We start from the raw sequence: 72,089 nt of genomic DNA, 5'->3' as shown, positions 1-72,089 counted from the left end.
GAGGGCATCAGCCGTACAATTTTAATCTCGAGGTGCGTGTTGCAAAGTCCATTCTTTGAATCGATGCAATGTTACCTGTAATTTATCCAGGTACTTTTGCATTCGTTCTTCTCTGACCTCGAACATCCCATTAACTTGGTTTACCACAAGGAGGGAGTCGCACTTAACTTCAATTACCTCTGCCCCCAAGATTTTGGCTAGTTCGAGACCTGCAATCATGGCCTCATATTTGGCTTCATTGTTAGTCAATTTCACAGTCCTAATAGATTGTCTAACTACATTGCCTGTTGGTGGCTTCAATACGATGCCAAGTCTGGACCCTTTTGCGTTCGAGGCGCCATCCGTAAAGAGGGGCCAGATCCTCGAGGAGGTCCCTGAATTGATTTATAACTCTCTTTCGACCTCGGGTATTAGGGCCGGCGTAAAGTCTATTACAAAGTCTGCCAAAATTGGAGACTTAATGGCGGTTCAGGGTCGATATTCAACATTGTACCCACTGATTTCCACGACACATTTGGCCAACCGGCTCGAGAGCTCAGGCTTATGCATAACATTCCTCAATGGGTAGGTAGTAATGACATATATGGGGTGACACTGGAAGTATGGTTTTAGCTTTCTAGAGGCGCTTAGCAAAGCGAGTGCCAACTTTTCTAGGTGAGGATACCTAATTTTGGCCTCACCTAGGGTCCTGCTAACATAGTAAATTAGAAAATTACGTACCTTGCTCTTTCCGGACAAGGACTCCACTTACCGCTATTTCCGATACTGCCAAGTACAAGTATAATTGTTCGTCTATCTTCGGCGTGTGGAGCAACGGTGGGCTTGATAGATACCGCTTTAGTTACTCCAAAGCCCGTTGGCATTCTGGAGTCCATGAGAAGTTATTATTCTTCTTCAATAGCATGAAGAACTAGTGGATCTTGTCTGATGACCTCGAGATGAATCGCCCCAGGGCAGCTATGCGCTGGGTTAATCTTTGCACGGCCTTCACGTTGTTCACAATCGTGATATCTTCGATGGATTTGATCTTGTCGGGATTGATCTTGATTCCCCGGTTGGATACCATGAATCCTAGGAATTTACCTGACCTAACTCCAAACGCACATTTCTCCGATTTTAGCCTCATATTGTATTTCTTCAATATGCTGAAAGTTTCCTACAAATGTTTTAAATGGTCCTTTGCTCACAGGGACTTAACCAACATATTGTCAATATAAACCTCCATTGATTTTCCTATTTGTTCCTCAAACATCCGATTTACTAGGCGTTGGTAAGTGGCACCGACATTTTTTAACTCGAATGGCATCACGTTATAGCAGTAGGTACCGTATTTAGTGATGAAAGAGGTTTTTTCCTGGTCACCCGGGTCCATCCGTATTTGGTTGTACCCAGAATAGGCATCGAGAAAACTGAGGATCTCATGGCCGGTCGTGGCATCGATCATGCGATCGATGTTGGGCAAAGGGAAAGAGTCCTTGGGACATGCCTTATTCACATCCTTATAGTCTACACACATTCTTAATTTATTTCCTTTTTAGGGACTACCACTACGTTCGCTAACCAATCCGGGTATTTAACCTCCCGAATGAAACCTATTTTAAGGAGTTTAGATACCTCGTCCTTGATGAAAACATGTTTGATCTCGAACTGGGGTCTCCTCTTCTACTTCACCGGATGGGATTTCGGGTCCAGGCTTAGCTTATGAGTGGTTATATTCGGTGGGATCCCTGTCATGTCAAGGTGGGACCAAGCGAAACAATCTATGTTAGCTATAAGAAACTGAATGAGTTTTTTCCTGAGCTCGAGATTTAACCTATGCCCAGGTATACCTTTCGATCGGGTAGGTGCTTGACCAATATGACATATTCTAGCTCCTCGACTGTTGATTTAGTGGCGTAGGAATCATCGGGGGTTATAAAAGACATGGGTACCCCATAGTCATAATCATCGTCTTCATCAATCCCATGTTTCTCCGGTTGGGTCGGAGCTGGTGTCAGTAATTGCTATTTAGTTTCTAGCTTTGTGACCAAACTCAGCTCCTTTGTCATTGCAAGTATGGATATTGGAATCGCTTCTTTGACCGTAAACATCTCATTTGCGGCTGACTGTTCTCCGTAGATTGTTTTAATTCTGCCTGGTGTTGGGAATTTTAACACTTAATGCAAAATTGAAGGTACTACCCTCATGTTGTGGATTCATGGCCTTCCGAACAAAGTGTTGTATCTCATGTCTCCTTCGATTACATAAAACTTAGCTTCCTAGATGGTCCCGGAGGTGTTCATCGGTAATGTTATCTCACCCTTAGTTGTTTCACATGCCATGTTGAATCCGTTTAGAACCCAGACTGCATGCATGATTTGATCTTGTAGACCGAGCTGCTCCACGACCCTCGATCGGATGATGTTGGCCGAGCTACCTGTATAAATCGAATTTTGTTTATGAGTACAGATATTACCGGTGCATTATTGTGGGGCTGCACAATCCCTTCCGCATCCCCATCGTTAAAAGACAAGGTTTCTTCCGGTATATAATCTCGAGTTCGTTTCTCCCTCGTGATGGACACTTTGGTGCGTTTGAACATCGGCCCCTGAGGGACATCGACCCCACCAATGATCATGTTAATGAAGTGTTGAGATTCTTCTTGTTCTGTCTATTTGTTAGAAATTCCGGAAATGATTCTTGGCTCGGTCGCTCAGAAATTCTCGAAGATGCCCGTTGTTGAATAGTAAGGCTACTTCCTCTCTCAACTGGCGGCAATCCTCCGTTCTGTGGCCATGCGTGCCGTGATATTTACATATCTGGTTAGGATACCTTTGGGTTGGATCAAATTGTAGAGGTTGAGGACATTTGGTATCTTTGATGCGTTCGATAGCTGATATAATGGCGATATCATCGATATTAAAGTTGTATTCCGATAACCTCGGTGCTTCTTTAGACCCGATGGGCCTATCGAAGCTGTTTTTGCTCATGAATCCTCGGTTGCTCTGACCTCGGTCACTTCTCCTTTCATTTCTTATAGAGTTCCGCCCTGACCCACTGCTTCTTCGGTCCCCATTATACGGCTGGTACTGATCCCTGTTTGGTCTCGGTTCACGATCGATGTCTCTCTTGACTTTGTCGATGTTTCCGACGGGATAAACAGACCCCGAAGAGTCCCCGAGTAGATCATCTTCCACTCTGATCTTCGATTGATACCGGTTATGCACGTCAACCCGAGTGACGGCCGGATATTCTATCGTTCTGTGTCACGACCCAAAATTCTCACCTTCGGGACTGTGATGGCGCCTAACATTTCACTTGCTAGGCAAGCCAACATTAGAATAATATTATCCATTTTAAAACAATTTTTAAATTTATTAATAACAAGGAAACAAATACGGAAGTAAGGTCTGAAATGTAGTGAATAATCCATAAAAATAACAGTGTCTAAATACTATCCTAGAATTGGTGTTACAAGTGCACGAACTTCTAGAATAATACAAATAAAGGTCTGAATAAAATAAAATTGTCTTAAAACAAACACACAGCTAAGGTAAAGTACACGGGGACTTCAGAACTGCGGACGCCGTGCAACTATACCTCAAGTCTCCTCTGGTAGCTGAAATCTAAGCAAGTCTATGGTACGCCACTGGGACCAACTCCGAAATCTATACAAGAAGTGCAGAGTACAGTATCAATACAACCGACCCCATGTACTAGTAAGTGCCAAGCCTAACCTCGGCGAAGTAGTGACGAGGCTAGGACACGACAAATAACATAAACCCGTACGCAATAATAGTAATAACTACAATAATAGAATTAAATCACGTAACTCATTTCTAATAGTTGAAGCCAACTCATCAGTCATAACCAATTATTATTTCAATCAATTTCCGTTGCAGCGTGCAAACCGCTCCCACAATATATTCATTTTCAATCCTCCAATATATTTATTTTAATCAAGTATATATATAGACTTTTAAATAAGTCTGTTGCGGTGTGCAATCCGATCCCCCAATATAGATATATTTACTTTTATTTCTGTTGCGGCGTGCAACCCACTCCCCCAATATATTTAGACAACTCATAAATGTAATAAACATTGCTCTAATAAATACCACGTCCAATGAGAAACTATTAAGCATCAAGGCACACAATAATTATAATTTATTTATGAACAAACAATGGCAATTAACAATTAATTGTGAAAATAGTGGAGAAAATAGGCAGTTTAATATTTAATATGCTAAATGTCAAGTAACAATTAAGACACATAAATCAAATCAGTATGTAATAATTATTGCAGGAATTCAAGAATTAATATTTCACAAAGAATAGGATAGAAACAATTATCATAACAATTAATTCGTGTATTAAAATAAATTTAGGATTTTCAAATAATTATGCAAACAATTAATCTGACGACGTATAGACACTCGTCACATCGCCTATATGTCGTTCACATGCATTTCACATAACAAATAATTTAAGGGTTCTATTCCCTCAAGTCAATGTTAACCACGACACTTACCTCGCTTTGCAAATTCCAATAAATTATTCGACCACAGCTTTTCCTTTTGAATTTGTCTCCAAAAGCATCAAATCTATTCACAAAGAATTCGATATACTCAATACGAATTATAGGAATTAATTCCATATGAATTTACTAATTTTCCAGATAAAAATCCAAAATTCATTTTAGTATTCGAAAGTGGGACCCACATCTTCAATCTCGAAAAAACTTATGAAATTCGAACACCCATTCCGATATGAGTCCAACCATACAAAAATTATCCAATTCTGATGTCAAATGAACCTTCAAATCTTAAATTTTCGTTTTTGGAAGATTTTATAAAAATCTGATTTTTCTCCCAACATTTCACGGATTCATGATATAAATGAGTATGAAATCATGAAATATAATCAATATAGGATAAGAAACACTTACCCCAATATTTTTCCGTAAAAATCGCCCAAGAATCGCCCTACCCGAGCTCAAAATTTGGAATTGGTTGAAAACTCAACGAATCCCATTTTCGAGAACTTAAGTTTTGTTCGCCCAAATTTTACTTTATGCGTCGCGATCACGAAGCACATTTTTGGCTGCTAGTTTTTCTTAATCGCGATCGCATGAATAGCCTCGCGATCGCGAAGCTCTACTTTGCTGCCCCAGAAATTTACTCTACGCGAACGCGATGCTTTGACTCACAGACTTACGCGATCGCGAACGACCTCACGCGATCGCGATGAGTAAAACGCGTGGCTCAGCTTTAGCCTCTTTAACTCTACGCGAACACGACCTTGGCCACGCGTTCGCGAAGCACCACTTTACACCCCTACACGATCGCGTCCTCAAATTCACAAACACGAAGAACAACTTTGGCTGGCCTCTCAGTTTGCCTTACGCGATCGCGAACGACCTCACGCGATCGCGATGAGTAAACATTCTGCAACAAAACTCGAGAAATTTGCCATCTTCCTTAAGTCCAAAATGGCCCGTTGAGCATCCGAAACTCACTCGAGCCCTCGGGGCTCCAAACCAAACATGCACACAAGTCCTGAAATATCATACAAACTTGCTTGCGTGCTCAAATAGCCAAAACAACACCTAGAACTACGAATCAGACACCAAATCAAAGGAAATTTTCAAGAAAACTTTAAAACGTATATTTTTACAACCGGACGTCTGAATCACGTCAAATCAACTCTGTTTCTCGCCAAATTCGACAGACAAGTCATAAATATTATAATGGACCTATACCGGGCTCTGGAACCAAAATACGACTCGGTGTCAATAAATCCAACATCAGTAAATTCTTAAAATTCATTAAGCTTTCAAACTTTTAATTTTTCATCAAAATTCCATCTCTCGGGCTAGGGACCTCGGAATTCAATTCCGGGCATACGCCCAAGTCCCAAATCACGATACAGACCTATCGGAATTATCAAAATACTAATCCGAGTCTGTTTGCTCAAAATGTTGACCAAAGTCAACTCAGTTGAGTTTTAAAGCTCTATTTCACATTTTAATCTATTTTTTACATAAAAAACTTTTTAGAAAATTATACGGATTGTGCACGCAAGTCAAGAAATGATAAATAGTACTTTTTGAGGTCTTAGAACACATAATTACTTATTAAATTTAAAGAAAATACTTTGGGGCATCACATTCTGTTTCAACTGATGAGAAGCCACCGAGCTTCGAACATTGAGCCTTTGGGTGAAAGCCTGAATGGCCCAATCATCAGCGACAAGTGGCAGGTCCATTTGTTCCATTTGAAATTGGGACACGAACTCTCTGAGCATCTCGTTATCCTTATGTTTCACTTTAAAAAAGTCTGATTTCCTGGTTTCGACCTTGATGGCCCCGGCGTGTTCTTTAATGAAATAATCCACAAGCATTGAAAATGAATCAATAGAATTAGGAGGTAAGTTGTCATACCATATCATAGCCCCTTTTGACAAGGTCTCTCCAAACTTCTTCAATATGACAGACTCGATCTTGTCATCCTCCAAGTCATTCCCTTTGATGGCGCATGTGTAAGAGGTTACATGCTCATTTGGGTCGGTTGTTCTGTTATACTTAGAAATCTCGGGCATGCGAAATTTCTTAGGGATTGGCTTTGGAGCCGCGCTCGGAGGAAAATGATTTTTGCACGAACTTCTTGAAATCCAGGCCTTTCAATATTGGCGATGCTCCTGGGATCTGGTTCACCCTGGAATTGTAGGTTTCCACCTTTTTGTCATTAGCTTCGATTTTCTTCTCCTCTGATTCTATCAGTTTTGTCAGCTCTTCGAGCATCTTTATGATCTCGGGGTTAGCCCCCGATTCATGTTCATTTGACCTTTCTATGACTGGTTCATCCCTGCAGGTGACTTCCTGGGGTGGACTGGGTTCAACCCTGCTCGGTGCACGGCTTTGGTTCTGTAACTGAGCTATCGCTGCCTGTTGAACCTGTAACATTTCGAAGATCACCCGTAGAATGATCCTGTCTCCTCCAATGTTTTGTGTGTTTCGAGTTTCCAATCGGGCTCCATTGCGGATGCTATTCTCGGGATCGGTAGGCAAACTTGTGTCGATAGCCGTATATGAATTAACGTCAATCGGGCTCGCGACCGGAATTTCGATGTGATTACCGGGCAGCACATCGTCACTGCGTGCTATGTTGTTATTTTCACCCTGATGGCCGGACTCGTTGTCCACATGTAGGGGTGCTGCTGATTCCGAGTTTGACATTTTATGTTTTAACTTGAAATTAAAGACACTTCAAAGAACAAGCGTAAAGTTGTGTGTGTGTGTGTGTGTGTTATGGAAACTTGTATCAAATAACCACTATTATTCTTAGCTCCACGGTGGGAGCAAAACTGTTTACCCTCAAAATCGGATAACAATTGAATTTGTAAATGGTTTTTAAGGATATGTGATCTAACTTGAAACAAAGCGATAAATCAGTTTGCAATTGAAATAAGTAATGAAAAAGTAAATGCTAACCACACAAGTTGAACAATCTTAGTCTTGAAAGGTTAGCCACCCTCGAGCCAAAAGGGCTTTGATTGATATCAGAAGACAACAACAAGAGAATAATAAGAACTTAAAGAGAATAATAATATATTACTTTGGGATGCGTGTTATAATGTGTTGAATGAATTATCAGACCCCCTTTTATAGTAGAGGAGTCCTATTATAGGTACATTTCCATAAAAGATAAAAATCTCTTGATTCGCTGATTGCCGGTTCCTTACTGATACGTGCCGAGATTCCCTCCGCAATATCCGACTGGTCGCGGATATTTCGGTCTTCTGTTAGTTAACTCAACAATATTTCTCCGAGCTCGTTCGAGGCTAAGGTCAACACCGGACTCACTGCTCCTCGAAGGCAGGAGTTCCGACCTCGGGTTCTAGCTTTGTGGGACTCGATGTTGATCTTCAGTCCTTGGTTGCCACGTTCCAAGCCTAATCAACCAAGTTGTAGGCGAGCTCGATTTCGACCGTATACAATGACAAAAATAAAAAGAATAAAAAAGGTTTCTGCATAGTATTAAGCGTATTCCAAATAAAACATTCAAAAATAAATATCATCAAATAGTTTGTTGAGATGAATATAATCGCTTCACCTTTAACTAAAAGTCTTGAGATGAAAATTTTCCTCATGAAAATGCTTCTTCCTTTAATAGGCCCTATATGATGCACATGGGGAAGCTAGGTGGGTTGAAGGGGCCGAACCTCTTTGCTAGAAATTACACTATATATATATGGTTATTGTTTTACAACAACAATAACAGATCCAGTGTAATTCCGCAAGTGAGATTTGGGAGGATAGTGTGTACGCAGACCTTACCCCTACCTTTATATATATATATATATATATATATATATATATATATATATATATATATATATATTAAATGTTAAACACCCATTAACTTCTTTCTATGCTTACTTTTTAAAATTTTTTGAATCTCCTTGATAAAAATACTGTTTTCGTTATTGACGATTCAAATGAAGTAATCAAACTTATTATTCCATATATTAAATGGTTATACAAGAAGAAAAAAAATTAAAATTGAGATATATAAAGTACTTATTCTTTTCCACAAGAAGCAATAAACATATAAAATGGACTAATATATAAAAGTGGAAAAATTAAAGACAGGCTGGAAATGCTTATGGTGACAAAAAAATTGTTGCAGAGAGCAGTGTATTGTGGGGTACGAAATTAGTTGCACCTTTAAAAAGCAAGTGCACGTTATCTCCAACTCTAGCAAAAACAACAGACAAAGTGAAAGACATCATGTGATTGAAGAAAAAGCAACAAAAACTCCCCACATCTGTTAGGATCCTCCACTACTCACCAACCGTTTAAACCCCAAAAAACAACAAAAAAGAAGGCAAAAGTTGTCTTTAATATTGTATTTTAATGTAAGGTTAAGTGGTCATCTTGACTTCCATCTCGTGCAAGTCAACTTCTACCGCTTTTATCTTTTTTGAACGGAGTGTTTATCGGAAATAATATTTCTATCTTCTTGAAAGTAAGAGTAAAATCTGTATACACACTACATTTTTCAGATCGTACTTGTGGAACTATATTGAGTATGTTATTGTTGTTATTATTGTTGAATAAAGTTTCTCAACTTTCAACCACAAATCTCGGGCTCTACCTGGAAATAGAGAAACCAGTAGTCTCCCTAGTACAGAGCATGTCCCTTTTTAATGAGTTTTCGAGATGCAAATATGAATTAATTAAGCCAATAAATATCAAATACTAAATTGTTATACTAAAAGAAAAAGATTACATATCTAATACTATTTATTAAGATAGAGAACGCGATAGTTGGATTGAATATTAAATTATGGCAAAAAAAACTAGGTTAGAGGTGAAAATAACATATCAAATTTATGCATTTTAATTCTTGAAAATTGCAAAAAATTGTATGAAAATGAATTGTATCAAAAAGTTTTAGATGTCTAAAAATGAAAAAAGTAGTATATAAACCGGAAAGGATGGGATAGAAAAGTGAAGGTAGAAGAAGGAACGGTTTTCTCCTAAATAGAGAGAGTTTCGCAAAAATTGGCATACAAAAGTTAAAAGAGAAAAAAATAGAAGAAAAGAGGCTTTTGGTAGGATTGAAAATTCTAGGACTCAGTATACTATTATGGGAAAATATGATAGTGCTCAGTATCTATATTATGTTTAATTGAACACTTAATATTATGATTAACACCCCCAATTGAATCGCTTGAATATAAGATAGGATATTTTTAGTCATTTCATGACCTTCTAAAGGGATAGCTAATATGTTTTACTTTGCTACGATATAGTAATAAGAATAAGAAATGCAAATGTTAAGAATAATATATTAAATTGTTCAATTTAGTTTAGATCATGTGGGAATATACTGAATTTTTTTATTGCTGTTGTTGTATTCAATTTAGTCCAGATACGAAATAGAGTTTGCAAATTAAGCATCATTAAAAATAGAGTTGTCAATTTAGTCTACTTGAGTAGGTTTGCACTTTTTTACTCAATTGGACGAGTTGTGCCAAAAGTTAATTGAAAACAAATTGAATCAACAAACATGTCCTAATACAAGTAATGAACAGGAAAGACCAGTTTTAGATAGAAATTTTTTTTTAGTAGGAATCGTTTTCTCCTTTAATAGTTGTACGGATTAGTCAGAATTTCAATACGGATACAGTCCGATGAAAACCCAAAAAAAAGTAGTTATAAAATTTGTCAAACTATTTTTTTCTTTCTTTTCTTTTCCTTTGCATTGACAATGAGATTTGTGTCATTAGTTTGATACTTGTCCAATTAATGCTGAAACTGACCCTACCCTCAAACCTTTAGAAATTAAAAGCAACCGCAATAGACATTAATGATAGCAATTAATGTTTCTATTCTTCCAATTATTAATGCTTTGTGTGTTGAAGTGCAAAATATTTTTATAAATAAAGCATCTGGTGTTATGTCAATAAACTGTCCATTTTCACTTCACTTCACTTGAACCAGAGTTGAACAAAATGAATATAGTTAATTGACCAATTAGTTTGAAATTGAGGAGTAGTTGATTGACTTTATTTTGCTTCACTTTGATTTATTATATTTCAGAAGTCCAACAAAAACGTTTCTTTGATTAAAGCAAAAGGGTCAACTTCTTTTTTTTTTTTTTAAACTCCATGTACAGCAAAAACCTGCAATTTTAGCTACAGACAAGATATAATATTTTCCAGAAAAAAATTTCCGTTCACCAACAAAACATTGAAAAATAAGTGATAAAATCATTTATTTTTCGGGAAAACATTTTCCTTTCTTACAAAACACACCCTAAGAGACAAAAGATTGGAACCAATTTACTATTTTCTCATTGAATTAAAATAAAACTTAAGACTGAAACAGAACAATTAATTATAACAAAATAATAAAGAAAGAAACATCTTAAACAGTGAAAGCAACAAAAAATCAAACTTACAAAATCCTAATCATATAACTCAGCATCACAATCTTTAACTCCAGCAGAATTCTCAAAAGGATTTTCCTTAGCAGCATTAGCATCAGTAGCAGCAGTGTTATTATTTGTGAAGTTGAATTCACTACCAAAGCCTCTTGACTGTTGCAAAGACTGAGCAAAATCATGGTATTTTGAAATGTCCAAATCACTAACACTTCTCCTAGCATACTTCATTGATTCCTCAAAATGTGATACCTTAATTTCAGCAACCTCTTCTTGAATATCTTCCTCCATTATATCAGGATTCTCCATTCTCTTCTTCTCCCTCTCAATATCCTTTTCGATTTCTCCCCTGATCGCGTATTTGCAAGCGCGTTGACATATTTCAGTAATGTCTGCTCCACTGTAACCTTCAGTTAACTTGGCTAGATGTTTCAAGTCTACTTTACTGGAAACAGGTGATTTTCTTAAGCATGCGCGAAAAATTTGGTATCTTGATTCTTCATCAGGGAGAGGAATGTATATCAATTGGTCAAGGCGCCCGGGCCTTAAAAGTGCAGGATCAAGAATATCTGGCCGATTGGTTGCACCTATCACAAAAACAGTTTTCTTGGCATTCATTCCATCCATTTCGGTTAGGAGCTGATTCAAGACTCTATCAGCAGCGCCACCAGCATCGCCTACTGAACTTCCTCTCTTAATAGCAATTGAATCCAATTCGTCGAAGAACAGAATGCAAGGTGCAGATTGGCGTGCCTTGTCGAAAAGTTCTCTGACATTGGCTTCACTTTCTCCAAACCACATTGTAAGCAATTCAGGACCTTTGACACTAATGAAGTTTGCTTGGCATTCGTTGGCTACTGCCTTAGCCAACAGAGTTTTTCCACATCCGGGAGGACCATGGAACAAAACACCCTTTGAAGCAGACATCCCGAATTTCTCAAACAATTCAGGATGTTCCACTGGATACTGTACTGTCTCTTGAAGCTCGCGTTTGACAGTTTCAAGCCCTCCAATATCATCCCATGAAACGTTTGGAACTTCAACGACTGTCTCGCGAAGAGAAGAGGGATTTGTTGTTCCTAAAGCAGCCTTGAAATGTTCGTTATTAACTGCCATGGAATTGAGTACATCAGCATCAATTGTATCGTCTTCCATGTCGATAACATCCATCTTCTCCCTAATGCATTGAAGCGCAGCCTCAGTAGTCAATGCTGCTAAATCAGCACCAACATGACCATGTGTATCCTTTGCAACCATTTCCAAATCAACATCCTCGTCCAACTTCATGTTCTTTGTGTGAACAAGAAGAATCTCAAGGCGACCAACCTCATCAGGCACGCCAATGTCAATTTCCCTATCGAATCTCCCAAACCTTCTCAGTGCAGGATCAATACTATTAGGCCTATTCGTTGCAGCCATAACGACAACATGTGCACGCGACTTAAGTCCATCCATTAAAGTCAAAAGCTGCGAAACAATCCTCCTTTCTACCTCTCCATTAGTTTTTTCTCTATTAGGCGCGATAGAATCAACCTCATCAATGAAAATTATAGAAGGTGCATTCTTTTCAGCTTCCACAAAAGCATTCCTCAAATTAGCCTCACTCTCACCAGCCATCTTAGACATAATCTCAGGTCCATTAATAACCAAGAAAAAAGCACCAGTTTCATTAGCCACAGCTCGGGCTATAGTAGTTTTCCCTGAACCAGGAGGTCCATACAAAAGAATCCCTTTAGGGGGTTTCACACCAATGCACTTAAAAAGCTGTGGATGTCTCAATGGCAACTCAACCAACTCGCGAATTTGCGCCATTTGTTTCCTAACACCACCAACATCATCGTAACCAATCTCGTCTAATGCTCGTTCCTCGTCTTCCCTTCTAATCGGATCACCCTCGATAAAAATCTCCGTATCAGGAGCAACAATACAATAATCAGGTGGATCAGTTTCCACAACCTTAAACTCTACACTCCTCATCCCTCCTCTAACATTAAAAATATCACCTTTTCGTAAAGGACGATAAGAATCAGTAAAATAAGGTTTTAAATAAACCTCAAATAGATCACCTGTTAAACCTTCAATAGTATCATCAATAGGAAGAACATGCACACGTTTACCATATTGAATATTACTACAAAGATGGACAGAAGCAATATCACCTAAACGGATTCGTAGGTTGTTTCTAACAACTTTGTTCATACGAATCTTTGATTCTTCACATGTTTCATCAACTTCTGCTGTACTAATTGTATCTCTTTTTCTTTTTCCTTTGATTAAAACAGTATCGCCGCGAAATAGTTGAAGTTTTTCCATAGTTTCTGGATTGAGAAAAACAATGGAATTTTCATCTTTTGTTGATTCATCAACTATGAGTCTATTTGGAGCTTTTTTCCTTTCAAGAATTGCTGTGGTATAGTCTTTTTTGATTTCTTTGGATTCAGAGGATTGGTTTTTGTTTTTACCTTTCATGTTTTTTTGGAGAGAACAAGAATAAGAATTTAGTTTATGATGTTTTTAAGAAGAGATGTGAAAATTGGAGAAGATTTAAGGGGTATTTATAGTTTTGTTTTGTTTTGTCCGAATGTTATATGGAGACTAGGAATATGTTCTTTTTTGGGAATTATTATGTTTTCTATTTTTAGTAGGAAAGGGATTTCTTTACATTGTAGGGAATGAGTTGAAAGGCGGCTTATTAATCCTTTTCCTTTTACTAATTGGATTTCCAATTTAAAGTGTACTTCGGACTGTTTGTCCGTAAAAAAAAAAAATTCTTTTTTTTCGAAATATTTTTTAAAAGTGTAACGTCCATGAAATTTTGTAAGTTTTTGAAAATTGTTCGAAAAGAAATTTTTCAAAAACCCAAAAATTTTAATTTTTTTCTCACTCACAAAACTGCAATATTTTTTCCTGTAAAATACATGTCCAAACATAATAATTTTAAATTCCAAATACCATTTTCAAGTTAACTTCAAATACTACTTTTTTCAAAAATTAATAATTTTTATGTCCAAATGCCTACTTCATATTTCTTATTAACATACGTAGTGATAAATTTATTGTTGGTTAAACAAAGGACCAATTTGATAAAAAATTTTAATCTCATTTGAAAATAAAAATTTTAGAATTTTAAAACTACTATTATTAGAATAGTAGCCCCATATAAAGTACCAATTCTTGTTAAGTACTTAGATTTTTTCACAAATAAAATTATGGCTGATTTATTTTTTCGGATTCGTTTTTCATTTAGAACGGTTCTCTCCTTAATTAGTCCTTATTCAATTAGGAATGAGTTAGTACTAGGAAAAGAATCGCCTTTGTTAATGTAGTTATTTGAATTGTTTAGTAGTAATTTTTTTTCTTTTTTGTAATATCTAAAATTAAATAAATTTGACCTTTCCCCCCACAAAATTACATAAATTTGATTAGGGACGCTAAGGAATGAAAATACCATGGGAAATCGTGATATTACAATATTTTAGAAGTCATACGTGCAAAAAAAAAAAAAAAAAAAAAGCTTAAGCACGAAATTACCTTTGATAGGAAACAAATAGGGGGCAAGTGCACGGATAGCCGTTCACATGGATGCTATTTAGAGATTAACCAATACTTATTTTATTCTGAATTTTTAAACTAAATTTTTTAACTTTAGTACAATTTAGAATATTTTTGTACTAAAAATTTCTTAGGGATGCTATTTAGAGATTAACTGTTCTCAGACTATTTTTGAATTGAAAACTTAAATTCAGGACTCACTGGTTAATTCCTAAATAGCAACCCTTTAGAGTGGCTATCTAGTGTCATTTCTACACAAATAGGAGTATATTAGAAGAACTTTGCTTTCAAATATTCGTAGTAAGTGTTTTTTAAAAGGTGAAAATCATTTTGATCCCCCAAGTTTACCTTAAAAATCGAATTCCTCCTCCAACATTAAACAATAGACATTTTGCAATTCTTCCTCTACACATATAATTTTTTTGTTATATTTAAATTGGTAAAATGCTTAGCTAAATATCTTATTATTAATTTTATAATTAAAGCTTAATAAAATTTAACTAGAATAATTCTTTTATGAATTTGTAATAAAAGTCATTGTTATTCCTTTTTATTGTTACTTTTATATTAAGTATAAATTAAATTTTACTTTCTCTTTTATTATTATTTTATATATATGTGTGTGTGCGCACGCGTGCGCGCGCGTTATATATATGTGCGCGCGCGGTGTGTGTATTTTTGAATTTTTATTTTTATTAATGAAATATATTTTAAGTTGTAATTTAAAGAACATCGAAGGTATAAATATGTAATATTTTATAAATTTATTTTAAAACCAAACTCTATTTTTTAATATTAAGGTATAAATATGTAATATTTTATAAATTTATTTTAAAACCAAACTCTATTTTTTAATATTACTGCACTACCTTTTATTTGATTGAAATTACCAAATCTTTTACTCTAATATTTTAATTTTGCCCATTTCCTTTATTATTCAATATCAGTAAATTATATATGACAAGGTGGGTTGCTCTGATGGTAAGCACCCTCTACTTCTAATCAAGAGGTTGTGAGTTCGAGTCACCCAAGAGCAAGGTGGGGAGTTCTTGGAAGGAAGGATGCCGAGGGTCTATTGGAAACAGCCTCTCTACCCCAGGGTAGGGGTAAGGTCTGCGTACACACTAACCTCCCCAGACCCCACTAGTGAGATTATACTGGGTTGTTGTTGTTATTGTTGTTGTATATATGATTGATTATCATTTTTTATTTAAAAAAAATATATTTTCACTATAGGTAAATTTATAACATAGATTAAGAAAAATATCATGATATTATATATATATATATATATATATATATATATATCGGCTATTATTTTAAAAATACAATTAAGTTTCAAGGAGCAAAATATCTATTGTTCAATGTTGGAGGAGGAGTTTGATTTTTAAGATAAGTTGGGGGATCAAAATGATTTTAGCCCATTTTTAAATTCACACGTAACTAATATTTCTGTAAGTGGGACCCTGAATCCACGTGTCAAAGAATAAGAGGAGTCGCATTCTGCCACGTAAGAGTTGTGTTTCGTCATTCATCCAATCGGTGTTTCTACTCTTTGAATGAAGAAAACAACAGTTCAATCGATAAGCAATTTTCTGTTTCGTAGACCACTGTATCATATTCTGCACCAAAATTAGGGCTTCGAAATGAAGAAGATGAGATTGGCAATTCTACTTTTCACCGTTAATTTCTTATACGACGTCGTTTATTCCACCCAGATAATATCTGCTCACACAGGTAGCCCAAAATCTCAAGCACCTTCGTTGTAATTTCAATGCTAAAGGGCAAAAAATGGCATTATAGATGTGATATTTGTAATAAAATTAAATTTTTAAGTTTAGCCTGTCATCTAGTTTTATTCCTGTTGGATTCTGTAGCTCATTATTTGCTTAATCTAAAGAGCGTATTAGGTATTTAGAATTTAGATCGTTAGGTATTTGGATGATGATTCAGTTTACTGTTTCTCTACCTTTGACTTGTGGACGTTTGTCTTTCCCTTTTTTTTTTCTTTTGTTTCTGTTTTAGAATAATTAATTTTAACTGAAATGGTTAATGAATTACAGAAACCAAAAAAAAGAAAAAAGAAAAAAGAGCTTTAACAGGTTGATGTTTTTTGGAGGCTGAATATTTACTATTAGAAGCTTTAACTGGTTGATGCTCTATGGGGAGCTGAATATTTACTACTCAACTCGTTCCAATTTATCTGATGTTGTTTGACTAGGTATGGATTTTACAAAGAAAGGAGGGCTATTGAAATTTTTATCTAAAACAATCCATTGACATTTTTGTGGCTATAAATTATCTCACCAAGGGCAAAATGAGAAGTTTGAAGTTAAATTGTTTCTAATATATCATTTTTTTGGGACAGACTAAAAAGGAAAAAGTATTACATAAATTTGGACAGAGAGAGTACTAGAAGCTTTAACTAGTTGATGTTTTTGGAGGCTGAATATTTACTATAGTTGGGTGTATTAGCTTGAGCTGGCTTGTGAGGTAGGCTTACCCCGTGCACTAAGTGCTCCATAGCTCATGTTGGGGTAGGGGAAGAGTGGATGTATGCACATGCTAGTCGCCAAAAGAGCAACTTTATCATCGCGCCAAGGCTTGACCTTCACTAGCTTGAGCTGACTAACTTTGAAAGTACTTTCTGACGAATTTTGGATTTTTGTGTTCTAGACGTACTCTCAATGAAATGAAGTTTTGTTCACAATAACCTTTTCGATTCTGCTGTTTTGAAGTTCAAGTTTGATACTCAAGCTGTATGTGTGGCAGCAGTCTTGAAAATGATCATAGTTTCAGGAACTTGATGAGGCCTGTGCATCTTGGGACGTGTCTTCAAGTCCTATTTTTTCAGTTGTTTAAGTAGTTTTTTTTTGAAGTCATAGAAAATCAATTTGAAAATAGTTCACTAATCTCGGAAAATGAGCCGCCATAACATGAAGCAAGAGAAGCAGCTCGAAATACTGATTCATGCCCTTAAATTATTAATCATGAATGAAATAGTACTGTTCACTTGACTGTACTAGTGCTGACAAAGTTAACAATCTTGCTCAAAATAGAATACTTTTTTTTTTTTTGATGAAATAAGATTCTTCATTGCAGGCATCCAGAAGATGCAAAGTTACAAGAAGGAATTGAGTTAGCTCCATTACAAAGACTTAATCTGCTTATGGAGCTAACTCAAAAACAAAAGTAAGGATATAACTGAGTTAAGCAAGACTCGGAAATCCAATGAAATCTAGAAGAGGAATTACATTATTTATAGGTGTTAGAGAACTCCAACTAAATAGTTGCACAAGGCAATTGGCTTTGATAGCGTGTATAGAAGTTGAAATGCCATCAAAGCATCTGCGATTCCTTTCTTGCCAAATGCACCAAAAAATGCATGTTGGGATCATCTTCCAGACTTTCTTGATGGCCCTTTCAACTTTCCACCTGGTCCAACCTTCCACTGCTTCCCTGATGCCCTGTGGTTGTGTCCAGCTTATTCCCAGGATAGAAAGAAACATACACCACATATCTGTTGCCACTGGACAATGTAAGAATATGTGGTTGATTGACTCAGAACTTTGCTGACATAGTTAGCATCTATTTACCAGCTGAAGGCTCCTTTTGGAGAGATTGTCTTGAGTTAGGCAGACTTCTTTGAGTGCAGTCCAAGTAAAGCAGATAACCTTTGTTGGAAGCTTTGTCTTCCAGATGAGCTTCCATGGCCACGAGTAAATGTTTCCATTATGCTCACATATGCGTCTGTAGCCCATCTTCACTGAATATGGACTTGAGTCACAACCAACCCATCTGATTCTGTCAGGGATCTGCTCATTCATAGTGAAGGTTCCCAGTCTACCAAGCAATGTAAACAAACTACCTAACTCCCAGTCATGCATATTTCTTCTGAAAAGTGGGACCCATGAGTTTCCTGATCTGTATTGACTTATTGTAGAGTTGGGATCACTAGCAATCTGAAACAGTAGTGGAAAGCTCTCTTCCAGTGGGAGACTGTCCAACCAGATATCTTTCCAGAATCTAACATGTATCCCATTACCCCACCTTGAATGAAATATTCTGTGAAAAATCCTCCCAAAGGCTACTGATGTGTTTCCATGGGCCAACACCATGAGGAGACCTGCTGAGTTTAGTACACCAGTGATTTTGTAGTCCATGTTTAGCAGTCACCACCTTCTTCCATAGGCTGGCGTCTTCCTCCCCGAATCTCCCAAGCTATTTCATTAGCATGCTCTTGTTGTGTTTTGCCAAGTCTTTTATTCCAAGTCCACTAAGGTCCTTTGGTTGAGTTACTTTGGCCCATTTGACCAGGTGAAACTTGTGACCCTCACTGTTCCCTTTTCAGAGAAAATTCCTTCTAAGTTTGTCCAATTGTTTGAGCACTTTGCTAGGCATAGGATATAGTGACATGTAATAGGTTGGTATGCTGTCCATTACACTACTAATCAAGGTTACCCTGCCTCCCATTGATAGATATTGCAGCTGCCATGTTGCCAATCTCTTCTCCACCTTCTCTATCACACCATTCCACACTGCAGTAGACTTGTACTTAGCTCCCAATGGAAGGCCCAGGTATGTTGCGGGGAAGGAACCAGTACCACAACAAAGAATATCAGCTAGATCTCCCAAGTCAGGAACTTCATTAACAGGGTAGATAATGCTTTTTGCCATGTTGATATGAAGTCCAGAGATGGCTTCAAAAATGAGCAGAGTTAGATTAAGATATTGAACCTGAGATATTCCTGCTCCACAAAAAACTAATGTGTCATCCGCATAGAGCTGGTGTGAGACTGAGACTGCATTCCTTTGAGGTCTCCCAACACCAAAACCATCTAACCACTGCAGCTGCTTTGCTTTGTCCAACATCTTGCTAAGGCCCTCCATAACTAGGATAAACAAGAAAGGAGACAAGAGATCACCCTACCGTAATCCTTTTTGAGGTGAAAAGAAGCCGACTGGACTTCTGTTGATGAGAATCGAATACTTGACTGTGGTCAAGCTATATTTTATCCACCTGATCCATCTGCCACCAAATCCCATTTTCTTTAACATTGAAAACATGTATGACCAATGGACTTCTGTCGATGAGAATCGAATACTTGACTGTGGTCAAGCTATATTTTATCCACCTGATCCATCTGCCACCAAATCCCATTTTCCTTAACATTGAAAACATGCATGACCAATTGACTTGGTCAAATGCTTTCTCAATGTCTAGTTTGCATAGGATGCCTGGAATTCCACTTTTTAGCCTTTCATCCAACATCTCATTTGCAATCAAAGCTGCATCAGGTTGATTTTGCTCAAAAAAGAATACTTTCCATTAGAGTTATTCGCTACTATTAGGTTGTAACTCTGGTGGTTGATTTCCTGTTTGTATCAGATGCGTCTTTCAGTCGAAGTTCTAAAGAACCAAAATATCAGGTTGAATTTCATTCAGAAGACACATCCTTTCACCCGGTAAGTTATTTGTTATGTCCTTCACTTTTTCAGATATTGAATTTAGTCACACCATGCACTTCAAAGCTTTATATGTTTGCAAATATAATTTGATCTTTTACTAAAGAGGATTCTAAGGGGTTGTTTGGTACATGGGATAAGAATAATAATCCCGGGATAAAGTTTAGGATTAACTTTATCCCATGTAGGGTTTGAGGTATTAGCTAATCCCGGGATAACTTTTACACTGAAATGGTGGGATGACCTATCCCATATAAAAGATATGATAACTAATCACATGGGGTATCCCACCATCGTACCAAACGACCCCTAAAGTTGAGGCAAACAAGTACTAAAACTGTGTCCATATTTCTGTCCAAGAACTTCTAAGGTTTCCCGCGATTTTCCTGGGTATATATTTGGCAAGTCAGAAGGTTATGACAGGTTATTTCTTTTTGAGAATGGTAACAAGTTTTATATATCAATGTACAAAAACTGTGCGAAAATCATACGTACAGAAGTGAAGCAAAAACAAAAACCTATTGTTAGCTAATTACAAAGCTTCCAAAATTTCTAGGATAGATTCAGTATCCACTAAGGTTATGACAAGTTATTTCAAGTTTCTAAATTTTTTTTCTGCTTCATTCTTACTCCTCCCGTTTCTTAAAATTTGATTTCTAGTAGTTTTGAGTTTGTAAGAGGTGGCTGAGGACGCAAATGTAGATCGCTTTATCATTCACATTTTCTTTTAGGATAATATTTTTGCAAACTTGGCTTGCGCTATTACTTCTGAACCATAAAAAAAGAAACAATTTTTTATTGCTACACAATGTTTCCAGACTACCCATACCTATCATCTGAAACTCAGTACTTACTATCTGCTAATAACACATGAATAATTTTAGACCCTATTGTGCTTGAAACTACAATAAGAATTTAAATCTGTGTTAGTAATAAATATGACGGATTACAGCAGGAAGCATGCTCAACAGCCTCTTTTGAGAAACGCATTAAAGAAGTATAGTGTCATCTTTTGAATCCTTCAGTGGTGGCCAAGTGTGGGATAATTTGAGAAGATTTAGGCTTCTTTGGTACCTGAGGGAAAAGTACAACTGATTTTTTCGTTAAGTTTCTATGCAACCGATTGGTGAAGGGAAAGTGAATACAGAATTTGACCTAATATTCTGAGCCGAATTATGATGAGATGAAGGGTGAATTTACATTTATCATCATTCTAGAAATCTGATGTATGAGTTCACTCCATTTTGCAGGATGATGACCAGGAAGCTATTCTCATGCCCAACAAAGATGGAGAGAAGTTCCTGTGTTATTTGCCTAAAGTTGATAAACCGAAGATTGGTAAACCACTGACACCCAATATAAGCAGTTTGGTCGTGGACACTGAGAAACGCATCAAGTGGAAGACACCAGATGAACTACTTGAAGTGCTGAAGGATCGTTGCCTTATCAGGGTGAGAATTCATCTAATTCTTCCCTTTCCACCTGACTTAAATAAATTAAATATCTACGGACCTTCTCCTAAGTACATAATCAATGAAAATTTATTCAACTTTAAGTTTATACGGTCCGCTCTAGCTGATGTGTTAGGAGAAGTTGTCTAATTTTGTGTGACAGTTATCTTATTAAACTTTCTTACAGCAAGAAGGGTGGTGGTCGTATGAATTCTGTTATGAGAACAAGTTGAGGCAAGTTCATTTGGAGGATGAAAAGGTATGTCTTTACTTCACTATTAAGTATGTGTTTTTCAGGCATTGATTTCTCAGAGTAACCTTTGGTTTTCCCTCCAAGAATATTTTAAATATTTAATAGGCTGAGCCTTTGTTGCTGCCTTGCTAAAGCTCCCGTCATGTGACTGGTGATGGATTGGTTCTGAAAATTCAAAGGACTCCAACATTGAATAACAATTCTATTGTGTCTTAGGTTTCACTTATCTCTCCTTGCACCTTCTACAACCACTTGCTTCCCTCTGTTCCCAAAGAGAAGTCCGTTTGCTCCTCCTTTTATTAAAAGATATCAGTGGTATTTAGCTAGCTTGTCTGCACCTTGACTAATCCACCGGGTAGCTAGCCTGTACAGCCACACATTGCCAAGGTAATCCTGCCCACCAAGAATGGAGCAAATGAGGTTACACCAAGTGCTATAGCTGGGATTCACACGTGGGATCTCTAGATTGTTATTCCCATCTCTCAACCACTAGTCCATCCCATCCCATTCCTCCATTCATTTTGTATTTGTTATATGTATTATTTGATCAATTTTTTACCTTATCAAAAGAATGTATTATTTGATCAAAGAAATATTTGTGTTTTCAGGTGGTTCAAGAATTTATCTTGGGTTACTATGATGCCGAAGCTACCACAGCTTATCATCAGAATCGCTCAGATAATTCAGTACTAAAGCATCCCCGTTCAAAAGATGCATCACAAAGGTATAGATACCATACTGTGAGTGAATAACTGGCTTAGAAGTAGCATACACCTTGGGCACATAGTGAGTCCGCTGACTACCGTTAAAAGCAGAAGCTCGTCAGTTTCAAGTTTCACCATAAGTACTTGACTACAGAAAATAACTATAATTGAAACATTTATTCAATTTTACGAAATTCTTGGAATGTCTTTCTTGAACTTTTGAAGCACACTGCCTGATGCATGGCACTACTCAAATTTGCTGTGACGGATTAAAATTTTGAATTCCTTCTGCACAATAATTCTTTTCTCCAACTCTTGACTTCTGTAGATATCACGCTCATATCTATACAAATGGAACCACATGTGATTTAACAAATGAGCCACGACAAACAGAGGTATGAAGCTATTCTTTTGCTTTTTTTTTTTTTTTTTTAATTTCAGAATTCTGTATTTTCTAATGGAATCAATTCCAGGTGAGGTTTGTTTGCTCAGAGCCTAGAGCTATGATAAGCTCTATAACTGAATTGTCCACCTGCAAGTACGCTCTCACCGTACACTGCCCAACCCTCTGCAAACACCCGTAAGTTACTTGACTCGATCTTATGCCTGTTGACAAATGACACTAAGCCGTCCTTACTTTTTTTGGCTGACTTATTTCTGGTAGCTGTTTATATCTATGTCGATACTTGCTTTCATGATTAACTGCTGCTGAGGTATTGAGAGATCTAAGACTTCTCTGGGTAGGAAGTGAAAAATCCAGTTGTTTGTATTTTAGTGTCTACTGCTGGTCAAAAGCAATCATCAAGAAGTACCACAACCTGAAAAGACATGCTTATTCTAGGTCATGCAAACTCAGCAGACCACAATATTAATCATGTGGTGATACTGTAGGAATAAGATACTTCCTCTGTCCCAGTTTATGTGATATTGTTTGACAGAGCACGGAGTTTAAGAAAGAAAGAAAGACTTTTGAAACTTGTGGTCTGAAACAAGGCATAGATATTTGTGTAGTTATAAATCATCTCAATAAGGGTAAAATGATAACTTTAAAGTTAAATTGTTTATAAATATAATAGGTATCATTTTTTGAGGGACAAAATGAAAGGGAGAGTGCATCACATAAATTGGGATAGAGGAAGTAATTTTATATTTTTTTCCAATATTAGTTGCCGTAGGATTTTCTGATTGTCTGATCGCCAGTTTTAGCGTGAGAGAGTCGCACTTGTAGGATTTGGTGCTTGATTGTGCTGTCTAGATGATCCAATTAAATAGTCGATTCAATGATGATGACTTGGCTATTCATATTTCATACACAAGATTTGTATGTATCAGGAAATTAAAGGTTCCCTCTTCCATTATGATGCATTATGCTATGACTTCAAAAGTACGTCCATGCAATCATTTAAGTGTGCTTGTCTTGACATTTATAGCTTGTTCTCCATATGAGCACATAAACAGCGCATTCGCGTGTGCATTTTGCTTGTCAGCCTTTGCTCTGATCGTTAATTGTTCTATGCAGTCTCTTCCAGGAAGAAAGGCCAGTATGGCATACCATTAACTGTAATAAACTTCCGAAAGATTACAGAGAAGCAAAAGCGGAAGAAAACTTTGGACATGAAAATATTGCCATGGTGACAGACTCAGAATATCAGCCTTCGATTGATTCAGACGAGCACGTGAAAGTGGAGAAAGACAATTTTGAAGATGAAAATATCACCATAGTGACTGACTTGGAGCATCAGCATGCGACATAAAGTAGACATGACTGATGAAGGGAATTTTTCTATCACTGCAGAAATGCTATATTCACGACTTATCAAGATCAAGCTGCTCGACTTCAATCCTTTTTCTGTTTTCTATTTACTTATCTGATTCAATATAGAACTTTTAAAATGTAAAAAAGGAAACATTTTCTTTAGGTACCAGTTTATTTTTCCTGAAGGGATAAAAGTCAGATTTCGTTGTACGAAACACATCTGTAGTGTCGATAGAGAAAATATTCAAATACAAGAGTTTCATTTCTTCTGTTCAAGAAGGGATATAATTGTGGAAATGACACCAGGTAACCAGTTTTTTAAGCATGTTGTTTAAAAGATATCCACAGTTTATAATGTATTTAAAGATTACTCAATTTGCTCGATGTCCTGAAGTTTAAACCTCAAGGTTCAAACTTACATCGTTTATTGTGTCCATAAATTCGACATCTTATGTTTTAAATTTTAAGTTAGCAGTTCTAATATACAGGACACTTAGTCCTGAACTTCAAATTAGTAGCTCAAAAAGTTAGGTTAGCCACTCTAAAATTCAGGATACAAAGTGTCAGGATACTTAGTCTTGAACTTTGGCCGAATTGGCTTATTTTTAAATACATTGTAAATTATGAATATATTTTCAATAGTAGATTTAGAAGTGGCTGCCGGTGAGTTTACTTCCATTATTTTTTTATCACAATTTATTGGAGTATATATGGAAAATGTAATTACACAGAATTGTCTGGTTTGTTTTTTGAACCTTTTTTGAACCAAGAAATTCCCACCCCTTTAAAGAGAGGCTCTTTAAAAATAAAATAGAAAAGGGAAAACGAAGAAACAAAAGTTCTCTGAAACTTTTTGCATTTTGTTTTGGTAGTAAACTAAGATTTAGAGAACTTCTACTAAGTGAGGAACTCTTAATTTATCTTTTGAAAAACAAAGTATTAGGTATTAGAATGAAATGAATCCAAATATCATAATCTAGACTTCAAATAGTTTATCTCAGCTAGATGAGGAACAAGGTGAACTTGATATAGCAAACTTAGAACCAAAACTCTTCATCATAAACGCAAAGAATATAAAGAAAAGGAAACACAAGCCATCAACTGAAGCTATTTCATTCAAGAACTAGGCTAAGATAATATACGCTAATACGCTATACACAGCAAACTTTCCAAGTCTGTCAAAAAGTATTGTACTTATTAACTACGACGACGGACCATTCTCAACATGTACTATACTTTTAATTACGAAGATGGACGATTCTCTACGTTATCTCCTATAGTTACTAAAGCTAAGTATTCGTTTATAGCTTCACCTTCTTCAGTAACCTCAATGTCATAGTCAGAGTAAGCATCTCCTCTTAGTAATTCCCCTGTAATCGCATCTTCCATTTCCACATCCCGCTCCTCAACTTTGTTATGACTTGGACCTCCCGCGCTACTTGAACCTGTGTTAGCACCCGCTCTGTTTTCACTTTGTTGGTGAGTTATAGGATTATTTGCATTGCCATCTTCCCCTTGATTGTTGTGTAGAGTATCATTTGCATTCTGATCTTCTGTTGCAGCAGAAGCAAGTAGATGATCTATCGCTGCTTGTCTCGTGCCAAAAGTGCGAACAGCTGCAGCCACTGCCAAAATAAACACATTTATATATTTACGTCAGCTCAAAGGACTGACACCGTAAAGATATATTTTCCACACATTAACCTCAAAGCATAACTCATGAAATTCCTCCAATCCCCCACAGCTTTTTGTCCTTTTTCCATTTAAATTGGTGCCTGAGGACAGGTACGGACCAAGATGTGTGTGTTCTGTTTTCACTCGATACACATTTCTTAAAACCTACTCTAACCATTATGTTGCCAAATCAAAATGTAAATTAATCACTTCTATGGAAGAATAATGTGGTTATTAAGTCAAAAAATGGTTCTAGTATACAATAAACAAATGCAAATATAAATTTAACAAATATAGATACCTGCTTCTCTGGGGAAACCCATGGATACAATTTCTTCAATAACAGCATTCTCTGCTTGGCGTAACCTTTTCTTCTTCCTTGACTCAATATGTATCTGCATTACGAAAAGAGGAAGTAGATACCAAAGATATTCTTCGATAAATCTGCACTACGAGTCAGATTGATTAATCGTATTTTGTGGGCACCATTTTAAAAATATATCAAAGAGGCAATTCCAGTGTTATTAGAGGCAGTATTGTATTCTAATATTGTAGATTTCTATCTTCATGTTGTTCCTTTCGCTTTGTTTTCTTTTATCTTGTTCTCGTTATTGCTTGTTGCTACTGCTCTTTTCTCATTTTTCCTCGTGCCGAAGGTCTATTGGAAACAACCTCCTTATATTCACTGTAGGGGTAAGGTACCCTCCCTAGACCCCACTTGTGGGACTATGCTGGTTTTTTTGTTGTTGTTATCAAAGAGGCATTTCCATGCCACGAATTGTCGGAGCATGGGCTATCTACTAAGGAACGAACCTAGCAGTTGTAAATACAACTGTCTCCTTAAATAAGTAAACGGTTGAATTTATTCAATTGCACAGTGCCAGCAAAATCAGGAGCTAATTCCCCGATTGACAAGCTAGTCGAAGTTTTTTTGGTAAGTCAAATTTTCATTAGAACTACTATATGACTCTAACACGAGTTGCCCACTGGAGTCACTCGCTCTACTTCTAAAGATAGATAACAAAAAGCTAGGGACTCTCAGCTGCCGAGGTGGCGTAGTGATAGGTGAGAGCAACTGAGCAATAAAAAACAAAAGTAGGCATTTGTCAAATTTGCCAATTATGCAAATCATTAAAGCAAGATATCCGGACCCATATTTCCTGATATCTCGAGATATTCATTCTCTACCAAAAAAAAAGGAAGTAGAGAAACTGGAGATTTCTCTTGGTCTACTTCTGACAGTAATAATTACCGGGACTTGGTAACATTTGAATTATCACTGGCTGATCATGCAAACCTAGATCCAAGTAACTGATAGGACACAGCCCAGTCAATTCCCAAAATTAAAAAAATTGTATCAAATTGGATTAGTATCTAATACCTCAGTAAGTATTCGACTAATAGCTTCACATGGGCATTATATTCATGCCAGAAAATTTACCTGTATCGAAGCATTAGCTTCCGGATTTGTCAAGTCATCCAGAGCTTTTTGTGTATCATTTTCATTTCGTCGAAGTGCTTCTGCAGCAAGCTCTTTCTCAAACCTGGCGTTCAGGAATATGTATGAGTTTTACAAAAATATCAGGCCACTCAGGACTTAACATAAGCATGCTTAGGATAATTGGATAAAAGAAGCACAGTCATTCTGGTTTATCAACAAAATGCACTGTTTGCTAGTCGAAAAAGTTCTCTATCAGGTTTTCTAATCCAGTTTAGTAATGAGCATAAAAAGTAGTTTAAGTCGAATAGCGTACAACCTCTGGGAGAAATTGCTTAAGTTAGTACTCCCTCCGTCCCAATTTATGTGGCACTCTTTCCTTTTTAGCCAGTCCAAACAAGATATCACATTTTCTTATTTAGAAATAATTTATCTTTAAAATTACTACTTTACCCTCAACAAATTGATTTAAAGCCACACAAATATCTTTGATTTGTTTTAGACTACAAGTTTCAAAAACTTTCCTTTCTTAAACTTCGTACAAAGCCAAACACCACCACATAAATTGGGACAGAGGGAGTAGCTTTCCTATGCAAGGGAAACAAGAAATGTCTCCCCTTGAATGATCTTGTGATACAAGTCTTACTTACCCAATTGACACCAATTCATTCAGTCTCTCGAGATCAACAGCTTTTCCGAGGTGAGTCGTTCCATAACACTTTTGATCTCTACAGTTTATATGATAAAGAGAGTTTAAGTAATGTAGCAAGTGTTAAGAAAATATACAGAGAGGAATTATATTTTAAACAAATATGAACTCACATGATCTCCTTCCGCCGCCTGATGTCGTCCTCCCTTTGCCTTGCTTTCTTTTCTTTTTCCTCAAGAAGAAAATCAACAGCGCTTTCTACTACTTGATTGTTCATGCGCAGGGCTCTCTTGGCATCCCGTTCCTTGTAGCCCATACTCAAAAGTAAGGACAAAGCTTCATCTGGAATTTGAAGCTGTTTTTAAAATAAATAAAAAAAGACAAAAAATGGATTAACTGTTTATCATTACTGAGAAAATAAGTATGAAGAATTAACCAAGAGAGAAACAACAAGAGCTGGTATTCCAAAAGAAGAGAAGCAATAGATGTGTGAAGAACCATTCGGCCTAACTCAACCATAAAAGCTAATAGCTCACGAGGCGGATTGCCCTAGACCTATAAGGAGACCACAACTCATTCTCTCAACCAATGTGGGACTTAGCAAGATGTGTATGTAAGCCGTATAAACCAATAAGTCGGCAACACGAGCAAAGCGCTAATTAAGCCAACAAAACCACAGCACATGAACACATGTACGCATGCAAGAAGACCAGAGAGAAATGGAAGCTAAAGCAGACACTGGAGAAGAATATATTATCTCCTACAAAGAACTGAAAACATTTATCCCGATATCTGTCTATCAGTACAAACAGCAATAGCCAACCGTCATCAGCTTTACCAGAAGAAAAAAAAAAAACAGGCTAACCTGCAAAAACTTGGCTTGAGCAGATGTCAAGGACTTTCTAGATTTTTCAATCTGACCGCTATGATATGCCACTACTCCTTCTAGCAGCTCCAACCTCAAATGTCTATATAAAGAAGATATGGAAGCAAATAATTTTAAAATAATGTCGCAAGGAACTGTTTCCAGCATTGTACACAAGCAGTATCAATCTGTGTTTACTCACAGAGCAATCTCCGGGTATCGTCCTTTTTGAAGCAGTCTGAGACGACTCGCTTCCTTCCCATGAGAACGCTCAAGCCCTTCTCTAGCTTTTGCAAGGCGGACTCCTGCAACTGAGAGCCAGCTGATATCTCGGAGCATAAGGTAGCACCACACCATGTCTATTTGCAGAATCGGCACATTGTCAACCATCTGAAAAGCCAAAGAGGAAGGACGGAATCATCAGATAACAGCTATAAAGCAGATTTAAGCAGATCAGTGAATAAAGAGATACTCCACAAAATGTTTTCATATATCATTAGAAAAACAACTTGTATGAGTTGCCTGTAACTTATCCGCCTAAACATACATTTTATATCTGCTGAAACGCTGAGCACTATTCACAAGATAATCTACCCATTCAAGGACTGACAACAAAGACACAGATCAAATGAACGGAGGAGAAGAGTAAGGAAGTTCTGTGACTTTATTGTAGTAAAAAACTCTATCATCTTCTTTCATTCATTTTCTATAGTTTTTCATAATATATCACTCAAAAGTCCGAGGTCACTTTTTCACATCAATTCTTGGAGGAATTCAAATTGCGAGCCATACCTCCCCAGTTAATCACTGAATAACAAACATTCAGAGCTCTCATCTTAATAACAATATTGCGCAAAATAACAGCACTCAATTTGAAAGGAAAGGAATAATATATTTTGGAAGAAAGAAATCTAACATACCTCAATGAGTTTCGGGTTGCAGAGAGAGAAGGCTTCCTGCAAAAGAGAAACCACTTCCATATGAGCATTCAACCAGATATTTAAATAATACTGTAGTTCAAAAAATTTCTAAATCAGAATATGGTCTTCACAACAAGCAGAACACAATTTCTCACGACACTGACAACTGGACACTAGAAACAGCACAAGCAAGGAGCTACAGTGGAAAATTGATGCCATAACCACAAGTCAAACAAAAATATAGGTCGCAAGTTCCCTATGTTGCATGGACTATCCAAAATGCTGCCCCACCCCTGTCGGATCCTCCAAAAATACTACTTTTGGAGGATCCAACACACAGCCGGCAACATTTTCCGAGAGTCCGAGCAACATACAGATTCGGGCATCCTTTGTATGACAACATCAGAATCTTGTACTTGACTTAAAAGACAGGAAATAGCAAGAAAAAGATTAGGCACTAACTTCTCCCATGGTCAGCACTTCTAGTGCTTCTTTATAATTCTTCTTCCTCATCAAGGCTTTTGCATTTGTATGAAGCATTAGGCCCATCATTATTGCTCTGGAAAGCAAAAAGGAAATGAAAACAACAGATTGTGTGTCATTCATAGTCAATATGAACCTATTTGCTAATAGGTTAAGAAAAAAACATCATATACCGTTGATCAGTCTCAGTTCCCAGTTGCACCTTTTGTCCACTCTGATTTTCGAGCTCCAGATTGAAATCTTCAACAGGTAATGAGCCATCCGCATGTCTCTTTGACAGAGAAGTAGCAGCAGCCCTATAATTTAAATCATATCAGAAGTTAGCTAGAAAAGAACAAACGAATAATGTCTTGTCCAGGCAAAGAAGTAACTGGCTTAAAATAGAGGCTGCAAGAGCTTTATACATTTTATTACTAAGAAGGAAACAAATTTAAGCAAGATCACAAAGAAATAGTTTCTTCCTCCAGGAAAATATCATCAAGTGGAACTATAACAGAGTGTTATAAACCCCAATTATAAGTACATTGGCATGTTCGACATGTCTAAACCACCAAAGCTACTCTCAATTTTATTTCGTTTTAGCCTGTCCTCCCCAGCATATATTTTCTTCTTCATATCGATATGAAAGAGCTAGCAACATCAGAGCAAATAAGTAGAAATCCAAATATGTATTCCAGTCTCTGTCCTGCAAAAATAAACCATAGCTACTATATTACCACTCACTACCTAAAGGGTCATCATACCACAGCAATTAGAATTCCCATACTCAGTGGATATACCACAGATGAACAAAAATAAACAAAACATACAGACAGAAATAAAGACAGACTTTCCCACACAAATAAACACACATATAAAGATCATCATCAGAATCAGATATTTTTTGGATAACCGAGAAATCCCGAAGGCTTGTGACACACGGTTCGAAACTCAACAGATAAAGGGCCTGCACCTCCACCCTTCTCCAATTTAAATGCGAACTTTTGTCCGCAGAGGGTTCGAACCCATGACATGTGCCAAACCCACAAGTCATGTGCTGGGCTCTTACAGCTAGACCAATACCCGGGGCTCATCAGAATCAGATATTAATAGCAGCTAAATCAGACTACTTTCACTCTGATCATAATTCCAAAATAGAACTCACAACCCTTAGCAAATAGAATCCCCAAGTCAAACTCCGCGGAGACATACAACAAATACACAAATAGATGAACGAAAAGAAACAATCCCCTCCTCCCCCCCCCCCCCCCCCCCCCAAAACACACTCACACACAAAAATCGTCAGAAGCAAAAATCAATTCCGTGTACCAAAGATATAAACTAAACAAGACACTACTTTCACTCTGATCACACAAATAAAATAAAAAAACTCACATAATTAAACAATAAAACCCATCAAGTGAATCAAGAAAAACACTAGACTAACATAAAGACACAAACTTTAAATAACAAAACTCACATAATTTAACAATAAAACTCAAAATCCATCAAGTAAATAACATAAAGAATGACTAAAAAGACACTAACTTTAGCCTTGAAAGTCTACTGCAACGCTCTTCCTCAGCCAAAAATTCTTCTTTTACACACAAAAATCATCATCGGAATAAAAAATCAATTCTATGTACCATTGTAGATGCTATAAAAGCCACTACTTTCACACTGATCACACAATTTAAAGAACAAAACTCACATAATCAAACAATAAAACCCAAAACCCATCAACAGAATCAACAAAACAACATAAAGAATGACTAAAAGATTAACAAAAAAATTACTAACTTTAGCCTTGAAAGCCTAGTGCAACGTTCTTCCTCAGCCAAAGATTCATCTTTTACAGACTTGCCTTGATCAATAGAAACCTTAGAAGCCAAAATCTTTGCATTATTTTTAACACCCAATTGGCTTAACTTCTCAGTTCCATCACCATCTTTCAACAATTTACCAGCACATATAAGGTTGATCGTTTCAACGCCTGATCTTTTTGCAATTTCTTCTCTTAACATTGGTACTGTCCATTCTTCTAATTCTACTTCTATTACTCCACTCCATACCCCACCTATCTTCAATTTTGCTGACCCCATATATGCTTATTTTGCAGAGAAGAAATAAAATTGTACGTATAATTTGAAGTCTTTTAACTATGTGTGTTTTAATGGAGAAAGTAGGAGAAGAGACTTGGAAGAGAGAGTCATCTTTAATTACTCTATATTTGTTTCGACTTGGGAATCTTGTTTATATATACTCCTAATTACGTTAAGGTTAAGTTTTCGATGTAGACTAAAAAGTCTCACTAAATAAATAATGAATATGTCATATTATTTGTGTAAATATCCCAAAAGTTTTCGGGTTTTGAAGTTTGGACTGTATTTTTGTTGGATGAATCTTTATACTGATAGCTGGCAGAATTCAAAGTTTACTTTTCCTAATCGGTATAGATTATACACTAATTATACATATATTATATATTCGTTTGTTATATTTAGTTTAGAAGAATTAACCTAAAAATAGCCTGTTGAGGTATAATATATGCATAATTTATGAATTATATGTGTATAATTATGTATAATAAATATATAAACTATGTATATGGCTAAAAAAAGTAATTAATCAATATGGCCGGTTATTTGTGTAAAGATAAATGGATGGACGACTATTTAAGTTAATTGTTCATTTGAAAGCTCTCTAAAGGCTCGTTTGGTACGGGGATAAGTGATAAATTAATTTCGAGATTAAATTTCAGATGAGTTTATCACACATTATATATAGCATTGTACTTACTATAATATATATAAAAAATATTACTTGTTTCATGGTATCAGAAGTCTAGGTTTTATTTTTCTCCTCTGTTGAATCATGGCTCCCAACTCCTCTACCGAATCATTTCCTACATCCCCAGCCTCCGTGACTAATGCTTCCTCCTTTCTTCCATCATATCCCTCTACTATTTCCGTCTCCAACATTAAAAATCTTGTTCCTACTGTTCTTGACTTTACAAACTATATGTTATGGAGAGAGCTTTTCTTACTAATCTTCAAAGGTCATGGTATTTATGGCTTTATTGATGAAAGTATTTATGGCTTTATTTATCCGGAATCCTTCCTTTCAACAATGGATTCAACTTGACCTTATTGTTCTTTTATGGATTCAAACAACTATTTCTCAAGAGATTTTTCAAGCTATTATCAAGCCAAATTATTCTCTCGCTTCTAGAGACGCATGGCTTCAAATCGAATGTTTATTCCGTGATCAAGTCAGTTCTCGAACACTTCAACTAAAAGTTCAGTTTTACAAACTTAAGAAAGGTAATCTATCAATTAATAAATATGTCCATCGTCTCAAGTCCATTGCAGATGCATTGACGTCCATAGGCAATCCCTATGCATCCCAAGGTAATGCAATGAATATGAGACTTGTTAATCATGATTTAAATGATTTTAAAGTCATAATATGGCTATATATGATGTTTGAATAGAAAATATGAAGTTTGGGAAAAATCGGATTAAAGTTGCGGAGACACCGACTAAGGATTTGCCATGTAATAGAGCTTTTTGAGAAATATATTTCATATTCTATATGAGGTCTTTTGAGGACATATTATATACCAAATTGAAGGTCTTGGAATGTAGTTTCCAACGCAATTAAACGTTTGTTCATACGACACCCGGATAAAAAGTTATAAGCGTTGGAAAAAGGGTTAATCATAGGGTGCCAAGTAGCACCTTTTTTTACTTTTAAAAAAATGGGATATTTACATCCCATCTCGTCTCTTTCTCCATTTTTCCAGAGAGCTCGCCCAAATAACACCCCTAAATTTACTCTTAAGCTATCTACAAGAGCTTCAAACAATATTATTATCCCGGGCACGGAATCAAGAAGCGATAACATTAAAACGATCCCTATGACGTAAGTATCGCTATATCGCCTCTCTTTTTCTTTGTAGTTTGAGTTTTGGAAGGTACTTCATAGTTAAGAAAATGTGTACTTTCTGTATTTAAGTATTTAAATATCAAGGAATGTTGATAAATTCGTTTCCTAATAGTTAGAACTCACGGGACGGTGATCGGAAGCCGTGAGTTCGAGTTATTTGACTTGTAGTGGACTGTTTTGTAGGTTGTTTCATGTTGCCTTTGGGTTGTATATTTTTCTACTGTTTAATGGAGTTTTGGAGGACAAATGGTGTGGAAAAATACCACATAATTACGGAATGGTGGGCTGGTTATTCGTCGTTATATTTTTTAAGTTGTTTGACACTACTTTGATTGTCGTTTTATGTATGAAGTGATTAGGGTGTGTGGGATATTTTATGGTATATTGTGATGGAGATAAGGTTGGAAAATTATGCTTACATGTTGTTATTGTTGTGCTCTTAATGTTGTTGGTATATAGTATTGGAGGAGGGCCTAGTTACAGGGGAGATGCTGCCCAAATTTACGTAAACGAGCTACTAGTTTAAGTTGCGGACTTAGCCTTTACTCAACACTGATTTTAAATCTCCTTATGCTATGGTAGATTGAGTTGAGTTGTTTGAAGAATTGCTTGGAAGGTATTAAGGACTCAATGGAGTTAAGGTATGTTAAGGCTATCCCTTCTTTCCTTTTGGTATGATCCAAATGATACAGACGAAACGAGCAAAATACGCAACTTTCATAAATGACTCTATTCATAGAAATACTAGGGGTGTCTATATTCTTGATTCCCCATGTGAATTATTATTATATCCTCTGTTCATGGGTCTCAGAAAAATACGTATTTGATAAAGTTTGTCCAAAAGGCATATTGATTTTTATGATATTCGAGAAATCTTATTAACGTACTTCTTATGCATTTTATGCATTTATACATGTACATTGACCCATGACCAGAAGGTGTTATATACGCGTATATTATATGTATATGAGATATGGGAAAAGGTTATGGCGTTATATATGCACCACCACCTGATCAGCTGGTATACGTTGATGATTTTGCCCACAGTGGCCGAGATGATATGATGGGATGTCCTCAGAGGCTTGATGATGTATGAACGCATATACCTATGCATGGTATAACATTTATATGCACATGCATGACATTATAATTTTTCATGATTCAGAGAGCTATTCGGAATTTCAGGTTGAGTTCTTTACTCCATGTTTCTTTCATGTCTTTTATATACTACTGTCATGCCTTACATACTGGTATGGCCTTATAGGCCAGTACGACATATGTATAAGTCAGTATATCAAGTTGGGTTACCCTATATTGAGTATTTCCTAATGTTTTATTCTACTTATCTCACGACAGCCTCTCCGGCTCAATTACCTATGATAGTATGATACAAAAGATACTTTACATTGGTACTCGGTTGAGTAAAGTACCGGGTGCCCGTCCCGGCCTATCAGTTTGGGTCGTGACAAATCCAATCTCTGAAATTGATCTTCTTCTACAAATACTTTCTGGATTAACTCTAGAATATATGCTACTCGTGTTCCTCTTCCTACCTTTGTTGAAGCACGCTCTCTAATTTTTCTTCGTGAAGCTCAATTAACTAGTCTCTCTAGTTCTTATACGGATAGTTCTACCACTACTTATGTGGCCAAGAAACAATCTTGTTCCTCTTATGGTAGTGGACGTGGTCGTAATAATAATGGTGGGCGTTATTCCAATGGTGGACATGGTCGAGCCACATTGGAATACCAAATTCTTTAATGTTGGGGTTCAACAGTTCACTCCTCGTCCACGTCTTCCTTCCATTCTAGGTCCTCCTCTAATTTCTTATCCTATTGCTTTCATTCCTGCTCAACCCAATAATGTAAATCTTTACTGCCAACGTTTCTATCAGCCACACCATATTGCTCGCGATTGTCTATCTCTAAATTCTAAGGCCTTTGTGTTAGACATTAGTTCCAACTACTCCTTTTCTTCACCCGTTGATGCCTCTTGGTTTGTGGATACTGGAGCAGTTTCACACATGACTCCAAATGCATTCAATTTATCTTCAGTTACTCTATACAATGGCTCGGATCGTGTAATTATGGGTAATGGAACTCAAATCTCTATCTCCTACATTGGACATGGTACTCTCTTTAATTCTAATTCTCGCTTTTCCCTTAGAGCTATTTTAATTGTTCCTCATCTTTCCACCAATGTATTAAGTGTTCGCAAATTTACTACGGATAATAATTATTCTATAAAATTTGATCCTTTTAGTTTTTCGATTAAGGAACTCATAGCGAAGAGGCATCTCCTTCACTTCAATAGTCGTGGAACTCTTTATTCAGTTTCTTCTCAATTTGGTGATTCTGCTGCAGCTTCTCACTCTACTCTTGTTGCTGCTCGTATCCATCCAAACGTTTGGCATCGCTGTCTAGGACATCCAAGCTCTGTTATTTTTGCTTTTTTAATTAGGGTCAATAAGTTACCTTGTTCTTCATTCAAATGTTTAGATAATTTATGTAATGCTTGTCAACTTAGCAAGCACCAGAAGTTACTATTTATGGATTCTAGTTCTTTTCTTTATCTCCGTTCGAGTTAATTAATGATACTTGGACTTCCACTGTTCCCTCTTTTACTGGTTTTCGGTATTAAATTTTATTTCATGATGATTTCACAAAGTTCTCTTGGGTATTTCCTCTCAAGCGTAAATCTGATGTTTTCACTACCTTTAAGCATTTTTATGCATATGTATTGACCCAATTCTCTATAAAATTAAAGTCTTTTAAATGTGATGGGGCTACTGACTTTGTTAAACTTCAAGCTTTTCATTCTTTTCTTAATAATAATGGTGTCTTGCTTCGCATTTCATGTCCTCACACTCACCAATAAAATGGCAAAGTTGAACGGATACATCGTACGATATTAAATATGGTTCGTTCATTATTATTTCAAGCTTCTCTTCCCTCTCAATTTTGGGTTGAAGCTTTGCATACTATTGTCCATTTTTTAAATATACTCCCTTCGTCTAAGCTTCACTTTAAGACACCATTTGAAGCTCTTTTTGGCAAGGCTCCTACCTACCATTATCTATATGTTTTTGGTTGTTCTTGTTATTCCAATTTACGTGATTATTCCTCTAACAAATTGAGTCCTTGTTCAACACATTGTATCTTTCTTGGCTATCCCTCTAACTACAAAGGATATAGATGATTTTATCCTTTATGTAACAAAGTGTTTATCTCTATACATGTTAGGTTCAATGAGGATTTCTTTCCATATCCTTTCTTCCCTCAACTTCATCTGAACCTAGCTCTCCTACTTTCTTTAAATTTTCATCTTCAATTGGTATTCATCTTTCTTTATCTCCTACTTTTCAGCATAGAAATTTTCAACGATGTGCACAATTATTATCTCCTATTAATGCGGAAAACTCTTCTTCTATTTTACCTCCTAATTCTTCACTTCAAGCCTTATCTCCAATTACGTTACACTCTCCAGGAAACCATTACAATTTTAATTATTCTTTCCATCGAACTACATTGCCACCTAAAAAATCTCTTCCTATCCAAAATACATCTCACCAGCCACCTCAAAATAATTCTAAATTTCCTTCACCTAAAAATACATTTCCACCACAACATGACATCTCCAACTCCTCTCCAAATATTAGCCAGCCTACTCCTTTATCTCCTAATACTAATACTTCTTATTCAATCAATGATATCACCAATTCATCTCCCATCCTACATCACGTATCTTCTATTTCTAAAACTCAAATTCCAAACTTACCTTCTTCTAATTGTAAGTCAAATCCCATGATCACCCGTAAGCAAACAGGATCTCTCAAGCCACGAAAAAATTCCTTCTTTGATTTCTCATTTCTCTTCACTTCTATCTGAACCTTCATCTTTTACGAAAGCTTTTAAGCGTCCTCATTGGAGGCATGCAGTGTCCGATGAATCCAACCCGCTTATGGCTAATCGCACTTGGGACTTAGTACCACCTTCCTTTCATGCCAATACCACTGGTTGTTGCTAGCTATATCGAATTAAACAAAAATCGGATGGTTCTCTAGAGCATTTTAAGGCTCGTTTTGTAGCCCAAGGCTACAAGCAACAATAAGAACTAGACCATGATCAAATGTTTAATCCCGTGGTGAAACCAGTCACCATTCGTATTATTCTTTCCCTTTATGCATCTAAGCAATGGTTTGTGCATCAATTAGACGTTAAGAACGCCTTTTTATATGGAAAGCTTAACGAATTGGTATACATGAAGCATCCTACTGATTTTGTTCATCCACAATTTTCTCATCATGTTTTTCGGTTGAACAAAGCTCTTTATGGCTTAAATCAAGCCCCTCAGGCATTGTTTCATCAATTTACTTCTTTTATTCAGAGTAATGGATTTCAAAATAGCATGTCTGATCCTTCTCTTTTCATTTACAAAAATAACTCAGATATTGCTATTCTTCTTCTCTATATTGATGATATTCTTTTCACCGCCTCTTCTAATTTGTTACTTAAATCATTAATTCAAACTCTCAAATGTGAGTTTTCAATGAGTGACTTGGTGTTTCTATAATTGCTCACAATGGGGGTTATTTTCTTTATCAATCCAAGTGTGTTAAAGAACTTCTCAGTCGTGCAAACCTGCTTTCTTCCAAACCAGTTTCAACTTCTCTTTCTCCTAAGTCTCTACTTCATTTTGAAGATTCTCCTCCCTTTTCTGATCCTACTCTTTACAGAAGTCTTGTTGGTAGTCTCCAGTACTTAACCTTCACCCGTCCAATTATTGCTTTTGCTGTTAATCAAGTGTCTCAATTTATGCATTCTCCCTTGGACATTCATTATACTAATGTCAAAAGAATCATACGTTATTTGCAAGGTTCCTTGGATCATGATTTATTTATTTCTGGTGGTTCTATTGACAATTTAAAATGCTACTGTGATATTGACTAGGCTGCCTGCCCTGCTACTCATCGATCTACTTCGGTCTACTATATCTTTTTTGACCATAATCTTATTTTCTGGTCTTCTAAGAAGCAGAATGTTGTTTCTAAATCAAGTGCTGAAGTTAAATATAGAGCAGTTGCTCACGCCATTGCTAAAATCACGTGACTACTATCGCTACTATAGGAACTCCATATTTCTCTTTCTTCACCTTCTACAATTTTTTGTGACAATATGTGCATCATTTATTTGGTACGAAATCATGTTCAGCACGCTCGTACCAAACATGTTGAAATTGATGCCATTTTGTTCGTGACAACGTTGCCTCGGGTGCTCTCCAAGTTCAATATGTCCCTTGCCAAGACCAACTTGCTGATTTATTGACCAAGTCACTTCCTTCACCACGAGTATTATTCTTACACGACAAGCTCTTGCAGACCGAGTATCGCTTGAGGGGAGTGATAAGTGATAACTATGTTACTTAAATTATTTTGAATTAGTCTTTGTAATTAAGAAAATAAGTATGTTATTTGTACAAGTAGATGTACATTATATATAACATTGTACTTGTTATAATATACATCAAGAAATATTACTTGTTTCACATATTACCTTTTTTTTTTGTTGTAGTTTCAAATATTACATATGACTCATACCCTTGTTATGGAACAAAACTACTACTATTATTTTATACAAATAGACAATTTTGTCCCTTGTACTTAAAATTTATTCTTTTATAAGAATATTATATTCTTGTATTTTATCCAACGATAAATCTAATACTTGTTTCCTCCTTTGACTTATTCAAATGCTTTTTGCTTACTTAAGAAGATAAATAAAAATGAAGAAATGATCATATTTATAATACAATAGAATAAAATATACTTTGTTTCATTGATGAGACATTAGTTTCTAGACATTTGAAATGATAAATGTGTAAAAAATAAAGTTTCAACAATAAATCATAGGACTAGATGGCACAATGTTTAATTGATATAAAATCACAATATTAAGATACTTAGGAGTTATACAAAGCTATGGAGTGACCAATGAATTGCAATATAAAAGCTTAAAAGTAAAGACTTTTTTTTGGGTAATAAATGTGAAATATTACCATTAACAATCCAAATTAGTACGTCTCTTGAGCTCTAATAGCTCTAGTACACTCATCTCTAGTGTTACGCCTCCTCCAATCAACCAACAAGAAAACAGTACACTAACTCATTACTCTATTCTAATACAGCCTCCTTGTCATGGGCCGACTTTCTTACGCTCATCAGCGGCCCCGATTCGCTCGTGCGGCGCCTGCAGTTCCCTTTGCTGCAGGCCAGCCTATTTTCTTTCTCAGGTTTTCAAGCACGATCTTGTGCCTGATGGTGGAGCTCTCCCATGAGGCTCGCCCCAACTTGTGCTGCCCGTAAGATGTCTAGGCACTTGGCCCTAGACATGTTGTGGCGCTTCATCTTAGGATCACAATCCATGCGCGCCGTGGGGGATTGGCTTAGGACATGTCTTGTCCCTCGCCCAAGACTGAGCATCGCTCTCGCGTGCACAGTCTAATCCTCAAGCTTGACACTCACCTAGTGCATCCGCAACTAGCTCATGCCTCGTCCGAGTAAGGCAACCTTTAGTCCTTGACCATTGTCATATGCGTCTTTCGTGCCATGCCCATACATAACCCTCGCAACACGTTTCCATCCCGAATAGTGCAGTGTCGCCCCACAACTGCACGTTTAGACCAACAGGCCCTTACTTGCATGGTTGAACCAGAGCCATGCTCACAAGTCGACACATGATGTCCCTAAGATAGGTGCGTCAAGTATCCAATCGGCACAGAGCTCTCTTCCAACATTCGGCAGCCCGCGGGGCTGGCCGTCCCACATATCGAGCCTCCAGCACCACTTTGATACCCAATGATAGCCCGAAGGTGTCGCGCCATCCATAAAGTTCCCAAACTCGTATGGATACCTAGGATATTCCTTTGAGTCATCCAGGCAGGCCCTTGAGGTCGCCCCTAAGGTAGCTCGTTCAATACGGCTTGGTGGCAGCACATATGGGGGAGGCAGGTCGGAGCTTTCATCACCTATACCCCTCCTTATATATGCTTAAAATTAAAAAGCCCAAGTTTCCCGAGTAGACAGATCTACATCAGACATCAGAAGAGCCTTTTCTCACCAGTTCTTTGCCGAAGTCACAACCCCAAGGTGCGGGTGTCTCACTTTGTAGTTGACCCACACTAGTCAACTACACCATGACCCTCACGGCCTTCATGTTCGTCTGAAGCTTTTCCTTCAATGGTTAGCACCTCAATGTGCTTTCTGGCACCGTTCCCGTAGCCATTCGCTCCCGTAGCCTTAAGATGCCCTCTGGCATGGCTCCCGTAGCCTTTCACTCCCGTAGCATTAAAACGCCCCTAATACCTTTGAAGATGTGTTTGCTTCCAGACCCACGACTTCACCCATATGCCTCTTACATAGGCGGGATCCTCCCACACTCAATGCGGAGGATACATTTAGCTCGGTCGTCCCACTCGGCATTCGGCCAGCTCTTGGGACGACTCTTGGTGAGTACTACATTCTCAAAGTCATAGCATCGCCGCATTCCCGAACAAAGATCTTTGTTTTCCAACTATCATTTCCTCAGCAAGTACCCAATGCTCCTGGTAGTACTTCAATACTCGCCCTATAGACAGGTACTCTCTTGGTCCTGCTAGCACGGCTTCCCGGTTCGGTGTGCCTCGCACTTGGACTCTCAACGGTCCCCGATCATTCGGCGTACCCCTTTCCAGAATGATGACATCTTCCAACTTGGAAACTCGCCTAATTCCGAAGCTTCGCTATACCCTCGAATTCGTTTCCTCACCATGGCAATGCCCTCAGGCAGCTCAAAAATCTATCCCGAAGGAAAGACACTCAACTGATGCATCACACGCATCCTTGGCAAGATCTCCGCTATGATTATGCCCAAAGTTTATAGTCCACGACTCCCACACTTTTGCAATATGGTTGCACGACCTGGAAAACATGGCCTTCTCTTGACCATCCGACTCATCGACATATTACCACATTCAGTAGCACCCTAGACTTTCGAAAGAAAGTGGAATCACCCATCTCTTTCTTCGGCCAGCAATATCATGTTCTCGAACTCTGGTGGCATATGAACATCAATCTCAGCTTTGACATAATTTCCGCACTGATATCCAAAATGCACTCGCCATATCCACCCTTTGCCTTGACATTGTGCCATGGCATAGTATGGCCTTAATTAGCTCTGATACCACGTGTCACGGGCCGACTTCCTTACGCTCGCCAGCGGCACCGATTTGCCCGTGTGGCACCTACAGTTCCCCTCGCTGCAGGCCAGCCAATTTTCTTTCCCAGGTTTTCAAGCACGATCCTGTTCCTAATGGTGGAGCTCGCCCATGAGGCTCACCCCAACTTGTGCCACCTGTAAGATGTCTAGGCACTTGGCCCTAGACATGTCGTGGCACTTCATCTTAGGATCACAATCTATGCGCGCCCTGGGGGATTGGCTTAGGACATGTCTTGTCCCTCGCCCAAGACTGAGCATCGCTCTCATGTGTACAACCCAATCCTCAAGCTTGACATTTGCCTAGTGCATCTGCTACTAGTTCGTGCCTCGCTCGAGTAAGACAACCTTTAGTCCTTGGCCATTTTCATGCGCGTCTTTCGTGCCATGCCCATATATAGCCCTCGCGACACGCTTCCATCCCGAATAGTGTAGTGTCGCCCCACAACTGCACCATTAGGCCAACGGACCCTTGCTTGCATGGTTGAACCCAAGCCATGCTCATAAGTCGACACATGATGCCCCTATGATAGGTGCGTCAAGTATCCAATCAGTACAAAGGTCTCCTTCCAACATTCGGCAGTCCGCGGGGCTGGCCGTCCCACACATCGAGCCTCCAGCTCCACTTTGATGCCCAATGCTAGCCCGAAGGCGTCGCGCCATCCATAGAGTTTCCAAACTCGTATGGATACCTAGGACACTCCTTTGAGTTATCCAGGCAGGCCCTTCAGGTTGCCTCCAAGGTAGCTCGTTCGATACGACTTAGTGGTAACATGTATGGGGGAGGCAGGTCGGAGCTTTCATCACCTATACCCCTCTTATATATGCTTAAAATTTAAAAGCCCAAGTTGCCCGAGTAGACAGATCTACGTCAAACATTCAGAAGAGTCTTTTCTCACCAGTTCTTTGCCGAAGTCACAACCCCAAGGTGCGAGTTGTGACACTCCTGCTCTAATCAAGCATTTGGAAATAATAAAATCAGAACCAATACCTAACCAATTACATAACTTCTGGAGCAGAAGATAACCCCTTTTAGCTTTCTTTGATGTTTGCATACTCTCTAGTCTATTTTTGACTACTTTCTGTATCTGTGCAATTGAAAATTGTGTATTCACATTGGTGTTTCTAAAGATCCTCCATTTTCTTGGTTGCCATGTATGAAATATCATTGCCCCCATATGGCTGCTACTACTTCTCTCTTCATCACCCCCATCTCCTAGTCTTTATCCATTGCAGTTGTTGTGCGATCCCTTTGTTGGCTATATGTATTCCAGACCAAGCACTGAGACCATGCCTAACTTCAGTTATCCATGCACACTTTGCAAATAAGTGTTGTGGATTTTCGATCTTTCCTTCATCACACAGACAACATGTGTTATCTGCCACTGGAATCTAGAGTCTTTGGAGTCTATCTTTTGTGAGGAGTTTGTTTTGGTTGGTTAACCAAATAATGAACCTATGCTTAGGTTGCATTGCTTTGGTCCAGATTAAGTCAACCTATTTTAGTCTGTCTAGATCTGTAAGCATAACATTGTAACTCTTTGTCACTAAGTACTCCCCATTAGGTGTAATATGATACCTATTATTCTGGTACCAATGCACCATACCACTCTTGAGGGCATTCAATTTCCTCCAGTACCAACTACTATTAATTGGAGGATTATGATCCCAAATAGTTCCATCTTGCTTTATGTATACTCCATGCACCCATCTCACCCATAAATGATCTTTCTTCTCATTCAGTTGCCATAATAACTTCCCAACTAAAGCTACATTCCAGATCCTACAACCTTTAATATATTCGACCCACCAAACTTCTTTGGCTTGCAACTTTATCCCAAGCAACCAATGAGACTTTCCTATGTTCTTTAGTGGTGCCTCATAAGTAATCCCTACTTATCTTGTCCACCTCCTTAAGAACACTTTAGGGAAGTATAAACACTGCCCCCTCCCCAGAAGTTATAGATGGAGAACAATACAACATTTACAATCTTCAATCTTCTATCATATAATAGTTGCTTTGAGTAAGCCTTGGTAATCTTATATGTTATTTTTTTAGTAATTAGTTACATTCCATCTTGCACCATTTCTTATAAGCGAGGGGTAATCCAAGATACCTCATAGGCAAAGTTCCTTGGACAAATCCTGTCATTGCAAGTATCTCCTCCTGTTCTTCACTAGTGATCCCAACCAAAAAGATGCTTGACTTATAAGGATGTGCCACCAATTCTATGACTCTGCTAAAGTGATCTAATGCTTCCATAATTCTATGTATTGATTTCTTGTCCCCCTTACAGAAGATCATGAGATCATCTGCAAAGATCATATGAGCGAGCTTCAAATTTCTACACAAAGGGTGGAACTTGAAATCTGGCAATTTCCCCATTCTCTTCAAGGTCCTGGATAGATACTCCATCACCAAGACAAACAATAATGGTGAAAGTGGATCTTCCTGTCTAAGCCCTCTTCTCCCATCAAAATATCCATAGCTTTACCCATTCACATTGACTGAGAACTTAGTAGTGGTAATACAAGTCATAATCAAAGCAACAAATAAATTGGAAAACCATAACTAATTAATGCTTCCTCAACAAAGTCCCAACTAACCATATCATATGCTTTCTTCAGGTCAATCTTCATGAGACACCTAGGTGATGTCTTTCTATTATAGTATCTCAGTAGGTCATGATAAATCAGGACATTATGAACCAGTGATCTACCCTCCATGAAAGCTACTTGAGTGTCTGTGATCAAATATTTGAGTGCTTCCTTCAGCCTAATACATATCACCTTTAAGATACATTTATACAAAATATTACAACAAGAAATTGGTCTGAACTGACTTGCAGACTGAGGTGCTAGTACTTCAGGGATCAAAATAATTATGGTGGAATTAATCTACCGTAGTAGCTTACCATTCCTGAGAAATTGCAACAAAATATTAGTCACCTTCTCCTCCACAATATGCCATACTTTCCTGAAAAAATCACTCCCATAGCTATCTGGACCTGGACTTTTGTTAACATCAATTCTAAACATGACCTTTTTTACATCTTTCTTTGTGTAGTCCCTTACTAGTTTTAGTTATTGAGCCACTGTAAAGATATGTCCATTCTTTAGGAAGCTATTAAAAGCTTCGATTCTGTAAATTTCCTTCCTTCCCAATAACTCTTTGCAGAAATCCACAAAGATACTAGCTAAGGCCTCAGGATCTGTCTGCACTATACCCTCATTATCTTTTATTTGTACTATTGCTTGTTGAAGATTTTTATCTTTAATAAAAGCATAGAAATATCTTATATTGTCATCCCCCAATTGTATCTATGTTGCTTTGCTTCTTTGTTGAAAAAATACTTCTGCCAGATATGAGGATCTTCTAAACTCTTGGAACTTTGCTCTTTCCTGCTCTTGTAGTTCCTAGTCCATTAGATCCCTTTGCAATGCAAGTTGAGCCTTTATTAACTCATCCTTAGCCTCTGCAACTACTGTTAGTACATCCCTGAAATGCTTCCTGTTTAATTCCTTTAGTGCTTGCTTTAAAATTTTCAGTTTCTTCACTACTTGTAACATGGTGCATCCCTCTATAAGAGTTTGCCAAATTATTTCAACTCCGGATAAGAATTCTGGATGTCATGACCATACATTGCAATATTTAAAAGGTCTGTTTAGCTTCTTCCTCACCTGAATTTGTTCTATCTTTACTTGACAATGATCACTGATCACTTCAGGTTGGTGTATAGCTATGAAGTCAGGCATGACATTCAACCAATCAATCTTTGAGTATAACATGTTACTACCTTGTTTATCACTTCATGTGTATCTGATTCCTTTTGGTGGAAGCTCAATCAGTTCACATGAATCTACACCTTGCTGAAAATTAGTTACCTCGCCATGGTAAATGGATTTTCACCTATCATGTCATCCATGTTCAATACTGAATTGAGATCCCCCATTACAAGCCATGGCATGGTATTTTCCTGGTGTATAGTCTCTAAATATTCCCACAGCTCCTTCATGTCTTCTTTTGTATTATAAGCATACACTACGGTCAACAAAAATGTCACACTAAGTGAAGTGTGTATCACTTTGCAAGTAATTGCCTGAGCATTGCCACTCAGGTAGATCACTTGAAAGTAATCTGGTCTCCATACTATCATAATCCTCCCATTGTAATGATACTCCAAGTTAGTGACATAATTTCACCCACTAAATATTCTATTAGCTTTCTCTGTAATTTTGTTAGCCTTAATCTTGGTTTCAACTAATCCCAATAATCCTATTCTTTCATTATTGCAAAGAATATTTACTTCCCTTTGTTTATTAGGGCCATTAAGTCCCCTTATATTCCAGCATAGCAAGTTATCCATTTCCTGAGAGAGGAATTGGAGTGCCTCCCTCATTTCTCTCTGCCCAATTTTGACTCTTCTCCATTGGTCCTGCCCTGTTAAGGGCCTGAAAGGAATTGTGAGCATGAATCTGTTGTGTTTGCCTCACTGTGTTCTTGTTGGTTTTCATATGAGTAACCAGCATGTTGTACTCTTCTGTGCCTGATGACCCTGCTTACCTTGTCTTGTTCCAGCTACCCTTTTCCTTTCTTTTGGCAACTCTTTAGCCTTGTCACTTGGCCCTTGTTTGGAGCCTGCTTCATCCACCTTATTCTCCCCCCTTTCCTCTTCTTTGGTGCTACCTCCAGCTTTCTCTTCCACCTGTTTATCTGGTGACTTTGCTGCTGCTTGTTTTTTCCTACAAGCCTTCTCATTGTGTACATATTTGCTACAATATTTGCACAATATGGGCTTCCAATCATATTGGACCTGCTGCTCCACCAGGCTTTCTTTCTCAGTCCTGAACATTAAATTATTAGATAGTGGTGTGTCAATAGACACCTCTCTAAGTAACCTTGCAAAGTTCAACCCCAATTTCTTCTCAGTATGTTGATCCACCATTAACAGTTTACCAATTAGGCTACCTATCTTACTAAGACCTTTAGGGCTCCAGTATTTGAAGTCAAGCCCAGGCAATTCCACCTATATAGGAACTGAGTACAACTCTTCTCTGAAAAACTCTATACCTGCTGCCCAGGCTTTCACTATGAACGGTTTATCACCAAAGTGATAGACCTCCCCCCTCTATAACCTCATTCTTCCGTACTTCTGAATCAAATTTGACTAGTATGATACTATTTTTAGCATGGAAATCTTATTTATTCCATGTTTAGCCCACATCCTTTGTATAAAACCATTCAACACAGAAAAAGAGGGATGTGCCCAAGCACATAACAAACAACAACATTTTTCCAATACAATATTTCAGTACTAATGTCATATGTTTCAATTTCACAAACAAGAATCTCACCATGTATTCCCGGAGCAACATAATCGAGTTTGAACCCAGCATTAGAGATCTTTGATATGTCAAAATTGTCCCAAATTGAGGTTCACTTTGTCAATTCTGCATCCGCTTCAGCTTCGTCTGCCCATGACAACTTTCCAGTCCCAATTGAGCTTCGAGATTTCGTTCCTTCCACCGGAATTGGTATTTCCTATGTGTTTCCCCAATCGCACTTTCCGTAACTATATCACTCTCCAAATTACTCAATTCCACACTAGGCCTAGCTTGATTTCCTCTTGATTTCACCAGCATTACTTGTGCCATTAGAGCTTTCTGAGAGGAGATGCGAGCTCTCTTTCCTGCCATGGATGGCGTACGTGTTAACCTACGCCAAGAGAGAATCGTATCGTGCACCTCTCATTTTATTTTGGTCTCTTATTCTTCACATTCTTCTCTTTTCTTCTATGGCCCGAATGAATGAGCTAAGAAAACAAGATTAATTTAATATATTAATTTCCTTAATCCTTGTTTGTTTTCCAATGACACGTAATGAGAGTGTTATAGAAGTTAAAACAATTTAGAGGTCCAACCTTATCTTTTAGTAAAATTCATAACAAGGAAGATTGTAGCAATAGATCAAAAGCTTTTCTCTAACATCCCCCCAAAAAAAAATCGTCAGAGTTGAACAACCAAATATTTAAAGGGAAAGTGTTCGAATTTGGCCATGTAACAATTTGAAATTGCTTCATTTTGCTTCCGATTAGATTTTTGATCCATTTAATATTCTTGTTATTAGCAGATTATATTATATTTATTATTATTCTTAACGGAGCTCCATAGTAGAATTAGTAAATTTTATTGTCCAACTTTTTTTTAGAAAAATATTTATATTTTATCTCTCGACTTTTGACCAAAATATAAAATTATTCTCAAACTGTTAATGGTCAATAGCAAAAATACGATTAGCTTTTTCCTATGTAAATTCACACCAAAATAGTTTATTGATTAGCTTTCATTTTTACCCAAAAAAAGAAAACTAAAAAATATTTCCAGCAAGAAGGATGTATTAGCTTGTATTAGATCTAAGGAAAAAGAAATAAAATACAAAGCCAGAAATGGTAGTACATACTGCAAAGCCCCAAGAACAGGAAAGCAAATTGCTTTGAAAATATTGAAAGTTGAAAATCACCACTCCATTTCCATGGCCACCGCCGGTAAAAAGAGAGGAAGGAAAAAGAAGAAGAAGAATATAATGATGACCAAAAAGATGAACAAACTAACCAAGAAATTCAAAGCCACCCTTCAACTCCGCCACCAACACTGCACCAAACTCATTCCTCAGCTCATCTCCGCCATCTCCTCCGCCCACTCTTTCCTCCTCCGCCATGACCTCAGCCTCCTCCCCCACCAATCCCTTTCTCTCGAATCCCTCATCTCCTCCACCTCTACCTCCATTTCCACCATCTTCTCATTCCTCAACCTCCCCCCACCACCCCCACCACCCTCACGCGCCACCCTAACTTCTCCACTCGCCGACCCAACTTCCCCACGCGCCACCGAATGCTGGTTCCAGCGATTTTTGGCCGCTGATTCGGACACCCTTTGGGCTGAAAATTTCAATATCACGAAGCCCTCTTTCACTCTCCTGCTCCGCCTTCTCACGCCTTCTCTTTCTTCACTCTCTGTTCCTCCCAATTACGCTCTTGCTGCTGCCCTCTTTCGCCTTGCTCACGGTGCTTCCTTTTCAGCTATTTCACGTCGATTTGGTATTGATTCCCCCACCGCGTGTCGGGTTTTTTACACTGTATGCAAAGCTATCAATGAGAATCTTGGGCACCTGTTTGAGCTAAAGAATGATATCAATAGAGTCATTGTGGGTTTTGGGTGGATTTCTTTGCCTAATTGCTGTGGTGTTTTGGGGTGTGAAAAGTTTGAATTTTGTAGTGATTTGATGGATAAAAATGGGTTCTTGATTGTTCAAGCTTTGGTAGATTCTGAAGGTAGATTCTTAGATGTTTCAGCTGGGTGGCCTGGTACAATGAGGCCTGAAAATGTTTTAAAAAAATCTAAACTTTATTTGGGTGTTGAGAAATCAAAGGAGTACTTAAATGGTCCATCTTTTGAGCTAAATGATGAGAATTCAATACCTCAGTACATTCTTGGTGATTCTTGTTTCCCACTTTTACCATGGCTGTTAACGCCTTACAGCGGATCGAACGAGGAAGATGAGATGAGTTCTGAGGAAAAGGCATTTAATTCGGTGCATAGAAAAGGATCGCAGTTGGTGGGGACAGCTTTTGGGAGAGTTAGGGCAAAGTGGAAGATTTTGGCTAAGAAATGGAATGAGCAGTGTGTTGAGGCATTTCCATATATAATTGTGACATGCTGTTTGCTGCACAATTTTCTTATCAAGTGTAGTGAAGCAGTTACAGATGAAACCGTGGAGTATCTGAGGAGTGAAGAGTTTCCGGTGTTTGACGGAGAGGTTGATGAAAGTGGGAAGAAGATTAGGGATGCGCTTGCCTTGCACCTGTTTAGGGTAAGTCAGAGAGAATAAATTCTGGCTTTATGTTGTTATTCTGCTTAGAATCTTTTAGTGGTGTGTATATATTAGTAAGGAATTAAATTGACCTGGATAGAAATTTCGTAGCCTTTTGCCTAGTTTTGACATCTCCGTGCTCCTTGGTTTCATGTAGAATTATATGGAATATTTAAAGTAACATTTAGCTGCTGATTCGGTATTTGAAGTTTTGTGCATGATGATCATTATGTTAAATGGCCAGAAATGAGCTGATAATTGCATGAATTTTAAGGAAGGAAAGCCTTCCCACATACATAAAGGAAAGATAGGAGCATAGCCCAAAAAATTATGTTATGAGCTGTTCAAATCACCAAAGGCGCAAAGTCAGAAAGAGCCAATGTAGGGCTCCTAGTTAAGGGGGTTTGGGGAGTGGGATTTACCATATCATAAAAAGAATAATTTTATGGTAATGATTTCAATGACAGACGAAAGCTATCTCATATTATTCATGTTTAGTAGAATGCCAGTAGAAATGCAACTTAAGATACCTGCTGCTAAGTTGGGTGATTGAAATAAAAGCGACTGTAACCACCAAGAAAAGGTCTCTTGTGAGAATATAAAGCTTAACAAAATGCGGCAGTTGATGATTTTCTCCTTCAGGTTTAAGTCCTCTCCCTTCACAATTCCTTTATTGTGCCACGATGGATGGATTCCTCATTTTCTTTGTTCTCTTGCTTGTTACACATTTGGTTACCCTTGTGGTCCGGCCCTTCTCCGGACCCCGCGCATAGCTGGAGCTTAGTGCACCGGGCTGCCCTGTATTCATTATGTAACTGTCAAAACTTGACTTCTTACTTTTCCCTTCCGAAATTATGATTATGTGGAAATAATGATCTAAAACCTTTGTAAATGAGGTCATGTACAACAAACAAGGTGCTGGATCCCACATCAATCAAGTGCATGGGGTGTAGTATCCAGTGTTATCAAAGGCGAAAAGCGCAAAAAAGCTGTACGGTCCGTTGGGGCTTTAAGCGTAAAGCGCAAATAAAGCGTGGGGTTTAATGAAAAAAGGCGCAATTGGAGAAAAAGTAAAACTATGTATATGTAGTCCAAGACTAATAATTATAATCATGAATAACAAATATATGGACAAAGAAATTGAAAAAACAATTACGATAAAGTGAAATATCAAATGTTTAATGTCGGATTTTTAGGATTAGCAAGGAAAAATATATCTTAGAACTTTGATGCGACACTAAAACGCCCACAAAGCGAGGCGAAGCGCTCAACATGTTTTGAGCTTCGCTTCAGGGCTTAAGCGCGCCTTTGACAACACTGGTAGTATCTTTTATGATTTTGGGCAGTTCTCACCGCTTGAGCTATCTCTCGGGAATATTAGGGGTGGCAATTTGAGCCCATACCCATTTAACCCGCCCATGGTTGAGCCGGTCATTGACCTGCCCATTTGTTGAACTCAGCTCATCTTGACCTAGCCCATCTCAATGCATCTAAAGTTGGGCTAATTTTTAGCCCTAATTGATTCACGAGTAATTTTGCTAAAATATCTTTAAAATAATTCTTTTTTCTTTGATATGTTATATATGACCATAACAAAAGAAAAAAAATCTTATTTGATAATTAAACAGTTCATAAGAAAACAACACACATTAATTAAATCTTGGTAAGAGTTGGGCGGGTTGACCCAGATTTTAGCCCATCTTGACCCAGTCCATCTCAGCCCAAGTAACTTTTGGGCGGGTCATTGGCTAGCCCATTTATTGATTCAACCCATTTTGACCCGCCCAAAACCAGCCCAACCGCCTATTGAGTTAAGCACAAGCTACAAGGTTCATTTTCTTAACGAGGTATTAGAGCCAAAATTTGGTAAGTCCTTTAACAACTGTATTCTCTCTAGATGTTATTCTGGCAAGTCCTTTAACAACTGTATTCTCTCTAGATGTTCTATTGCTTTGGATTCTCTCTCTCTCAACTCAGTCATGAGCCGCATGGGCTTCTTTCTCTCAATTCAGCTTATTGAGTCATTAACTTTGCTGCAGTACTCCTCTACCTGTTGAGCCTACTGTCTGCATCTGTTTCAAGCCTCTTCTTTATCTGTGAGCATATCCTCTCTTTGTGAGCGTGTGTATATACATTCCTGCTCCTCTTCTTAAGACAATCCCACTTCCTCAAATAAAACGTAAGAGAAAAACTGATCTAAAAGAACATAAGAGAGAAATTTAAAAGCAAAAAAAATAGAAAAAGATTCAAATTCACGTGTAAGCTCTAGGACAGAGTTACAAATGTGGGAGGGTATTAGAAAATATATCACCTGTCTCTCATTGGCTGTGAGGATTTCCAAAGGTTCTTACCAAATGAGGGGTAAAGTCCGTGCTCTTATCATTACCAGAACTATAATTCTAGTGCTAGATTTATCCTTGATGTTGGGCCACCCATGTTATGGTAGTTCACACTCCTGATTCGTGTGGAGTATGTTAGAATCCCACATTGGTTAATTGTATAAGCTGTAATATCCGTATGCAGTCTTGCATAATCTCACCTCTTGAACTAACTTTTGGCGTTGATTTAAACCCAAGATCTATTTTCTTAAAACACGGTAAAAGTAAATCTGTTAAAACTGGATGAACTTACTTAGTGCATGTAGATGATATGCAGAACTATAGAACTCAAAATGATGTTTTATAATCCTACTCATCTTATAGACGTATCTTCTCCAAGTACTCATTTGTCTATGTTCAGACCAAATTTTGTTCTCTCACAGCTCCTTCTCATTCGGTAAATTTCTCCTGGAATATTGTGTATAAGCTTCTTGTCGATTTGATGGTTTTGGTCTAAGCTGCTAAGGGGTCGTTTGGTTTGAAGATAAGTTATGTTGGGATTAGTTATACCGGGATTAGTTATCCTGGTATTATTTCTTATTGACTGTTTGGTATGTTGTATTAATTCTGGGATTATCAGTTTTACTGCTTTACCCTGGGATTACTATTCCACCGTCTGACAGGTGTAAGTTATCCCGATACTAGTTTTAATCTTGGGATAACTTATCCGGATTAGTAACCAAACAAGGGACAAAACGGTACTAAATTTTTATCGCAAGATTATTTTTGCTTATCCATCATACTAAACGACCCCTTAGTGTTTGAAAAAGAGGTGGGCGGGTTCATGAATCAGCATATTGAATTACTTGTAGACAATGACCTTCCAATTTTTCCACTCAGCAATTCCTGGTTGCTGCCATTTTGATAGGTAGGTAAGCTTTAATTCAAACAAAAGTAGCACTAAGATTGTGCTGGGAATTACAATTGGATCCTTACAAAAGCACATGTTTCAATTAGGAACCTAGGGAAAAGATAATTCTTGTCGGTACTAATCTGCACGGGAGCTGAAAAAATCTAGAAAACTATCTTTTTATCATGTACATTCAGCATTTTGCAACAAAAGGCTAAGAGAGAGAGAGAAACAGTTGAGCTTCAGCTTGTTTATGTTCTTCCTTTTGCCTTCAAAACAACTGAGATTTCTTTCTTTCCTGATGAGTATGATCCACAATTTGCTTGCTGGTATGGTTGCCAAAAGCTTCTTCTTGCCCTTTCCCCCTCCTTTCCCTGCCCGGCAGAGGAGTTTGATTGTTCGTGGCACAGTCCACTTGATTGATATGATTAAACAGATTCCAAAGCTGAGACAGTATTCAGCAGTGTAGAAAGAGATGGTTTGCATCTTCAGTTGCCCTGTCGCACAGGTAACATTTGTTGTATCTTCAATTCCCTATTGCTGCCATTGAAACCAGAAACTTCAATGGCAGTTAACTATAGACCGCATTTCCTTTACATGGCGAATAAGACTAAGAGAAAGAAGCAAGCAAAAAATACTGATTTTGTTCAGAAGTTATGCTCCTTTCACCCTGCTAAAGCAATAATCCTCCTCTGAATTATCTCCTCAAATTGGTTCAATTGAAAATGCTTCTGACCAAGTTACTGATTGTGGTAAACTAGTAGTTGAACTTCCATAAATTTTAATATAACCTTGTATGAGCAAGATCACCCTGCTTTTAATAAGAAATGCTTTGATCATTCATGCGGCTTTTGGATGCCGCACTTATTCATTCTCCTGTTTAGGCTGCGTACGATAGACCCTTGTGGTCCGACCCTTCCCCGGACCCCGTGCATAGCGGGAGCTTAGTGCACCGGGCTGCCCTCTTTTATTTATTTATTTATTTATATATTTTTGTTATTTTGAAAAGTAATACCACTTTTCAGTATACTTGATGAATGATAGACCAAGGAAAAATGTTACTTTAGTTGCCAGTTTACGTATTGAAGTTTTGGAGTTGGTCATGCGTTTTTTTTTTTTTTGGATCCATTGCGAAAGAGTGAAAAAGAATTGTACTAGTTTTTACCCGTAGCGGACAACATCATACCATATTAATTCCCATATTAATTGATCTTCTTTATGTCTATGACCTTCATTTGTCAAAAAGTTTGCACACATTTGTGTTCCACTCTCTCCATATGTGTGTGATATTCTCTTTGTTGGCTTCAAGCGAGTATTTGCAATTTTCAATAATAGCCCAAAGAGGGTGTTACTCATGACATACTATCAGAGGCGGAGTCAAAGTGTCAGTTGTGGTTTGGTTGAACTCAGTAGCTTTTGTTCAAATTTTGTATTTGTCTTTAAAAACTCATTGATTATATATAATTTTTTAATGCAGATCCTAGTAACTTAAAAATGATTAGAATCCCAAACGCACAAGTTTGAAATCTTGTCTCCGTTTCTGTATATTGTATGTCATTGTTTTTGATAAGTTTGACAGCAAATAGGCAGTTCGTTTCACTTCTAATTCTTCATGTCCCATTTCTTTGGCTAATTTTAGTTGTCGCTTGATGCAATTGTATTGGGATTTTATACCTTATAAGGAACAAGCTATAATAATTTCTAGTAGTATATCAATACACAAATTACAACACCCCCCCCCCTCCCCACCCAACAAAAAAAAAAAAAAAAAAAACCTTTTGCAGATAGTAAAATTTAGCAAGCCTTTTTATCAATTTCTTTAATTACCAAACAATCTAGCAAATTAAAAAGCAAAAATTGTACACTCAAGATGTTGCAGAAATGTATTTCATATGTGAGCACAAGTTTAGAACTAGAGCAAGGTAAATCAGAAACTTATCACGAATTTGATTGCAAATATATATAATTATGTAAATTAAATTAAAGCAGGAGGTCTGGCTAAACCACATAAGCAAATTAAATCAAGGATGGATTTAGTAAGTTCAAATGAGTGTTACTGTTTTCAGATGGAAGGAACTATGCAAACAAAAATAAAAAACATAGTATGTAATAGTAATCCTACCAACTGACGTCTGAACCCACTAACTCTAAATGATGGTATACTCGCCCTCTCCCTCCGCTCCCTGCTTAATAGCTCGAGCAGAGAGTTGAGAGAGAGGGCGAGGACTATCAGAACCCTCATAAAGAGTCAAGTCGAGACCAAAGGCCACCTCTTTGGAAGCAGAGGCGGATGTAGTGTAATATACCTACGGGTTCAACTGAACCCATAACTTTCGACGCGAAGTAAAAATTTGTATGTAAAAATTCATTAAAATTACAAAAATAGTAGATATGAACCCATAACTTTAAAAATATAATGGGTTCAATGTTAAAAACCTTAAAGTTGAACCCATATGATTTAAATCCTGGATCCGCTTCTGTTTGGAAGCCGCGATTACCACTCGAATGGCCAGTCTGCTAAGCTTGTTTTTTCCATTTGAACATGAAAGTAGTCATTTGGTCAATCAGAGGTGTCGATTTCAACCAAGAATTATACAGAAGGGTGGTCATTTCCTCTAGTTGTGTCTATAAAATTGCTGACTTCTTTTAGTTCACTTTGCCTAACAAAACTCTCAGTATGAAATGTGCATTCTTTACTGGAATTTTGCTCTTCTGGTCCTGGACATCCTATTAAAGTAGGCAGCACCTATATATCAAACAACAAAATCACTTCAGTAAGATATAGAGAATATGCTAATGTATATAAGCCAAGCAACAACATAAAGAAAATGCGATGACAGAAATATTATCAACCACATCAATAATAACAGTGTAATCCTACAAGTGAGGTCTGAGAAGCTAATGTATACGCATACCTTACTCTTACCTTAGAGAAGGTAGAGAGACTGTCTCTTAGATCTTTAGCTCAAGGAAAGATGAAAAAGAAGAAGCAATAGCAACAAGCAGTACACCAACAAGATAACAGTAATATTACTTGTTGAGTCTCCTACATCAGCTAAGGGATGGGGGACTTGGTCTCGACTTGAGCAATCCTCACCTCAAAAGCTAGCTTTTGGGGTTGAGTTAGGCCCAATGCCCATATCTTTATCATGGTATTAGAGCCGAAACCATCCCATATTATATTGGGAAAATCTACACGGTATGCCCATTGGAAATGCTAGTTAACTCCATATACCTTTGAAATATTTATTTTACCTTGTATACCTATTTTATAAAAGTTTATTACTTTTTAAACTTTTAATGTCATTATATGCCATTAAATAAATCTCACCTTTTAAGGAACTAAATTATCTCTCACTCAAATTTAATAAATCCCTTAAAATACTCCATCATTCCACGTTTTAAGGAATTGAAATTATACATGTTCACCAAAAAGTCCACCCCAGTAATTTCTCTATGAAGTATTCCATAATCTTTTTCTTCTTTTTTATCTATGTAATCAAAAGAAAAAACAAAATAACGTGACACTGTTCTAATTAGGGATGTAATATATAAACTAAAATAAAATATTAAAATATGCTATTCAAACCAATAGACCACAATATCCTAATGAAAATACATTATTCAAATCAAACAACGATGATATTCCAATTTGGAATACAATATTCAAATAAAATATAATACAATATTCTAATTTGGAATATAATATTCAAATCAAACATACCACAATATTCTAATTTGGGATAAAATATTCAAACCAGATTTTTCAAATTAAAAAATTATAGAATATTTGTTTGTATATTGTATTCCAAATTAAAATATTTTTTGAGTATTATATTCTAAATTAGAATATTATTGTATGTTCTGTTTGAATATTGTATTCCAAACTAGAATATTATAGTATTTGAATAATGTATTACAAATTATATTATTATGGTATATTTAGTTTGAATAATATATTCTAAATTAGAATACTGTGATATGCTTGGTTTAGATAGTATACTTGTCATTAGAATATTGTGATATATTCGATTTGAATTGTATTTCAAATTAGAATATTATGGTATATTCAAAATATATGGGAAGATTTGAAAGTATAGAGTATACAATATCAAAAATGAAGTTCTGATGAAAAATATGAATATGGTTTAATCAAGGGAGATGTAAATCTCAAAATTCATTGAGTACAGGTTTCAATAATTAAGGCTACATTTAAGGGATATTATCCCCTTATTAATAGTGGTTGTTACACACATAAGATTCTCTACCAAGATATACGATGTAATTTCTTTATAGGTATACAATGTAACTTTCATAATTAAGGCATAGTGAGTAAAGAGATTTATAAAGGGGTATACGGCGTTAAAACCCCTTTAAAGTTGGACTAATTTTTAGTCCAAATTGATTAATGAGTAACTTTACTAAAATATCTTAGAAATATTGGCTAAGGGATGGGGGAATTGGTTTCTTTATATGGCTTGGACAATCTTCACCTCAAGAACTAATTTTTGGGATTGAGTTAGGCCTAATGTCCATATCTTGATCATTACTGTTTCTGACAGTAATATTATCCCTTGCATCGAAAAGAAAAAGAAAAAGAAATTACCTGGAGTAGTTTGCTACTTGTACTTGGAAGTATGGACATGATCGCTCAATGACATTAAATCATCTATGAATGATTCAACATGCAACAAAGGTTTAAAGACTATCTGGATATCATGAGTTGGGGGAATGATGATTTCTCTTGGATTCTTCATAATTAAGGATGATTCCACTCTTGCAATATTTATTGTCAATAACATTCATATATAGCTTTGTTGGGCTATTAACTATGGATTTGGTTTAGATATAGTATTTATTATGAAATAATTATTTATTTAATTTTAATAAAGTTTTAAATAGATCATATATTAGTCTGTGTCCTTTACTTATATTGTAGATGATTTAGTGTATAGAGTTTAGCTTATACACGGAAGATTAAATCATCGGTTCTTATAAGTATAAAGTTTGAGTTCAATATCTAATGATGGAATTGGATAAACCATCATGGATGATTATAGCACAAGATTAAATATAATTTATCTTGATTATGGGAACAGTTTAATTCCAACAACTTCTTGTGCTAGTACATTTTGTATGTATTGAACGGACCAAGTAGAGATAAGTATTTTATATCGACTTAAAAAAATAAACTCTCTAGCCATTAAATGTACTTATACTCTTAATCTTGATCTAATTATTATTAGCTGTGTATATTATTATTGTTTTGATTTATTAAAAGGCGAGATTCTTTCGTGGGTCAATATGCCTGGTAAATTGGATAATAATAATAATGTACATTGGCAAAATAATAGTTAGTTGATGGAATTCATGTCCCGATTTAGAGATTGATGATACACCTTTATGAAAGCTTATAAATTTTCATTTGTAAACCCGGCTGATGGATTTTGTATCCGACACATGAAATAAGTTAAGCGAAAGTCTAAAGGAAATAATCAATAAATTAAATCGTCAGTAATTTAATTTAATTGATTAGTATCTGAATCTTAACATGTGGAGTTAAATAAGATTTAATGGATGAATTTCAAAATTGAATAAGGAGTGCAATTATAATTTTTTAGTGGAATAATTCGTAATTAATTATGGTGGATATTAATTTCAAAAATTAGAAATTAATTTCATAATTGAAAGCCTTGTTAATTAAATTCTGTGGTCCCTGATGTGCCTAAATAATAGGAAATAAAGGAATCCTTTTTCTCGTGTAAATGAAAACCTAACAGGTTTTGGAAAAGGGTTTTAACCCTTAAAACTTGTGCTATACATACATAAGATTTTTCACATAGAGGGGGTAATATATGGTGGCCGAATTTCAGCCCCTTTTTCCTTGAAATTTCGCTCACACGAAATTGCTATTTTCAGATATTATTTGGGTAACACAGTAGAAGACCGTGGAACGTTCGAGGATCATGATTTGTAACGACCCGGCCGGTCGTTTCGAGAGTTATAGCCCCGTTTTCCCCATTTCTACTTATTTTGTGTTATTCAGCTGTATTATGTTATATCGGGTTAGTTGGTTCGGGGCCGAAGTGGTTTCAGAGTGAATTGAGACACTTAATCTCTTAAGTAGAAACTTAAGTTGGAAAAGTCAACCGGATATTGACCTATGCATAAACGATCTCGGATTTGAATTCTGATGGTTCCGTTAGCTCCGTTAGGTGATTTTGGACTTAGGAGTGCGCCCGGAATGTGATTTGGAGGTCCGTGATAGAATTAGGCTTGAATTGGCGAAATTGGAAATTTGACGATTTCAATCGGCAGTGGAAAATTTGATATCGGGGTCAGAATGGAATTCCGGAAGTTGGAGTAGGTTCGTAGTGTCATTTGTGACGTGTGTACAAAATTTGAGGATATTCGGACATGGTTTGGTTGATTTCGGCATCGGTTGCCGAATTTGAAAATTTAGAAGTTCTTAGGCTTGAATCCGAGGGTAATTTGGTATTTGGATGTTGTTTTGAGTGATTCAAAGATTCGACTAAGTTGGTATGTTGATATATGACTTGTTGGTATTTTTGGTTGAGGTCTCGTGGGCCTCGGGGTGATTCCGGGTGGTTAACGGATTTGTGGAAGTTGGAAATTTCAGCTGGAGTTGCTGCTTCTGCTATTTCCGCACCTGCGGAAGCAAGGGTCGCAGGTGCGAGTTCACTGGTGCGCGTGGGGAATGCGCAGGTGCGGGAGACGCTGGGCCAAGGCTGGGAACGCAGGTGCGAAGAATTGGCTGCATCTGCGAGCCCGCAGGTGCGAAGCCTTGAGCGCAGATGCGGAGTTTGGACTGGTTTCACAGATGCGCACCTGGGACCGCAGATGCGAGTCCGCAGGTGCGAGGAAGGGGTCCGCAGATGCGGAATTTGTGGGATTAAGTGAGTTGCGCAGGTGCGCACCGATGTCCGCAGATGCGGAAGCGCAGGTGCGAGAAAATGGCCGCAAGTGCGAAAAACCTGGGCAGAATCCTTAAATAGAACCTTTCGCGAATTTTGGTCATTCTTCACAATTTCAACTCGGTTTTTGGAGCTTTTGGAGGGGTTTGAAGAGGGAATCAAGAGGATTTCGTTGAGGTAAGTTACTTGAGCCCTAATACTTGTATATATGGTGATTTTTCGTTGTTTAATCATGGTAATTAGTGAAAATGAGGGGTTAGGGCTTGAAAATGTTGGAAAAGTAATTTAAGGATTTGAAGGACCAAACGATGTCGGATTTTGATAAATTTGGTATGGTTAGACTCGTGAGTGAATGATCTTTCTAGTTTTGTAAATTTTTTCGGATTTCTAGACGTGGGACCGGGGGCCGGGTTTGACCCAATTTCGGGTTTTGGTCTAATTTTGAAGCTTTTCTTGTGGAATTCATTCCATTAGTGTATATTGATGGTATTATACTGATTGTGAATAGATTTGGAGTATTTGGAGGCCGAGTCCAGAGGCAAGAGCATTGCGGGTTAGAGATTTGACCGGTTTGAGGTAAGTAACGATTGTAAATTTTGTCCTGAGGGTATGAAGCCCCGAATTTCGTATCATTCTATTATTTTGAAGTGACGCACATGCTAGGTGACGGGCGTGTGAGCGTGCACTATTGGGAATTTGTAACTTGGTCCGTCCCGTAGCAACTGTAAAGTTGCATACTTTGTTGAAACCATTGATACTTATATGTTTTAGAAAGATTTTCTGTAAATTGGGCTGAATGCCATGTTTGGACCTTGCGCCAATGCTGTTTGGACCCTTAGGGGCTGTTTCTTACCATCCTCTCACATTTTTTGATTGACAATTCTATACTCAGTCATGTCTATACTTGTTTACCGCATAACTCTGTGATGACCCAAAATGTCATCTTTAAATTTAATAATTAATTCTGTATTCTAAGACCTCAAAAAATACTATTTATCATTCCTCGACTTGCGTGCGCAGTCCATATAATTTTTCGGAAAGTTTTTATGTGAAAAATGAATTAAAATGTGAATTAGAGCTTTAAAACTCAACTAAGTTGACTTTGGTCAATATTTTGAGCGAACGGACTCAGATCAGTATTTTGACAGTTCCGGTAGGTCCGTATCGTGATTTAGAACTTGGGCGTATGCCCGGAATCAAATTCCGAAGTCTCTAGCCCGAGATATGGAATTTTGACGAAAAATTTAAAGTTTAAGTTCAAATAGTGACCGGATGTCGAATTATGTGCAAATGACCCCGGAATAGAATTTTGATGATTCCAACAGCTCCGTATGGTGATTTTGGACTTAGGAGCGTGATCAAAATTTTATTTAAAAGTCCGTAGTGGAATTAGGCTTGAAATGCCGAAAGTTGAATTTTTGGGAAGTTTGACCGAGGGGTTGACTTTCTGATATCGGGGTCGAAATCCGATTCTGAAAATTTTTATAGCTCCGTTATGTCATTTATGACTTGCGTGCAAAATTTGAGGTTAATCGGACTTGATTTAATAGGTTCCAGTGTTGTTTGTAGAAATTGAAACTTTCAAAGTTCATTAGGCTTGAATCTATGTGTGATTCGTGATTTTAGCGTTGTTTGATGTGATTTGAGGTTTCAAATAAATTCGTATGATGTTTTAGGACTTGTTGGTGTATTGGGTTGAGGTCCCGAGGGCCTCGGGTGAGTTTCGGATGGTTAACGGATCAAAAATGGGACTTAAACAGCCGCTGCAAAAGCTGCTGCAAATTCTCTTCTGCTGTGCAATCGAGCCTCCAAAAATCGAGCCGAGGATCGAAGGCAAGCTCGAGATCCATGATCGAAGGCCACTGATCGAAGGCCCAAGATCGAGGGTTATGACCAAGGCCAGTGATGGAAGGCCATAAGGATCGAAGCCATGATCGATAGCCAGGATCGACGGCTATGATCGAGCCCCAGGGTGGAGGGCCATGATCGGACTCCCATGATCGAGGTCCAGGATCAGACTCTTATGATCGAGGTCCAGGATCGGACTCCACGATCGAGGTCAGCTTGGACAGATCCGTAAGTTATAAAAACAGGAGGGTTTCGTCCCATTCGCCATTTTTAACAACTTGGAGCTTGAGGAGAGGCGATTTTTGATATATCTTCAAGGAAAAACATTGGGGTAAGTGTTCTTAACTCAATCTTGGTTAGATTACCCGAATCCATCACTGTTTTTAACATTTAATTGGTGATTTAAGTTGAAAAAATTTGAAAACCCTCTTGGATAGATTTGAGGATTTGAGGGTCGAATTGTTATTGGAATTTAGTCATTTTTGTATGGTTAGACTCGTGGTTGAATGGGCGTTCATATTTGGTAACTTTCGCCGGATTCCGAGACTTGGCATTTTTGAGTTAATTTTGGATTTTTATTGAAAAATATAATATTTTCTTATGAAATTGATTACTATAATTTTTGTTGACTGTATCGAATTAATTATGACTAGATACCAGTCGATCGGAGTCGGAAAAATCGAGGAAAAAGCATAATACTTGATTAAATTGGAGCAAGTCGAGGTAAGTGACTTGTCTAACCTTGTGTGGGGGAAATTTCCCATAGAATTGATATTAATGTGATTATTGAAATGTGTTGAAAGTCGTGTACACGAGGTGACGAGTGTGTACACGGGCTAAATGTGAAAGATTATATTTTTAAATTGTGTAGATCATTGTTGCGCAGTTATTAAATTATTTTATCTTGTTATATTCTTCATCATTGATTTGTGATATATATTTTAGATTTGTTTACCTTTTTTCTGCTAATTGTTTTACCTGTTTAATTGAAATTTGGTTTCTTTTATATTGTGCATTATTTGAAGGTTGATTTTCTTTAAATTATATATTATTAATATGAAATATTTGACATTTTTAAATTTGATATTGAAGCAACGTATTAAAAATTTAAAATATTATTTTCCTGAATTATTTATTCTTGAATATTTTCGTAAGATTTTCTTTTTGGATTATTCTGGCATGAGCTGTGAGCTCTTTATTATTGAAAAATATTATTGTTGATTTTTTTTGTGGAAAATTGAAATATTGGGCACTTGAGGTGCAAATTGTGATATATTGTGATATTGATACGCATGCGGTGGTATAAGGTCTGGTGTTGAAACGCATGCGGTGAGATAAGGGTGGCTTGATACGCGTGGCTAGTAGGGGTGACTACTAGAATTCATGCGGTGTGATAAGGGTGGCTAAAACGCGGGATGCTATTTCGAAAAAAAAAATGCTTTCTTTAAATAAATTGTGAAGGCTCCTGCAGTGATATAAGGAAATGAGATATTGTGAAATTATTTATAACTTGGGACTACGAGGCAGTACCTCGGTAGTGCCCTTGTTGATATTGATTTATGGTCATAGTTGCTTTCGATTAATTGTTGTGATTTTTATAAAGTTGAAGGAAATTCTGTTTTGATTCCACGAGATATTATTTGAAATTATTTGGTGTCATTAAATGTGATATACTATTTGATTCATTTCCAATATCATTTTATTTTACTATATTGATAAATATTTTACCATGCTATTATTATATTCCAGTAGGGCCTCACCTGACCTCGTCACTACTCTACCGAGATTAAGCTTGGCACTTACTGGGTACCGCTATGGTGTACTCATACTACACTTCTGCACATCATTTTGTGCAGATCCAGGTACGTTTTACCAGCCTAGACGTCAGTGAGTTACCTGCGCACGGAGACTTCGAGGTATATCTGCTAGCGTCCGCAGACTCCGGAGTCCCCTTCTATCATTTTATGTTGCTTCCTTATATTTTATTTAGACCTTGACTTATAGAGACATTGAGAATAAATTCTTAGAAGCTTGTGATTTATTTCTATCGAGTTTTGGGAGTTGTAATCATTTGAATTGTAGTTTATTTATTTTTAGATATTTATGATTATTTCGCATTGATAGGCTTACCTAGTCTTAAAGACTAGGTGACATCACGACCTCCTACGGAGGGAATTTAGGGTCGTGAAAAGTTGGTATCAAAGCTCTAGGTTCATAGGTGTCATGAGTCACAAGCAGGTTTAGTAGAGTCTTGCGGATCGGTACGAAGACGTCTGTACTTATCTTCGAGAGGCTATGGAACTGTTAGGAAATATTCACTTCTTTGATTCCTTATCGTGCATATTTGTTGACTTCAAAATTTGAAATAATTGTCTTTCTATTCTCTCACAGATGGTGAGGACATGCACGACTGGATCTGATGATCAAACACTCGTGCCCCATGTTGGAGCCGCAAGAGGTCGGGGTCGGGACAAAGGCCGAGCCAGAGGCCGAGGAAGATCACGTGGTGCAGCCAGAGCACCTGCACGAACTGCTGCACCAGAGCCACCAGTAACTCTAGTTGGAGAGCAGGCACCTGAGATGCCTGTTACTACTCCTGCACTTCAAGAGACTCTTGCCCAATTTTTGAGCATGTTTGGCACTTTAGCTCAGGCAGGATTAATTTCACTTGCTCCTGCCACATCTCAGGCTGGGGGAGGAGCGCAGACTCCCGCTGCCCGTACTCTAGAGCCACGTGCCCAAGTTGACCATGCCCCAGAGATTATACCAGTGCAACCAGTTGTCCCAGTTCGGCCTGATATTAGGACAGCAGTTTCAGAGGGGGAGCAGCTCAGGCTCGAGAGGTATAAGAAGTACCACCCTCCCACTTTCAGCGGTTTAGCTTCAGAGGATGCTTAGGGTTTTCTGGAGGAATGTCACCGTATCCTTCGTACTATGGGTATTGTGGATTCCAGTGGGGTTTCTTTCACTGCATTCCAGTTTAGAGGAGCAGCCTACCAGTGGTGGCGGGCATATGAGTTGGATAGTCCCGCTGAGGAATCTTCACTCACTTGGACTCAATTTTCGGATATGTTCTTAAGGGAGTATGTTCCTCAGAGTATGTTCCTCAGAGTCTTAGGGATGCATGGCGCGCAGAGTTTGAGCAGTTGCGCCAGGGTTCTATGATTGTGTTAGAGTATGCGGTCCGATTCAGTGATTTGGCTAGGCATGCACCAGCCTTAGTTGCTACTGTTCGAGAGCGGGTTCGCAGATTTATTGAGGGTCTTCACCCTAGTATCAGATACAGTATGGCCCGAGAGCTAGAGATGGACATCATATACCAACATGTGGTGTCAATTCCTATAAGATTGGAAGGTATACGGACTCGGGAGAGGGAAGAGAGGGAAGCTAAGAGACCCCGAGGTTCTGGAACATATAATAATTCTCGTGCCCCAGTTGCAGCCCGTCATGGTAGAGGTTATGTGAGCCATCCTATTAATTCAGCACTTCCAGCTTCCAGTGGTATTCCGACTACTCCCAGACCACATGTAACATATTATGCACCACCAGTGTCTTCTGTACCTCCTGTACGGGGTGCTTTCAGCAGACAGTCTAGTCGATCAAGCCCGAGCCAGTCTCAACAGCCACGTTCTCCGAGGGCTTGTTTTGAGTGTGGTGACACTCGTCATATTATGAGAGGTTGCCCCATATTTAGGAGGGGTGCACCTCCACAAATTTCTCAGGTCCCACCTATTCCACAGGGTCCTCAGGCTTTTCAGGCCATGATTACTGCACCAGTTGCCACTCCACCTGCACAACCAGCTAGATGTGGAGGTCGGACAGGTAGAGGTCGCCCTAGAGGGGGAGGCCAGGCCAGATATTAGGCCCTTCCTGCTAGGACAGATGCTGTTGCATCCGATTCTATTATCATAGGTATTATTCCGGTCTGTCATAGAGATGCATCAGTTTTATTTGATCCAGGCTCCACTTATTCTTATGTGTCATCTTATTTTGCCCCGTATTTGGGCGTATCACGTGATTACTTGAGTTCTTCTGTTTATGTATCTACACCCGTGGGTGAATCCATTATTGTGGACCATGTGTATCGGTCGTGTTTAATTGTTATCAGTGGTTTTGAGACCAGAGCTGATTTATTATTGCTCAGTATGGTGGATTTCGATATTATTTTGGGCATGGACTGGTTGTCGCCATATCACGCTATTCTTGATTGTTACGCCAAGATGGTGACATTGGCTATGCCGCGTCTACCGCAGCTAGAGTGGAGAGGTACCTCAGATCATCTTCCTAGCAGGGTTGTTTCATTTCTTAAAGCTCAACGAATGGTTGAGAAGGGGTGTGATGCGTATCTGGCCTATGTGAGAGATGTTAGTATTGATACTCCTACTCTAGAGTCAGTTCCTGCAGTAAGGGATTTTCCTGATGTATTTCCAGTAGATCTTCCGGTATGCCACCCGACAAGGATATCGATTTTGGTATTGATCTATTACCGGGTACTCAGCCCATTTCTATTCCACCATACCGTATTGCCCCAACAGAGTTGAAAGAATTAAAAGAACAGTTATAGGAATTGCTTGATAAGGGTTTCATTCGGCCTAGTATATCGTCGTGGGGTGCTCCTGTCTTATTTGTAAAGAAGAAGGATGGTTCTATGCGGATGTGTATTGATTATCGCCAGTTGAACAAGGTTACAGTGAAGAACAGGTATCCATTGCCACGTATTGATGACTTATTTGATCAGCTTCAGGGTTCCAGGATATTCTAAAAAATTGATTTGCATTCAGGCTATCATCAGTTGAAGATTCGGGAGCCAGATATTCCAAAGACTGCTTTCAGGACTCGGTACGGTCATTACGAGTTCCTTGTGATGTCTTTTGGGCTGACCAATGCCCCAACAACATTTATGCACTTAATGAATAGTGTATTTCAACCTTATCTTTATTCCTTCGTCATTGTATTTATTGACGACATTCTAGTGTATTCCCGGAGTCGCAAAGATCATGAACAACACCTGAGGACTGCGCTTCAGATTTTGAGAGAAAGGAAGTTATATGCAAAATTTTCAAAGTGTGAATTCTAGCTTGATTCGGTGGGATTTTTGGGTCATATAGTTTCGTGCGAGGGGATCAAGGTAGATCCAAAAAAGATTGAAGTAGTGCAGAGTTGGTCCAGACCGTCCTCAGTTACGAAAATTCAGAGTTTCCTTGGTTTGGCTGGGTATTATCGCCGATTTGTAAAGGGTTTCTCTTCTATTGCTGCATCTATGACCAAATTGACCTAGAAGGGTGCTCCGTTCAGGTGGACCGATGAGGAGAGCTTACAAAAGCTCAAGACAGCTTTGACTACAGCCCCAGTATTGGTATTACCTACAGGTATAGGATCTTATACTGTGTATTGTGATGCGTCGCGTATTGGTCTCGGCGCAGTTTTGATGCAAGACGGTAGGGTGATTGCCTACGCGTCCAGACAGTTAAAGGTGTACGAGAAGAATTATCCTATACATGACCTGGAGTTAGCAGCTATTGTTCATGCTTTAAAAATTTGGCGGCATTATTTGTACGGTATCCATTGTGAGATCTACACCGATCACCGGAGTCTACAACATCTGTTTAAACAGAAGGATCTTAACTTGCGGCATCGGAGGTAGTTGGAGTTGCTTAAGGATTATGATATCACCACTCTCTATCATCCTGGGAAGGCCAATGTGGTGGCCGATGCCTTGAGTCGTAAGGCGGAGAGTTTGGGTAGCTTAGCATATTTACCAGTAGCAGAGAGGCCTTTGGCCTTAGATGTTCAGGCCTTGGCCAACCAGTTTGTTAGATTGGATATTTCCGAGCCGAGTCGAGTTTTGGCTTGCGTGGTTTCTCAGTCTTCTCTTTATGATCGTATCAGGGAACGCCAGTATGATGACCCCTATATGCTTGTCCTTAAGGATACAGTTCAGCACGGTGATGCCAAGGAAGTCACTATTAGAGATGACGATGTATTACAGATGCAGGGCAGGCTATGTGTGCCTAATGTGGATGGATTGCGTGAGTTGATTCTCCAGGAGGCTCACAGTTCGTGGTACTCCATTCATCCGGGTGCTGCAAAGATGTATCATGATTTGAGACAACACTATTGGTAGAGGCGGATGAAGAAAGACATAGTGGGGTATGTATCTCGGTGTCTAAATTGTCAACAAGTAAAATATGAGCATCAGTGACCGGATGGATTACTTCAGAAGTTAGAGATTCCAGAATGGAAATGGGAGCGAATCACTATGGATTTTGTTGTTGGGCTCCCACGGACTAAGCGGAAGTTTGATGCAGTTTGGGTGATTGTGGATAGGCTGACCAAATCAGCTTATTTCATTCATGTGATTACTAATTACTCTTCAGAGCAGCTGGCTCAGGTATATATTCGCGAGATTGTCAGATTTCACGGTGTACCAGTATCTATCATCTCTGACCAGGGTACACAGTTTACCTCACAGTTTTGGAGGGCAGTTCAACGTGAGTTGGGTACTCGGGTAGAGTTGAGTATAGCATTTCACCCTCAGACGGACGGGCAGTCCGAACGCACTATTCAGATACTGGAGGATATGCTTCGTGCGTGTGTGATAGATTTTGGGGGTGCTTGGGATCAGTTCTTACCACTTGCGGAGTTTGCTTACAACAACAGTTACCAGTCAAGCATTCAGATGGCTCCGTATGAGGCCTTGTATGGTAGGCGGTGCCGGTCTCCAGTGGGTTGGTTCGAACCGGGCGAGGCTAGACTATTGGGTACAGACTTGGTTCAGGATGCCCTGGAAAAGGTTAAGATGATTCAGGATCGACTTCGTACAGCCCAATCTAGACAGAAGAGTTATGCGGATCGGAAGGTTCGTAATGTTGCATTCATGGTTGGTGAGCGGGTATTGCTCCGGGTTTCGCCTATGAAGGGTGTGATGAGGTTCGAGAAGAAGGGCAAGTTGAGCCCTAGGTATATTGGGCCTTTTGAGATTCTTGAGAGAGTTGGAGAGGTGGCTTACAGACTTGCACTACCACCTAGTCTTTCTGCGGTTCATCCGGTATTCCATGTTTCTATGCTTCGGAAATATCACGGCGATCCGCCTCATATGTTAGACTTCAGTTCGGTTCAGTTGGACAAGGATTTATCTTATGTTGAGGAACCAATGGCTATTTTAGATAGGCAGGTTCGAAAGCTGAGGTCAGAGAACATTGCTTCCGTGAAGGTTCAGTAGAGGGTTCATCCGGTCGAGGAGGCGACTTGGGAGGCCGAGCATGATATACGCAGCTGTTATCCACACTTATTCACCAGCTCAGGTACTTTTTCTAACTCCGTTCGAGGACGAACGTTTGTTTTAGAGGTGGAGAATGTGATGACCCAAAATGTCATCTTTAAATTTAATAATTAATTCTGTGTTCTAAGACCTCGAAAAGAACTATTTATCATTCTTCGACTTGCGTGCGCAGTCCGTATAATTTTTCGGAAAGTCTTTATGTGAAAAATGCATTAAAATGTGAATTAGAGCTTTAAAACTCAACTGAGTTTACTTTGGTCAACATTTTGAGCGAACAGACTCGGATCAGTATTTTGACAGTTCCGGTAGGTCCATATAGTGATTTAGAACTTGGGCATATGCCCGGAATCAAATTCCGAAGTCCCAAGCCCGAGATATGAAATTTTGACGAAAAATTTAAAGTTTAAGTTCAAATAGTGACCGGTATATCGAATTATGTGCAAATGACCCCGTAATAGAATTTTGATGATTCCAACAGCTCCGTATGGTAATTTTGGACTTAGGAGCGTGATCAAAATTTTATTTGGAAGTCCGTAGTGGAATTAGGCTTGAAATGCCGAAAGTTGAATTTTTGGGAAGTTTGACCGAGGGGTTGACTTTTTGATATCGGGGTCGAAATCCGATTCTGAAAATTTTCATAGCTCCGTTATATCATTTATGAATTGCGTGCAAAATTTGAGGTCAATTGGACTTGATTTGATAGGTTCCGGTTTTGTTTGTAGAAATTAAAAGTTTCAAAGTTCATTAGGCTTGAATCTATGTGTGATTCGTGATTTTAGCATTGTTTGATGTGATTTGAGGTTTCAAATAAGTTCGTATGATGTTTTAGGACTTGTTGGTGTATTGGGTTGAGGTCCCGAGGGCCTTGAGTGAGTTTCGGATGGTTAACGGATCAAAAATGGGACTTAAACAGCTGCTGCAAATTCTCTTATGCTGTGCAATCGAGCCCCCAGAAATCGAGCCGAGGATCGAAGGCAGGCTTGAGATCCATGATCGAAGGCCACTGATCGAAGGCCCAGGATCTAGGGTTATGACCAAGGCCAGTGATGGAAGGCCATAAGGATCGAAGCCATGATCGATAGACAGGATCGACGGCTGTGATCGAGCCCCAGGGTCGAGGGCCATGATCGGACTCCCCATGATTGGACTCCCATGATCGAGGTCCAGGAACAGACTCTCATGATCGAGGTCCAGGATCGGACTCCACGATCGAGGTCAGCTTGGACAGATCCGTAAGTTATAAAAACAGGGAGGTTTCGTCCCATTCGCAATTTTTAACAACTTGGAGCTTGAGCAGGGGCGATTTTTGATATATCTTTAAGGAAAAATATTAGGGTAAGTGTTCTTAACTCAATCTTGGTTAGATTACCCGTATCCATCTCTATTTTTAACATTTAATTGGTGATTTAAGTTGGGAAAAATTTGAAAACACTCTTGGATAGATTTGAGGATTTGAGGGTCGAATCGTTATCGGAATTTAGTCATTTTGGTATGGTTAGACTCGTGGTTGAATAGGCGTTCATATTTCGTAACTTTCGCCGGATTTCGAGATGTGGGCCCCACGGGCAAATTTTGAGTTAATTTCGGATTTTATTGAAAAATATAATATTTTCTTATGAAATTGATTACTATAATTTTTGTTGACTGTATCGAATTAATTATGACTAGATATGAGTCGATCGGAGTCGGAAAAATCGAGAAAAAAGCATAATACTTGATTAAATTGGAGCAAGTCGAGGTAAGTGACTTGTCTAACCTTGTTTGGGGGAAATTTCCCCTAGAATTGATATTAATGTGATTATTAAAATGTGTTGAAAGCCGTGTACACGAGGTGACGAGTGTGTACACGGGCTAAATGTGAAAGATTATATTTTTAAATTGTGTAGATCATTGTTGCGCAGTTATTAAATTATTTTATCTTGTTATATTCTTCATCATTGATCTGTGATATATATTTTAGATTTGTTTACCTTTTTTCTGCTAATTGTTTTACCTGTTTAATTGAAACTTGGTTTCTTTTATACTGTGCATTATTTGAAGGTTGATTTTTTTTAAATTAAATATTATTAATATGAAATATTTGATATTTTTAAATTTGATATTGAAGCAACGCATTAAAAAATTTGAAATATTATTTTCCTGAATTATTTATTCTTGAATATTTTCGTAAGATTTGTTTTTTGGATTATTCTGGCATGAGCCGTGAGCTCTTTATTATTGAAAAGTATTGTTGTTGATTTTTTTGTGGAAAATTAAAATATTGGGCACTTGAGGTGCAAAGTGTGATATATTGTGATATTGATACGCATACGGTGGTATAAATTCTAGGTGTTAAAACGCATGCGGTGAGATAAGAGTGGCTTGATACGCGTGGCTAGTAGGGGTGACTACTAGAAGTCATGCGGTGTGATAAGGGTGGCTAAAACGCGGAATGCTATTTCGAAAAAAAAATACTTTCTTTAAATAAATTGTGAAGGCTCCCGCGGTGGTATAAGAAAATGAGATATTATGAAATTATTTATAATTTGGGACTACGAGGCGGTACCTCGGTAGTGCCCTTGTTGATATTGATTTATGGTCATAGTTGCTTTCGATTAATTGTTGTGAT

General features: G+C 37.8%; 3 protein-coding genes across 5 annotated transcripts; 1 reads left to right on the top strand and 2 right to left on the bottom strand.

Annotated features, from left to right (window-relative positions):
- Positions 1 to 10,909: 10,909 nt before the first annotated feature.
- On the bottom strand, positions 10,910 to 13,430 carry LOC107832678 (cell division cycle protein 48 homolog). Its single transcript, XM_016660538.2, has one exon. The coding sequence runs from the start codon at positions 13,398 to 13,400 to the stop codon at positions 10,956 to 10,958; it is 2,445 nt and encodes an 814-aa protein (XP_016516024.1). The 5' UTR covers positions 13,401 to 13,430; the 3' UTR covers positions 10,910 to 10,955.
- A 2,615-nt stretch (positions 13,431 to 16,045) lies between these two features.
- LOC107832681 (protein OS-9 homolog) lies at positions 16,046 to 24,389 on the top strand. 2 transcript variants are annotated; one of them, XM_016660542.2, is made up of 8 exons: positions 16,046 to 16,220; positions 19,873 to 19,949; positions 21,200 to 21,400; positions 21,588 to 21,659; positions 22,262 to 22,377; positions 22,686 to 22,752; positions 22,831 to 22,937; positions 23,877 to 24,389. In XM_016660542.2, the coding sequence occupies exons 1-8, from the start codon at positions 16,130 to 16,132 to the stop codon at positions 24,109 to 24,111; spliced, it is 966 nt and encodes a 321-aa protein (XP_016516028.1). In that variant the 5' UTR covers positions 16,046 to 16,129; the 3' UTR covers positions 24,112 to 24,389. The 2 variants fall into 2 exon arrangements, with proteins under 2 accessions (XP_016516028.1, XP_016516027.1); XM_016660541.2 differs by lacking the exon at positions 16,046 to 16,220 and adding an exon at positions 17,222 to 19,781.
- An 821-nt stretch (positions 24,390 to 25,210) lies between these two features.
- Positions 25,211 to 32,360, bottom strand: LOC107832680 (uncharacterized). 2 transcript variants are annotated; one of them, XM_016660540.2, is made up of 11 exons: positions 31,922 to 32,360; positions 30,316 to 30,438; positions 30,122 to 30,218; positions 29,660 to 29,695; positions 28,942 to 29,129; positions 28,740 to 28,842; positions 28,048 to 28,229; positions 27,876 to 27,953; positions 27,229 to 27,331; positions 26,089 to 26,182; positions 25,211 to 25,738 (listed from the first exon to the last, which is right to left on the bottom strand). In XM_016660540.2, exons 1-11 carry the CDS (start codon positions 32,221 to 32,223, stop codon positions 25,356 to 25,358), a joined length of 1,689 nt encoding a protein of 562 aa, XP_016516026.1. In that variant the 5' UTR covers positions 32,224 to 32,360; the 3' UTR covers positions 25,211 to 25,355. The 2 variants fall into 2 exon arrangements, with proteins under 2 accessions (XP_016516026.1, XP_075092742.1); XM_075236641.1 differs by lacking the exon at positions 31,922 to 32,360 and adding an exon at positions 31,670 to 31,679.
- Between the last annotated feature and the right edge of the window lie 39,729 nt (positions 32,361 to 72,089).

Source organism: Nicotiana tabacum, chromosome 18 (assembly GCF_000715075.1).
Source record: "Nicotiana tabacum cultivar K326 chromosome 18, ASM71507v2, whole genome shotgun sequence".
Lineage (NCBI taxonomy): Eukaryota > Viridiplantae > Streptophyta > Magnoliopsida > Solanales > Solanaceae > Nicotiana > Nicotiana tabacum.
This window is presented reverse-complemented; position numbering and strand designations above follow the sequence as displayed.

Excerpts from the sequence above, each read along its gene's own strand:
- LOC107832678 (XM_016660538.2), bottom strand. The coding sequence starts at position 13,400 with ATGAAAGGTAAAAACAAAAACCAATCCTCTGAATCCAAAGAAATCAAA.
- LOC107832681 (XM_016660541.2), top strand. The coding sequence starts at position 19,553 with ATGACCAATGGACTTCTGTCGATGAGAATCGAATACTTGACTGTGGTC. Across the intron at positions 22,753-22,830 it reads ATGAGCCACGACAAACAGAG|GTGAGGTTTGTTTGCTCAGA; the intron begins GTATGAAGCTAT and ends AATCAATTCCAG. Across the intron at positions 22,938-23,876 it reads CCAACCCTCTGCAAACACCC|TCTCTTCCAGGAAGAAAGGC; the intron begins GTAAGTTACTTG and ends TGTTCTATGCAG.
- LOC107832680 (XM_016660540.2), bottom strand. The coding sequence starts at position 32,223 with ATGGGGTCAGCAAAATTGAAGATAGGTGGGGTATGGAGTGGAGTAATA. Across the intron at positions 30,219-30,315 it reads GGAACTGAGACTGATCAACG|AGCAATAATGATGGGCCTAA; the intron begins GTATATGATGTT and ends TTTGCTTTCCAG. Across the intron at positions 28,843-28,941 it reads CGATACCCGGAGATTGCTCT|ACATTTGAGGTTGGAGCTGC; the intron begins GTGAGTAAACAC and ends TTCTTTATATAG.